Source organism: Patella vulgata, chromosome 2 (assembly GCF_932274485.2).
Source record: "Patella vulgata chromosome 2, xgPatVulg1.2, whole genome shotgun sequence".
Lineage (NCBI taxonomy): Eukaryota > Metazoa > Mollusca > Gastropoda > Patellidae > Patella > Patella vulgata.
In genome coordinates, this window is record NC_065880.2 from 76,068,825 (window position 1) to 76,140,913 (window position 72,089).

A 72,089-nucleotide genomic window follows, 5' to 3' on the forward strand; every position below is an offset into this window, starting at 1 on the left:
TGTGCCATAATGCATTTTCATTTTTTATAGATTTTAAAGCAGATTTCTGTATAAAATTCATTTTGTCCACAGGGCAATATTGCCCAGTTGTTGCTTATGTTCCATAATGCACTATCATTTTTTATAGATTTTAAAGCAGATTTCTGTATAAAATTCATTTTGTCCACAGAAAAAGATCTGTTATTGTTGAGTCGATAATCGCGGAATGCATGTTCCATGGGAGGCCACTCTTGAGTGCAATAATGCAGGATTCAGACCATGAAGATTATCATCCTGACATTTATGTTATGTTTCGATGGAGATAAACATATTTTACAGACATACAGATGATCCACGATCGCGTGATGTTTATTCTTTATTTCCATTTACATATCTTGATTTATCTAAACACATTTGATTTAAACATATTTTATTGACAAACATCAAAAGGACCTTGCTCAAGTTTCGAAACCTTAGAGTAGTCTTTTCCATTATAATTCTAAACAGGATAGCGAACTAATACGAGCAATATTATTTAAATATATAAATACTAACAATAAACTGCAGTACATAACCAAATGAAAATTAATATGGCAATGTTGACGAAGGAGCCAGTGGGTCGGTATTAATGGGGCGGAAGATGTTTATTAATTTTTGGGTCCCATCGGGAGTGATCGAGAATCGGGGTCACTTGTTCCGGTTGACCCCAAGATAACCAGACAACTTGGACCAAAGACCACTCGTACTAAGACCTATGTGACCAACTGGCGACAACTCGACGAAGACAGAAGACAACGATAGTCCAAGATTAGAGGACCAATATATTTTTGAAATAATAAAGTGTTATGTACATACCCGTGTTATTATCTCATCATGAAGCACACACATAAAATCAATTAACAAAACGCTTTTGTATTTACCCGTGTTATAAGCTAATCATATTTTTAAAATATTTTTTGTAGCCTACAACCAGAGTGGTCTTCTTAAAAAAATAAATAAATAACTAACAATATATTGAACAGTCTTTTATTTTCATTTGGTCCCAGTGCTCTTAAGATTCTGACCGTGTCTTGGCCCGATTGGTCTTCTTAATAAATAAATAAAACTATTGAGTATTCTTTTATTTCTATTTGGTCCAAGCGCATACAGGGCTGTCTGAGATGTGCCTTAAGAACTTATGACCATTTAAGTCGCTACAGGAAAGGCGAAGTCGACAATGTAAAATCTGATTTTTTCTTTTTCCTGAACTAAAGTATGATGGCGCCTGTGTGTCAAATTGTTTCAATTTACTTTTAAATATACTGATAGAGGTAGATGATTTTATAAAGTCAGAAAGTCGGTTCCATTCCTTAATCGTAGATGGTATATATGATTTCGAAAATAAAGATGTTCTACAAAAGTACTCTGATAAATTAGATTTGTTACGAAGGTTATAAGGCTTTTCCGGGTATAATATCAGTTCATGAAGATAAGGTGGTGTAAGATGATTCATAATTTTGTAAAAGAGTATAAGTTTATGACGCCTTCGCCTCTCATGTAGTGTGATAAAACCGGTTTCCTCGTATAAAAGTCTATGGCTGGTCCCCCTAACAGCACCACATATAGTCCTGAGTGCGTCAAGTTGCAATGATTCTAGTTTGTTAGTAAGTTCGTCGGTGCACCCATCCCATATGACATCACAATAGTCGAAATGCGGACAAATATATGATATGTACAATGTTTTCAAAGAATTTCTATTTAGTCTGTACTTCAGAGAGCGGAGAACGTTTACAAGCCTAGAAGTTTTCGTCAAGATATTGTCGATATGTCTATCAAATTTACAGTCATTTTGAAAAGTCAGCCCCAAATGTTTGTGCTCGAATACTTCCTGTATTGCAGTGTGGTCTAGTGACAGTGTTGGCAATATTGGGCCCTTTTTAGTAGATACTGTAAGTGTTTCAGTTTTCAGTGGGCTGAAAGAGACCAGCCAAGTCTTTGCCCATGTATTGATCTTATCTAGGTCTTCATTAAGGACAGCCGCGCATGCAGTTTGGTCATGGATTCTCAAGTACAAGCTGGTATCATCTGCAAATAACTAGCATTAGAATTAAGGTTTTCAACAATATCATTTATATAAATAAGGAAGAGGAGCGGTCCGAGGACAGAGCCCTGTGGAATACCAGCAAGGACAGTCAAAGGAGAAGACGAGGTACCACTGACATTCACAGATTGGCTTCTATTGGTTAAATAACTTCTGAACCAGTCAAGTAGACCTCCTCTTATCCCCACCGCCCCAAGCTTATGACAGAGCCCTGCGTGCCAGACCCTGTCAAAATCCTTGCTAATATCACAGAACACTGCCCTCGTGTACTGGCCTTCATCAATGGCTTGACAAAAGAAGTGTGTAAGATCAATTAATTGGTAAGTCGTTGATTCGCCGTGCAAAAAACCGTTTTGAAGATTAGTTATAACGGAGTGTGTCCGCAAGAAGTTAAAAACATGCTTATATACACATTTTTCAAAAATTTTAGCAACTATACTCAGAAGTGAAACAGGTCTATAATTGCCACATTCCGCTGGGTCACCTTTTTTCAAAATAGCTATTACATTAGCCGTTTTCCAAATAGAGGGTACTGTTTTAGAAGATAAAGATAAGTTAAATAAATTACATAGTGGTACAGAAATTTCAAAAATTATAGATTTCAAAAGTTTACCATTGATTTTATCTGGCCCAATAGCTTTAGAAACATCAATAGATAGAAGCATGTCTTTAACCTCCTGAGGTATTAGCTCAATATTGCACAGTGAAGATGGATTTTGTTTAAGAATTGAAAGATGTGCATTGGCTGTGTCAAGCTGTGATTGTTTGATAAAGAGTTTGTTGAGAGTGTTTGCCTTTTCAAGGTCAGAAAACGCCGTGGCTCCATTGTTGACAATTGGGGGTAAATCGATCTTTGTGGCGTGTTCACCCTTTACATATGAATTGACAAGATGCCACCAATCTTTACTGCCAAAGTTTTTGGGATCGTTGATTTTATCGTCCAATTTTTGAAAATATTCTTTCTTACATTTCCTAATAAAGTCAATATATACGTGTCTACTTTGTCCGAAGTTTTGCCAATCATGGTCGGAATTTGATTTTACAGCACGCTTGTGAATTTTGTTTTTCTTTTTTGCAAGTTTTCTAATGCTATTATTCATCCAAAATTTATCACGTGGTCTAATATTTACTACTTTATTTGGAATACTTTTTTTTGCAATCTTTGTCAGTTCACATGTAAAAGCAGCACAGGAAAGCTCCACGGAATCATCAACAATGGACTCCCAGTCATATGTCAAAACGTCATGTCTCAGCCCGTCATAGTCAGTCTTATCATAAAGCCAGATAGTACGTTTAAAACATGATCGCTTGGGGCGTTTAAAATTAAGTCGACAGTATACAGGACAGTGATCACTACAAAAATTATCATAACAGCCAGATTCGGAAATAAAACTAGAACAATTACATAAAACAAGATCAATTAAGGTATTAGTGCCCTGTTTGTTGTAACGCTTCGGGTCAGAAATTAATTGCTTAAAATCAAAAAGAGACATAGCATTATGAATAAAAATATTACGTTTAGTTAATAAATCAAGGTTAAAATCCCCAAAAATTAAAATCTTGTCAATATCGCTTGATGCTGCTGAACTAAAAGAATTAAATATATAGTTATCCACGTCAATTTTAGAATTAAATGGTCTGTAAAAAGTACCGATTAGAAATTTGGTTTTTGTCCCCCGCTTTTCGAAGAAAGCAGGGGACTATTAAAATGGGTTCGTCCGTCTGTCTGTCTGTCCGTCACACTTTTTGGGACACAATAACTCTCTTCCTAATTGAGCTAGAATGTTCAAACTTGGTGTATGTGTTTATTAGGTCAATGCCTTGATGGAGTTCGAAGATGAACCTTTTCTGCGCAGGCTAAGCCGACATAAGTCATTTGATTGGTTGATGCTTTGGGACACGATAACTTTAGTTGTCCCCCGCCTTTCGAAGAAAACAGGGGACTATTAAAATGAGTTCGTCCGTCTGTCTGTCTGTCTGTCCGTCACACTTTTTGGGATACAATAACTCTCCTAATTGACCTAGAATGTTCAAACTTGGTGTAGGTGTTTATTAGGTCAATGCCTTGATGGAGTTCGAAGATGAGCATTTTCGGCTTAGGGTAAGCAGAGATAAGCAATTTGACTAGTTGATGCTTTGGGATACGATAACTTTAGTTCTAATTCAGTGAGAGAGATGGAACTTGGTGTATAGTTTCATTACATCAATACCTTGCCTAAGTTCGATAATGAGCATTTTCTGCTCAGGGTAAGCAGAGCGATAAGCAATTTGATTGGCCGAGACATTGGAACACAATAACCCCCCTTCTAATTGAGCTAGAATGTTCAAACTTGATGTAGGGGTTTATGGGATCAATGCCTTGATGGAGTGTGAAGATAAGCATTTTCTGCTTAGGATAAGCAAAGATAAGCAATTTGATTGGTTGATGCTTTGGGACACGATAACTTTAGTTCCAATTAAGTGAGAGTGATGAAACTTGGTGTATAGTTTCATTACATCAATACCTTGACTAAGTTCGATGATGAGCATTTTCTGCTCAGGGTAAGCGGAGCGATAAGCAATTTGATTGGCCGAGACATTGGAACACAATAACCCTCCTTCTAATTGAGCTAGAATGTTCAAACTTGGTGTAGGGGTTTATGGGGTCAATGCCTTGATGGAGTGCGAAGATCAGCATTTTCTGCTTAGGGTAAGCAGAGATTAGCAATTTGATTGGTTGATGCTTTGGAACACGATAACTTTAGTTCTAATTAAATTAAGTGTTAAGTGAGAGTGATGAAACTTGGTGTATAGTTTCATTACATCAATACCTTGACTAAGTTCGATGATGAGAATTTTCTGCTTAGGCTAACGAGCAATACGCATTTTGATTGGTCAAACTCTTCTTCAAATTGAGGTAGAATGTTTAAACTTGATGTAGATGTTCGTCTTGACTGAGTTCAATGATTAACATATCGAGCTAAAGCTAAGCAGAGATAAGCAATTTCCTGCTTTGGGATAAGATAACTTTGATTCTATCTGATAGAGAGTGATGAAACTTAGTGTATAGTTGATAATCAGTTTGATTGCTTGATACTTTGGAAAAAAATAGATGTGCGATTAATTAATATGTGTCATCTATTTATTTGGGGATTTCGGCGGGGGACATCAGCCTCACTGTCGGCTTGTTTATTAATGTTTTTGTTTCAATCCAGATGCCCTCTATACTGTCGACTTCTAAATCAAATCTACGTTTTAACATGAATTGATTTTTAACATAAAAAAATTCTCCCCCACCCTGTCCGTCCTTCCTGTCCTTTCGCATGATGCATTGAAAATTTGGGATAGATAGTGATTTAGAAGAAATGCTTTTGTCAAGCCACGATTCTGTAATAAAGATAAAATCATAATCAATAGCAAGTTCCGCAGTAATAAGATCAACTTTGTTTCGAAGACTCCTTACGTTGAGATGCACCATAGCAACAGTATCAGTGGGACCTGGATTTTGTTCGACATCTCCGGAGAGAAGTATGAGTTTGGAGCGTACGTAAGAATACTGTATATTATCAATCTGAAATAAAATATATATGCTAGTTTTCTTGAAAATACAATATGAAAAAACTTTTTTTCTATAAAGCCCAAAGTGGGAATAAAAATAGTTGGTAATAGTTTTGGCAAATCTGAAAACAAATACATAACAAGAAGTAACATATTTACAAGACAATATATAAATATACATTTCAATCTCCTTGAGTTATGCATACAATGATGCACTTAACCGGCAAACATTACTATAATTTACTTCATTTTACAGTACATGTAATGTGAGTAAAAAATACAATTTCAATCATATAATACAAAATTAAAAAAGGATGTTTAAAAATGATGACCAGTTAATGTTAGATACAGTTAAGTTCAATATTTTCAAATAATCTATAATCGATATATACTTCCATTCGTTATTCCATATAATCTATAATTTATATATACTTCCATTCGTTATTCCAAATAATCTATAATTTATATAATTCCATTCGTTAAACATATTTGTAGTTGTAGTTATTAAAACAAATTCTAGAATAATAGATGAATTGCTGTAAATTCCAAGGGTAGGTTATAATTTCTTTCATAAAAACAGGTGATCAATACAATATATAACTATTTGGAATACTGTGATGTTTGAAGGTAAGTAAGTTTAGTATGATATAGAAACTATTATAAATACTGTGATATTTAAAAGTAAGTTATATAAATGTAATCGTTTAGATGAAGTTCAATATGATATAAAACTGTATTGGTACATTGTAAATAATTAGAGTTAGGATATAAAATCAATCATTAAACAAAGTTTAATATATTATAAAGCTATCCTATGTATTAACTAAAGAAAAGTTTTATACAATGTAATCATATGATATAGAAGTATTATGCAACAATGTTTGATATTTAAAGGTAACTTGTATTAATTTATTCATTTAAACAAAGTTCAAATATGATGTAGAACTATTATGGTACACTGTATGATATTTAACCACAAGTTGTATAAATCCGATCATTAAACAAAATCTGATTATTAAACAAAATACAATATGATATAGACCATTGTGACACTGTATGATATTTCAAATTAAGTTGTATAATTTTTTCATTTAAATCAAAGTTCAATATGGAATAGATCAATAATGAACACTGTATAGTGAGGTGTATGCTTTAAACATTTAAACAAAATTCAATATGATATATAATTATTATGAAACACTGTATGATATTTAAGTGTAAGTTGTATTAATATAATTCTTTCAAATAAAGACTAAATATGATATAGATCTATTATCAATCACTGTATGATATCTAAAGACATGTTTCACACTTTAATCATATAGCCATAGTTCAATATATAGAACTATTGTGCAAAGCTGTGTGATATTTGAAGGTAAGTTGTATAAAATCATTCTTCAAAACAAGCTTTAATATGGTAGAGACTATTATGAAACACTATATGCTATGTAAAGGTAAGTTGTTTAAATCTAATTATGTAAACAAAGTTCAATGTGATATATAGCTGTTTTGAATATTGTATGCCATGTAAAGGTGTGTATTGGTCTAATCATTTAGACAAAAGTTCAAATATGATATAGAGCTATTATGACACTGTATGTTATTTAAAGACAAGATAAATAACTCTATTGAATCAAAGCTCAATATAACATAGAAACTATTTTGAACACTGTATAATATTTACAGGTAAGTTGTGTAAATTAAATCATTTAGATAATGTTCACTATGATACAGAAACTAGTATGAACACTGCATGATATTTACAGGTAAGTTTGATAATTTAAAACAATGGTCAATAAGATATAGAACTATAAGTATTTGGAGGTAAGTTTAATAATTTAAAACCATGTACAGTATTAAATTATGAAACTGTGTAACTATTTAAGGTAGGATGTATAAATTTAATAATTTCAGACAATGTTCAATATGATATAGAACTTGTTTGATACACTGTAAATAGTTAAAGGTAAGTTGAATAAATAACTCTATTGAATCGAAGTTTAATATAACATAGAAACTATTTTGAACACTGTATAATATTTACAGGTAAGTTGTGTAAATTAAATCATTTAGATAAAGTTCACTATGATATAGAAACTAGTATGAACACTGCATGATATTTACAGGTAAGTTTGATAATTTAAAACAATGTTCAATAAGATATAGAACTATAAGTATTTGGAGGTAAGTTTAATAATTTAAAACCATGTACAGTATTAAATTATGAAACTGTGAAACTATTTAAAGGTAGGATGTATATATCTGTAGGATATGAATCTCACAATAATATCTCTCTGTCTATCCCCCTCTCTTTCTGTTAATATAAAGAAGCGGTTCACATACAGCTTAGAATTTCCAACCACTAATAGTAAGTGTGGGAGGACCGCATATCACGCAAAACAAACCAGGTCTGCGGACAAGACAAACTACATAGCCATTCCAAGAACGAAACACGCATGTAACAAAAAAAAAGATAGATATAATCTTATTTTTGAAAAAGTTTTCATTTTACGAGCATCTGTGATTGATAGATGTAAAGGAAATATGCAACCAAAAAAAAAACTTTAGTGAAAAATTATTTGTTCTGAATTATGTAGATGTTCAACTTGAGTGAACAGCTTTGTATTCTGAAATATAGAGGAATAATAATAATAATATTTTGAATGGCTTCGGCCTTATTTTGTTAATTAGTTGATTGTTATCTGTTTGTATATAACCTTCTGTAACATGTTGATTGTATCATTGCTTGATAACGGTGAGAGTAACCTCATTGAAACGTTGCAGTTAATAAACCTAGTGAATGTCATCCATAAAGCTGTCTGTTATCCTTAATCATTGTTTCACGTTAATTGATTACAGTTGATTAGCAAGTGTGACGTGGTTGCAATTTGTCCACACGGGCATTTAATTGGTGTATAGGTGTGGTCTTTAATTACGTTTATTGTTTTAAGTCTCATGATGAGTTTGCATATTTTGATTGAAGGGTGATTGATGTAAACCTTGTCGACAAGATTGCTATCAATTTGATAGCGATGACTATTTTCTTGTTTTAGACGGGTTTTCCATGCATGACATTTAGTAAACTTGAGGTCAATATATACAAAATTCATAGTGAAACCATCAACATGGATTAAAATAACAGTAACAAAAATAATATAAGAGGTAAAGGATATTGAACAAAAACAACAAGCACAACAAGGTAATTAGCGGGCTGAATAAACTCTAATACATGAGTAGGGGGTTATTAACTATTAAATTACTAAAGGGTGCTATGAATAAACAGGGTAAAGCTGATTAGACACAGATAGTGAGGCCATATGCATGAAATTAAATATGATATGGATTTATAAATTATAAAAGAGTCTCGGTATACACAGCTCAGGTCGTCGTGACGTATCATTTGTTTACTTTTATTAGTAGGCGCTTGTTTTATCGACAAGCCTATTAGTAACTAAAACACGCTAGAACCCTGCCAGATTTAGAAACAATTTTGCCGAGTCGAATGTACACGGTGTTGAAGCAAATTTATAATTTATTCTAATTGTGTATTTTATTCAATTATAAAATTCTACTGTAAATGTGAGCATATGTATTATAATAACCACGCAATAAAACCACCAGAAGAATGGGAATTAACACTCTTATTCGTTCGACACTATAAGAAGTCCAAGTTCCCCAGCCCCGCCTATCAAATTCAAGTTACTATATTTAGAACTGTCCTTTGACAGGTCATGGGCATCAAAAGCGACTTCCAGTAGCCCCTTGTGGCACATACAGTACGACACAAAGCTCTATAAGTCTTTAAGAAGATGGTATTAAATTTTTATATTGTACATGGTATTCAATTTCGAAAAATCTCCTATAAAGAAGTATGGAACATAATTTTAAGTTGTTACACATTTGGAAGCATAGGAGCTTTGAAGTGTGACGTATTTCTAGTGTCTATTTTTACCTTCGGAAGACTGGCTTTTACTCCACGTGATTAACATGGTAAATCTTACAGAAATCAACGTTTTCTGTCTGTTTCTCTTTAAAGAAAACGTATTCTTGAATGCCACTCTTGTTGCAATAATACCATATGTTTGAATTTTATTTCAAGAATTCGTTTGCGCGTAAGTATCTTTAGCAGTGGGAGGAAACCGAAGAACCCGGAGAAAACCCACGAAGTTGGACAGGCGACCCTACTCCTTGTCACGTACATGCGGGGAATCGAAACCACGCCGATTGACTCACCAATAGACCTTCGATCCAACGCGCACACGTTAACCATTCGGCCACCCGAACCCCCTCTAATAAATAATTATGTATATAAATCCATCGAGTCAGTAGCGGATTATAGCGGAGGCGCCAGAGGCGGCCGCCTCGGACCCGAAAATAAAATTGAACATCTCCAACCATAAAACTGAATAAAAACGCTGAATTTGACGAAAAAGTTTGATAAGGACCCCCTGTGCCAGAAGCCCCGGGTCCAATTGAGGGGTCCCTTTTCTAAGAAATAAACGGCTTCGAATTAGGCCCCGAGTCCAATTAAATGGTCCCAATTCCAAAACAAAACACCAGTGCAAGATAACCCTGTACATTTGTCCTGTAGTAATCCAGGTTCGACACCCCATCATTTATCCGTGCCGTCATTCGTTTCATTAGCTTTGACCAACGCACCGCATTAGGTGCACGTGTAGTGCGCTGAATTCGGCGTCTGGATATTCGTCCGCCTTTGTTATGATGACTTTATTGTCAGATATCGAGTTGACCAAACTGTAAAGAAGAGAGTTCTGTTTCCGGTCTAGTGTGGATCGCGAATCACCTGCGTTCCTCTAAGAGTCCATCAGTAAATATTTCAAATAATGTTTACGGGGCTAAGAACAAAAATTGAAGCCTTTGTTTTGCTTAAAGGAGCTAAATCGCTAATATTTAGGACCTAGAAATTGACCCAAATGGGTCGAAACGCATATAATAATGTAATCTGATTGTATATAAACTGATTTACATTCAATTGTTTCCTTTTTGACTGTTTTCAAATCAGTTATGTCTAGCGAAATACAGCATGTGTCTCAACCATATAGCAATTTCTAGCGTCTGGTTATTCCAGTCTATTAAGCAGGCTCTCCAGTTGAATATGTCTAGCCTCGTTCTTTCTGGTCACTTGTTGCAAATGACGCTAAAACGCACTATGGTACACGATTCGTGTACCAATGGTAAAATGTTTATTTTGTCTTAAATATTGGATATCAGAAGCCTGCCTTTTCCTGGTAAGATCACAACATCAATGTTGATTTGAATTGACAAATATAATTCGTATTTTCAACGTGTAAGACTTTGGATGATATTGAGTTAGAGACTTAGCTACTTTAATTCTTTTCAAGCAAATTTACCCAACAATTGAATAACTTTTCACTTAATCTCTAGCATCCTCGGTATCCCCTGTGATCTCATTCCGTGCTTCCCCACTATACCCTGGGTTTTCCTATTGGATATTCGTGTATTCAGATCATCTACCCGCGATCGTAGCTTTATTCTACGAACCAATCAAATTCCAGTTTACAAACCAATCTTAGCCTCACTGTTTACGTTCACAACACTATGGCAGCCTGTCCGCTCGCTTATGAGAATGTTTGCAAGAAATTTTGCACTCAAAGAGACTAGAAATCTGTTTTTATTTCAGTTTTTATGTATTTAACGATTGTTTTTATTGGTCGTTCTATTTGTCTTTACTACTCTAGGATCTGGAAGAGTTGTTATATAACCCGCGTTCTGGTTGATGTGAAGGATTAGCCAATGAAACGGCCTATTACAGCGAGTTCTTGGCTTGCGATGCACGGAACTGTGGGTATCCTACTAGAAACATAAACACTGATTGGTTAATCAAATGTCTGACGTCAAAAGCCCGTCGTTTGACCCTTGACGCTACCACTGGCCAGATCTGCATGTAGTAGAGGCCATCGAAATTATACAAAAACGAAATATAGATCTATGTTTTAAACAAATTGTGACTGGTCGATAAAAATAGCACAATCATCAAGGGCATACAATTTGAATGCGTGTCTCGCCATGGATGAACCCAGGGGTTAGTACAGTGGAACGGAATGCCCTTGCTGCAGCCTACATTAGTCAAGTTGGGTAGAAGGAGAGGGCGTTAAACCCAATGTCATTTGTTTTTGACAGATTTAGACAACGAAATCATCGGTTCCAGTTGTATATGTAACCCAACAGGAAAAAGCAAATTGCTGAATTTTTGCGCCAATAAACTATTTGAACAATGGTCTAATAGCGGGCAAATTTACAGTAGCTATGGTTAACAGCAAGCATGCACGAAGGTAACCTATCTTAATTGCATATTGCACGCTTTATGGTATTATTCTCTGAAATTATTTTTAGATCGATAACCTTAATAACCAACATAATACGTTTCTTTGGTTATTATATTTATTGCAAGAATGCCTCCTCAGTATATTAATAAAAGTTTATTGCTAACATTTCGTTTAAATTAGGGTAAATAGGTAAATTTGCATAATGTACTAAATAGGTATGGCTTATTCAAAAAGCAGACTTTTCTCAATAACTTTACATACAAGTGTCCAAATTTATAGAAAATGGCGTCATTAACCATGGTTATGGTGGTTAGGAATCCAATGAATACTACTGTAATTCAATTAGTCCATTACATAATCTGAAATATGCAAATCAGGCGATTGCGTCACCGAAATTGCGCTTTTTAGCACCCCCAAATGACTTTCGTTGAGCACCAAGACCAACATATTATGTCATAAATATGGTTCTTTGTTTATTATATTTATTGCAAGAAGGTCTCTTCAGTATATCACTAAAGGTTTATTGTCATACATTTCGTTTAAATTTATGTAAATAGGTACAGTTACATATGACAATTATCTCAATAGCTTCTCAACAGAGGGTCTGAATGTGACAGGAAAGCCGGCTACAACCCCATGCAATTCACAATTTCCCATTATAGCCCGCATTGTGAATGTGTATTAAGATGGTATACTTGTATACATGTTATCTAATTATCATTAACTATTATACACGTGGAATCTTCAAGAAGAAAACCCTACATATGGAATGCCGGAGCTGCTTTAATCCTATTTGATTACTTGACAGGTCAACACTGGATTTTTCTTTGCATCTGTTGTGCATATAATTTGGATAATTATAGACAAAGAATATCAATTTCTCATTTAGAGTAAAATCTGACGATTGGCTTTCATTTGCTTAAACTTTAACAATAACATATTACTGTAATAGCTAATGGAAACTGACGACTGTGTTATTTGTAAATAGCCTTTAGATAATTGACAGCCAGCAGTCAAGCTGGGTAAAAAGGGAACCCAGGGTGTCATTGAAGCTAGTGATAAACGAGGAAAAGATGTGAGGACTCACATAGGACAGGTTGTACACACGGAATGCTGTTATGTGTTTACTAACCCAACGCGTACTAGTTCTGACCTGAGGAAAACAGTTGTCCCAATTTCACCCTCCTCAATTAGCTTACGTTCGGAATCGTCAACATTTTGTTTTTGAACACACTGCCTGTTATGCAGTCAGCCGACGAAATATGGGAAAAAGAGGTTTCGATGTAATTCCAGTAAGAGCTAGAGACTTTTAGTCAACTATTGTAAAACAATGTGAGTTGAGAAATGATGAAAAAGCCAAAGTCAGTGTTTGGTAGAATTCAATATGCTCAAGATCTGCATGCCAAAGATGCTGTATATCACCAGATATTGTCAGTATCCCCAGTGTGTCTAAGCGCTCGAATCCCTATAGACAAAAAGAATCCATTCGAAATAGCGCTTTCATTGAGATTATGAACTATTTTCAGGAAAACGACGGGTTGTCTGCAAGATACCAATTGCGAACCTAACAGCTTTGCGCATATGAAGTCCTAATTCAAAGAACACATTGGCGATAAAATCATGATCATTGAGATGAATGAAAAGTCAAATGTAGTGATATTTCGTATTAATGCTTCATTCCTCCTCCATGACCGAAGATAAAATGACTCGGAATCAGAAATTTTGAGAATAGTAGAGACTGCAGTCCAAACTCAAAGAACACTTATTTGGTGATAAGATCATGATCATTGAGATGAATGAAAAGTCAAATGTTTTTAAAATTAAAAACGATATTGCCCTGGCACTGGATAGGAATCTAGCCGTACATTTAGTACTTCTGGACCTCGGTGCTGCTTTTGATACTATAGATCATAGTATTTTATTTCAAAGGCTGGAATGTTCGGTTGGGATCTGTGGTGCCGCACTGTCATGGATAAAGTCATATCTTCAAGATAGAACACCGAAGGTGCAAATAAACAGGTATGTGTCCCAACCCTGTGCTGTTAGGATAGGTGTTCCACGAGGATCTGTATTGGGACCTATATTTTTTTCTATATATTCTTCCGATTGGTCAAATCATAAGAAGACATGGGGTACAAAACCACGGCTTTGCTGATGACACCCAAATAGATGACTACTTTCAACACAACAACTATCTTGCTTCCAAGGATTTTATCAGTAAACTAGAGTCTTGTCTTAATGACATTCGAGGATGGATGACCAGAAATAGGCTAAAAGTTAACGATGACAAATCCGAATTTCTTGTCATATCATCAAAAATACAATCCAGTAAATTGTTTAAAGCGGATTCCATTCTGATCGGTGATTGCTCTATATCTCCCAAGAAGCAGGCTAAAAATCTGGGCTATGTTACCGATGAATTTATGTTCCCAGTTCCCCAAATCAACAGTATCATACGGGAAATGCATCATCAAATGATACCGACCTATTGGTGTTGCATGCTTCTTTACCATCTCGATACGACCGGTCATGAAATGTATTTCATGCCTGAATCAAAGAAGGATGCAAAGAAAATTAGAACATGGAATATCAAACAAGCTAAACAGACATTAGGACCAGACATATGCACAAACATATTGTTTGTCCACGCTTTGCATGGTTGTGATACTACTTCTAGAGTACATGGGATCGGAAAAGGCGTGGCTCTTGGCAAAGTAAAACGTGTCCAATTCGTTGAGATTACAGAGGTATTTAAACAAGACAATGCTACTCAAGATGAAATAATCAAATCAGGAGAGAGGGCTCTCTTTGCTGTATGTAAGTCAAAAGGTTACCAAGAGCAACACCTATGTCGAGGTTAACAGCTTGCCTCCGACGTCTGCAGCTGTTCGGTATCATAGCCCGCGGGTATACTTTCAGGTTAAGGAATGGAAGGGGGTGCAAGACATTTGAAGGCTAAGGAATGGGGATAGAAAAACATTGAGGTTTATTTAGTACCCCTGAAAACAGCTCAGCCACCACCACGTGAAAGGCTAGAACGACTGTTCTGATGTATCTGTAAGATTGGGTGTTACACTTGTAAAACAAAACATTGACTGGTCTGCACATTGGACGTAGCTGTAGCAACTCCCCAAAACCAGTTTTAGACAACTCTGATGATTAATTTTAATAATAATCCGGGCTATGTGAACCCCCGCCCACCACAACCTTGGTGAAAACAGTGCAGCGGTACTAATGCAATCAATCAAATCTTGTCCATACTGATGTACAAATACTTTTATTACATTCCTTGACCATGCTAAAATAGGTGTGGAAACTTGATTTTTCAGGTTATTGCAAATGTCTTTTGTGTTTTGAATAAAAGTGTGTTTTTTTAGTAATGGCCGAGGCGTCTAATTTGCATATTCTTTATTATGCTATATAACAGTGCTATTCGTCTAGTGTTTTTCAGCACCCATGACTCTGAAGTTATCGGTGTATAGGTATTGCTTTCATGGAGCTAAGTCAAACAATTTCAGACTTAGGAGAGAAAATAAGTTTTTCACTAATGGCGGCTGCTAATTTACATATTGTGCATTATATAATAGTATAATTATATTCTAAATGTGTTTATTTGCTTCCATGGCCACGACAACATGGGTTTAGATAAAAAAAAACACCAAATGGGAACATTTTATAGCCAAGTCATAGCATAAAATCAATATTTTTAAACATGAAATACACTAATTTGACCCCTTTCCACCAAACATATTTTGGAACATTTTTGGGGTGTTGTTTAGGGGATTATACTTTAATGCATCCCAGTTAAATGTTCTGTATACCGAGCTCTATTTCCGAATTTAGCGTCTGAAAGGTCTATAGAGCCATTTCCCGTTTAAACTATGATGTTAAACTCAACCCCATTATTTGTCACGTTTGCTTCCTGGAAATTCCCGATATTGATTTTATAATCAACCAATTAAATACATGGAATTACCAAGTATAGTTTTAGGACTTATGTAAGCAGGTATAGGATGGTACATGGAAATGCCCAGTATATTTTTAGGAATGCTGTAATCAGGTAGTATAACCAATAAACTGCCTTGCCTAAAGTGATTTAAGCAGGTGAACTAACTAGTTTTAAATACACTGTATTGCTGAAGTGATACGTTAATGGTTATTTATAACCGGTGTTCCAATCTGTGGCTATACAACCAAGGTAAGTGATCTTTCTCGTCCAACATCGGGATTCAACCCCTAACTAATGAGATATTGGGAAGCCGATTTAAAAAGTCATTGATTTGATATCCCGTGACAAAAATATTGTTTAAATCTTCTTGAACAGATTTAAGAATCTGTCATTGAAATTATTAAAGCCAAGAATCATTGCAGATTTCGTCATAGGTCAGACGATTTAATTAACTCTAACCCACAATCTCGTCAACATTATATCTATGTTCTGTACACATTTTAAAATAAAGATATCTTAAAAGTTAATTTTAAGCTTAATAACGGTTAGGTCTAAATATTAAGGCCACTTGCAGATTTAGTCAAGATCACTAGATGTTAACTGGGCTAACCCTAACTCCTACTTCCTAACCCTAAAACACAATCCTCGGCAACAATCACGTGTCGTAACCCTGTTAAGGATGTGTTATTACTTGGAGAACAGAAGCTTTATATGGTATTTCCATTTCATAATATTTCGTGTTCGATTTTAGTCTTATAACGAAAATAATGTAATTTAGTCCTTGACCCCAATTGTTGCACAACATATGACGTAAAAGACCACAGCTTGTGACATTATGAAAAGATTGTAATCGATTTACCATTATGTATGGTTTAATGATCGAGAGAGAGACAGTGAGTAATATATTGATACTGCACGAGGCGTTAACCGAGTTTTGTTTCAATATATTACGCAATGTCTTTAGCTCGAGACCATTAAACAACATAATTTACAGACACTATCCCGCGCGTGCTTTTCAATGAAATACGTCACGCAAGTCCAATATTTCATCTAGTATAGATAATATACGATTGGCAAGTTTCCCGTACATTATTGGAAATAATGATACGCCAACACCAAAGGGTGACGTCACATCTGTATTTTAATACCACTGAATGATACATGATTTTATCATTTTTCGACGCATTCGTTTTAACGTTTCACGGGTTTGGTCTGTATCTTTTTGAAAGACTATTTGATCATGTTATAAGGGGTATTTTGTGTTTAAAAGACCATAGGATATTTCGTCAGTAAAAGTCGATTGCCTTTAAAAAAGAATATTGACCCGACTTCACCTTGTTTTTGTTGCTTTTAGAATGTCGTTAAAAAGCTATTTACCGGATTACAATGGATCGGAAAGTCTTGAAAAGTTTGTTCAAAGATGGCTTCATATTCCAAAAACATCTGATCGACGATTACGAAAAGAACTCCATCGTATTTTCATTTATTTGCATGACTTCCCAGCTTACTTCAATTACGGAAATGGTTATACAAGAAAAACGAAAAAGACCATCAGTATGATTGTAAAGGTATTATAAACAACTACACACCGTAAAGGTGATATGTTGAATACATATGTTAAAATGGTGGGGAGCCGCGGTGGCTCAATGGGTAAGAAATTGGCTCGCTAACCTGGACGTCTCGCTAACCTATGAATTGTGTTTGGCGTGGCATTCTCTTGTTTGTGATGCAGGGTGCAGGGCTTGACAAGGCGAACAATGTCCAGTCGTTCTGGCGTTCCGTGAACACATTGGTGTGCATGTAAAAGAGCCCTTGGCAGTTGAAATTAAAAAAAGTGTAGGTTATAGAGCCGCTGCCATTTCCATCATAGCACAATGTATGTCATATTCCCGTCCTCATTGGCCCAGTTAATGCAGAACATTAGTAAAAGACGTCGGTTCACAAGGGAACGTAACCGTTTTCACAGTGTCATTGCGAGAGAGAGAGAGAGAAGGGGGAGAGAGAGAGGAGGTGGGGGGGGGGGGTAACGGCCACGCGACACAAACTAGGTCACCTAGGTCATTTTGGCTCTATGATATGGATCAATAATTAACTTGCGCGTATGGGTCTTTAGCTGTGGGAGGAAACCGGAGAACCAGGAGAAAACAAACGAGGTTGGACAGACGGCCTTACTGCCTTAAAATTACTCCTTGACAATTTCACTTCAATAATTCGTTTGCGCGTACGGGTCTTTAGCAGTGGGAGAAACCCGGATGTCCCGGAGAAAACCCACGAGGTTGGACAGGCGACCCCCACGTTTTGTTCCGTACAAGGAGAAATAGGAACCACGTCACCTGATTCAATGACAGACCTTATCATATAAAGCGATCGCGCTTAACCACATAACCATCCAACCCTCTGATTATATAATTACGATGATCGGAAACTCGCCATTCTACAATAATGCGCATGTCTGGGCTATCAATTGCTGGTTCAAAATGGTTAAAATCACTTATTCCTGAATATTACTGAAGATAAAAAAAGTGCATTATTTAAGAGCTAAATCTGCCTATTACAGATCTTTATGTTGCCTTCAAATGTTATATAAACTATTATTTTTCATTATCTATTTTTGAGCTATTATATCAAGAACACAAAGCTCTTTATCTAAATCTTACAAAATGCATCTTTAAATAAGACAATAGCACAATAGACAATGACGTCATTCTGTCTTTTAAAGGGTGGATCCCTTGGTAAGGCCACAGCTGTCCGAAGAACCGCTGACCTAGATTTGATTGTATTTTTCAACGGTTATTCTTCGATGGAAAAATTTATAGAAGATAAAACAAGACCTGGTGGAATTCTCGATAAGCTCAGTGCCTATCTGACTGCAGATGACATAGATTCAAAGCACTGGATAGCGGAACCAAGGTCGGGTCAATTCCATATTACACTAAACATGGAAGCGACGGAAACTAGGTATGATATTCGTGTCGAAGTTCTACCAGCCATTAACGTCATTGGATCAAAAAGTAAGTTAATTTTCTTCTTCTTCCCCAAGAAATCTGTCAGAAAGGCACTTACAATAGCGCACATATCACAGCGGAGCGGAACAAACGAAAACGAAAAATCTTGGACAGTCAGTCGGGATATTTATCGGAGACCCATGATTATTTGTTGTGGATGGAAAATGGTTGCCTTATCATTTTTTAAACAATCTCTAAATAAAGTTTAATGTCCACTCGACACAAACTAGGTCATTTCAGGACTAACATATGGTTCAGTTTTATTTCAATAACTCGTTTGCGCGTAGTAGGGGCCTTTAGCAGTGGGAGGAAAACGGAGGACAGACCTTATGATACAACGCGCACGCGGTTTTTGTTTGGCCAAACACCCCCCACCCACTCCCACCATAGTTCGGCATATGATGTGTAAATGACGGGAACTGTGTAAGAATCTGTAATTGCACAGCACTAAAGATAAGACACAAAGCCTTTCTGTTTCCCTGTCATAATTGGTATAAACAATATTTTATTCGAGTTCGACATGTATGCAATACGGATTTAATGGATTTGAAAACAAGCCCAAGCTTATATAAATTTATCTCCATGTAAATTATACATTTCAATATACAATTACTAAAATGTATAAATTTCAAAGGTATATCTTACATATTTACATTGATAAATAAATAAATAAATCATATCATTAAAGAAGCTAAGTCTCTAACTCAATATCATCCAAAGTCTTCGACATTGAAAACACGAATTATTTGACAATTTAAATTTAAATCAACATTGATGTTGTGATCTTACCGGGAAAAGATGGGCTTCTGATATTTAACACAAAATAAACCTTTTACCATTGGTACACGATTCGTGTACCATAATGCATTTCAGCGCTTTTTGTAACAAGGGACTCGAAGAACGAGGCTAGACATATACGGTGACGTCATATTCTTATTTGGAGAGGGTATATATTATAATGTTGTGATACTCTGATTTGCATAATTTGGGCAGTGCAGAAATTAATGATCGCTGTCTTTTTGGATATGACCACATCTGCATGTCGGATTATCAGAAATATGCAATAATAATCTATGGAACTTGAGAAGTAGTTAGACGGTGTGCCATTGAGTCAACTGGCGTGGTTTCAATTCCCCGGTTGTACGTGACAAGGAGTAAGGTCGCCTGTACAACCTCGTGGGTTTTCTCCGGGTTCTTCGGTCCCCCCCCCCCACTGCTAAAGACTCCTATGCGCAGGCGAATAAATGAAATGAAATTGAACCATATGTTAGTCCCGAAATTACCTAGTTTGTGTCGCGTCGACGTTTAACCCCTCCCTCTCTCTCTCTCTCTCTCTCTCTCTCACGGTTAGCCCAGGCTGCAGTGGTTTGTAATCAGCGATTCAAAAAATGGCTTAAGGATACGTCCAATTCCATGCTCCTGCTTTCAATTATTATTGTTGATAATATTTTAGTATACGAAGGATGTAATATGGATCCGGTGTATGTTGACATGGCACGTAAATCCGAAGAAATACGGGAACACTACTCGACTTGTTTGGTGCAGAAGCAACGACAGTTTGTGAGGAAACAGTCATCAGGAGTTAAAAACTTGATAAAGCTTATCAAATATTGGAAGAATGTAAGAATACTTTCAAAATATTTTCGCCACTTTTCTTCATTTTCAAGTCTGGGAGCCATAAGGTTCAGTGAGTAAGACGTGAGCTCGCTAACATGTAGGTCCCGTGTTCGATCCCGGTGTTGGCCTAAAAAATTCATTAGGATATTTCCGGCGTTGTTCTCCCTTGTCAATGATGCAGGACAAAAGATCTGACAAGGGTAGTCGAGTAAGAGTATGTCCTATCGCGTACGCCGGGCACTATTTCCGTCATAGCACACTGTATGACGTGCGCTTGTCTTTATTAGTCCAGTCGATGCAGACGCTAAACCCCAATCTGATTTCATTTTCTAGGAGAATGATCTGGAGATAAAGTCGTACATGTGTGAACTGTTGGCAGTTCATGTTGCAAGACAAGGATACCACAGCATGAGATCAGGGTTCCAGGGAGTTTTGGACCTGTTAGTCAACTATGATTCTCTTAAAATCACATTTTCTGATTTTTACCAACCTATGAAATGGTAAATATACATTGTGTCAAGGATAATTTGTATATAATGTTATTAGTAATATGCCAGCAACAATATGTGAATCTTAACAATGTCGAACTTTCGTCAGGAAAATGGGGATAATCCGACGATATGCTCGGCCGGGAACATATTTTGGATTATGTACTCGATCAGGAAATAGAATTGCATTGCATTGTCCATACTACTGACCACCGTGGTACCAAATTCAGGAATTCATCCCTTGGACTTTGTTACAGTAGTATTTATAAAGAATGTAGCATACACCCCAACCCACGGAAGACTGAGAATGACTGTCATTAGGAATATTCTATTGCAATACAAATGACTGCTATGGGATGCTTTTAAAACTATTTACTGAGTATATTTGTTGGCTCAAAACAAAAAAGACGCGTAAAGTACGCACGCAGTAAAGTGCACAACCGACAACGCGACAAAGCAAGCATAGGGGATGCAGTTTGCATGCGATAAAGTAATTAAGGCAGGGGATGCAGCTTGCGTGCGATAAAGTAATGAAATGAAATGAAATGGAATGGGGTTTAACGTCCTACTGTTCTGCTCCTATACTGGGCTAATAAAGACGGGCATACGCCATACAGTGTGCTATGAGGGAAATTTTGCCCGGGCAGCGGCACTATCGCCTACTCTTATTACGAATTCCATTTGCCAAGGGATCTTTTACGTGCATTCTAATGTATACACGGGACCTCGGTTTTTCGTCTCATCAAAAAGACTAGACAGCTGTCCTTGTCAGGCCCTCCGTTCTGCACCACTGACAAGGGGAAACCACGTCGGAAAATCTAGATGAACTTTCTCGGCCAATGCATATGGAAGTATAACGTTGCCAATATTATTTCATTGTTTACGGTGCAAACTGCAAATGTCAGTAGTTCAAAATACGTATTTTAGTTTTACAATTTGCAATTTCCATTGCTCAACAATACCAATGCCACGGTGTTAAAATACAGAATACACTTTTCAATAATACAAAATACAGTAGAATAGTTATTTTGCACATTACACTTTTGCATTCTGCATTTTGCATAATAGACAAATGCATAATAGAACCTTGCATAGTAGAACATATACCTTATATTGGATCTACGACGAACCTCATTTGCATACGGAAAAAAGTCCGGACTATGACGGAAATTAATGATTTACGCGATAAAGCCATAAGGTCGTCTGGATACGAAATGAAGTTAGCACATATTCCTAGCGCCAATAAAAACCTAGATATAATTATCACGAAGATAATTGTTACCTTTATATTAGAAAACGACATATTAATGCAAAGTATATAGGTAATAGACCCCCCCCCCCCCCGATGAAAAAAAATATACTATTACCGTAAACATACTAAAATATCGCACACTAGGCTAACTGAGCACGCAGAAAAGGGGGACGTCCACGCTGCGTCAAAACGCACCGAAATCAGCTTTGGTGGCAAAATGTGTTTTTTGTTTCATGGAATCAAGGGATGAATAAACTACTAGAATACAAATTTTCAGAAGCTTCCTAAGCTGGCTTTTAGAGAAAGATCACCGTAAACATACTAAAACCATGGGGGTATCGGGTTAGGGTAGGCTCATCGCGCACACAATAACTTAGAAAATAGCTTTGATGGCTCCAAAATCTTTATTTCACCAAATCAACAGATGGATAAGATATGAACAGGCCAATTTTCATTTACTTTCTATTTTGGCGTATCGAGTTATACCACCGCAAAGTTCCCAGCACCTGAATTCGAGGCGGGTTTCGCGGGTGCAATAAACAAATGGTACGTCCACTAAAAAGCACTCCAAACTGGCCTTGATGGCAAAATGTTTTGTATTTCACAGAGTCAAGGGATGAATAAACTACTAGAATACAAAAATCCAGAAGCCTCCTATGCTGGCTTTTAGAGGTATATTACCGTAAACGTACTAAATATGTGAGGGAATCGGGATAGGGTAGGCTCGCTGCGCACACAATAATTTCTAAATTAGCTTTGGTGGCTCCAAGATCTTTATTTCACCAAATCAACAGATGCATAAGGTGTGAACATGCCAAATTTCATTAACCTTCTATGTTGGCGTATCAAGATATACCACCGCAAAGTACCTTGCACCCGAATTCGAGACGGGGTTCGTGGGTTCAATAAATAAGGGGTACGTCCACGCTGCATCAAAAAGCACCCAAACCAGCTTTGGTGGCAACATGTTTTGTATTTCACAGAGTCAAGGGATGAATAAACTACGAGAATACAAAAATCCAGAACCCTTTTGTGTTGGCTTTTGGAGATATATTACCGTAAACGTACTAAATATGTGGGGAATCGAGTTAGGGTAGGCACACAATAACTTCTAAACTACATTTGGTGGCTCCAAGATCTTTATTTCAGCAAATGTCTTTGAGGGAAGGGGGGGTCTATTACATATTATTATATACTTTGCATTAATATGTCTTAAAATGTTATTTACTAATATAAAGGTAACAATTATTTTCGTGATAATTATATCTAGGTTTTTATTGGCGCTAGGAATATGTGTGCTAACTTCATTTCGAATCCGAGTGCTGGAATACGGGCGAGAGATTCTGCTCGGTTACTATAACATTGTTTAACCTTACCCAAAAAAGGGTTTTCGAGACCTGTCAATTAAATAAGATATTCAATTTAATTTTTAACAAGAAATTGATTCACTTGAAATATCTGGGGGTTTTTACCGATGAGAACAAATAAGAATAGTCTCGTTATACCAGACTATTATCTTTCAGAATCCTCTAATCGTCGAAATGATTACATTATAGAGCCTGGACGTTGAAGACTAACAAAATCGAGTACTGTCCCCTTCTAATGACCGCGGCCTTATGGCTTTATCGCGTAATGTTCCGTCATAGTACGGCGTACATCCCATATAAGGTATATGTTCTACTATGCAAGGTTCTATTCATCCTCGGTTACCCAGTGTACTCATTCCGTTCTACTCCACTATACCCTGGGTTAATCTATGGGGGAGAAACGTTTTCAAGTAATCCGCCCTTGATGATTGTGCTATTTTTATCGACCAATCCCATAAATTGTTATTTGAAAAGGAAGTTGGCAAAGGTAAGTAACTCTCATCGGACAAGGTTAGGAGTTGGCCTATTCTAAATGCGTAATTATTAACAACCAATTATATATTATGTTAATGATGACCAGAAGTTCATATAATAATGTAGGGTCATTAGTTTTATTTAGAATCGTTCGTTCCCGGAATTTTATGTCCACGTGATATCGTAGACAAGTTATTGTGAATCAAATTGCCAAGTTAGGTTCAATAAAAGAATGACATATTTCAGACAAAGAACGAATAGTAACAATAATAACAAAAGTCAAACACATAGATGTTATACATATTTAAAATCAGCGAAACATACTACAGATTTTGATAATACAATTAAATATAAATAAATTATAAATATATACATTATTTACATAAATCATTCAGTAAATGGACATGAATATGGTTATCTACCCTTATAAAAACGAAGGCGAAACGATTGGTTTGTAAACTGTTTTCTGATTGGTTCGTAGACTGTAGCTACATTCTAGGCCAGGGCAGATAATTTGAAATCGTGGAAACCCTATGGATTAACCCAGGGTATAGTGGAGTAGAACGGAACGGGTACACTGGGTAACCGAGGATGGGTTCTATTATGCATGTGTCTATTATGTAGAATGCAGAATGCAGAAGTGTAATGTGCAAAATAACTATTATACTGTATTTTGTATTATTGAAAAGTGTATTCTGTATTTTAACACTGTGACATTGGTATTGTTGAGCAATGGAAATTGTGAAACTAAAATACGTATTGTGAACTACTGACATTTGCAGTTTGCACCGTGAACAAGGAAATAATATTGGCAACGTTATCCTTCCATAAATGCAGGGATCGAACACCCGACTTCCAGGCTAGCGAGCCAGCGTCTTAACCACCTAGTCACCGTGCTCCCTGCGATATGCTGAAATTATTATTTACGTTTTGTATTAATTTCAGGGAGAAATATTTTCCAAGGTCGCCGTACGTCATTGATCCAGCAAACCCATTCCAAAACACGTGCATGGAAAATATCACAGTGACTGAAAAGAAGGAAATAGAATCCTGCGCAATGAACACACGCGAATGTCTTAATATGTAATTGACCCAGTTAACATTGATGGTTAGATTTACGTAAAGTTTACGTCATTATGGTTAGATTTTGGTTAGCGTCCAATAATGGTAAAATTCTTTGGTTAAATTTACGTTACTTTTACGTCATAATGGTTATGGTTACTTTTACATCAGAAAATGACGTAAATGTAACGTAAACTTTATGACGGATTACTAACCAATTTTTTTCGCTTTAAATACTTCTTGATTAAATAACATTACAAGTGTGTGCACATTCTAACAATTGATAAATAGTTGGAATTCAGACATAATAATTATATATGTATTATTGGTTTTAATTCTAACGTTATTCTAACGTAAATTTTACATCAGGTTTCTAACCGTTAGTTTATGGTTAGTTTTCTGACGTAAGTCTAACGTTAGTTTTCTAACGTTAATATAACGTTAGTTTTCTAACGTTAATATAACGTTACTTTTATGTCATAATTTTAACCGTTAATTTAACGTTAGTTTTCTAACGTAAATCTAACGTTAATTTTCTAACATAAATCTAATGTTAGTTTTCTAACATAAACCTGATATTAGTTGTATAAAGTAAAACAAATGTCAGTTTAATTTCATGATACTAACAATTAAATTACTGTCATTTTTTATCCTTAGTTTTCTTACGTAAACAAATGTCAGTTTAATAACATGAGCACCATTTGTAATGAAGCGACTCGATGAAGAAGGCTAACCATATCCCACAGGAGAATACTGGTGTGGACTAGAATAAGCAGACGCCAAAGACTGTCATTCAATTTGGGCTTTTTGCATATTTTGTCGAACATAATTGATTAAAATATACAGTAAAACCAGATAAGACTGAACTTTATTCAGTTTATATACATTCATGTTATATTATTATATGCCTTGCTACCCATTTTTGTCCATTTCCAGGGGCCCAACAATAGAAATGAAATGGGGTTGAACGTCCTACTGTTCTGCTCCGAACTGGGCTAATGAAGACGGGCATGTGCCATACAGTGTCCTATGAGGGACATTTTGCCCGTACAGCGGCACTACGACCTACTCTTATATCGAATTCCAACTGTCAAGGGATCTTTTACGTGCACACTAATGTGTCAACAGGACCTCAGTTTTTCATCGGATCCGAACAACTAGACAGGTGTCCTTATCAGGCCCTACGTCCCGCATCACTTTCTCGGCCAATGCAGGGATCAAACCTTTTAACTCCTTTAAGAATTTCAGCCTGTAAGCGACACATAAAGAGAAAAAGGAATGAATGAATGACCTACTCTCATTTCGAATTCCAGCTGTCAAGGTTTCGTTTACATGCACATGCAACATGAGCACAAGATCTTGATTTTTTGTCCTATTTGAAGGACTAGACACTGTCCTACATTACAAACAAGGGGAAAATTCTATACCAGGATCGGACCCCTCGTTAGTTAGCCAGTGTGTTAACTTGAAAGTTAACCATTAGCCATTCAACCACGCCAGTGTGCTACAAGGGAGTTTTATCCGGACAGCTGTGCTAAGGCCTACTCATATATTGAGTTCCAACTGTCAGGGGATCTTTAATGTGCATGCCGATGTGTACATGGGACCTCAGTTTTTCGTCCCATCCGAAAGACTAGAAACCTGTGCAGTGCACAAACACATTCTCCTTATTATTCCTGTCTGTGACTACAGTAACTTGATATTGTACACATTGGAGTGCACGTAAACGATCCCTTGGTAGTTGGAATTCGATATAAGAGTATTCTGTTGTGCCGCTGCCCGGGCAAAATTTCCCTCATAGCACACTGTATGGTGTAGGCCCATCTTCATTAGCCCGGTTTAGGAGCAGAACAGTAGGATGTTAAACCCCATTTCATTTCATTTCATTTTGTGTACATGGGACCTCAGATTTTCGTCCCATCCGAACGACTAGACAGCTGTCCTTGTCAGGCCCTCTGTCCTGCAACACTGCCAAGCAGAAACCACATCGGAAAATCCTGATGAACACTAGCCAGTCAGTGGCTCCGGGGTCATAAATGTAGTGCCACAAAAAAAAAATTTGCAGTTCACAAACACATTCTCCTTACTATTTGAGTCTGTGACTACAGCAACTTGAAAGTAGTCCAATTAATAGCCTTTTTTATGTGGTTTTGCAATCGAAATCAAACCTGAGAGGGAAAACAAATAATGATAATACGTGAAAAAGTGTGGCACCATCCAAAGGGAGAGTGAGAATGAAATGGGGTTTAACATTCACTCGACACAAACTAGGTTATTTCAGGACTAACCGTAGGGGTCTTTAGCAGTGGGAGGAAACCGGAGCACCCAGAGAAAATCCACGGGGTTGGACAGACGTCCCTACTCCTTGTCATATTCAACCCGGGAATGGAACCCATGCCAGTTGACTCAATGACATACCTTATGATACAACACGCATGCGCTAAATCGATGGACACACTAGCCGAATCGTTCGGCTGAATGGGTGGACACACTAGCTGAATGCTTCGCCCGATTCAACCTGTCGGTTGCATCACCTTTCACGTCACATGATTAAACATGGCGGCGTCTGTGTCTTTAATCTATCATGTGACTTCTCGATATGAGTGGTGATTGGCTAATGAATTCTATATTCGGCCGAATGCTTCGGCAAAGCGAACACACCAGGCGAATATAATTGATTCGGGCGAATTATTCGGCCGAATGACAGTGGACACCGAATCATTCGGCTAGTGTGTCCACCGCCTAACCATTTGTCCATCCGACCCTCCGCCAGTGCGTTACCAGGGAGTTTTGTCTGGACAGGAGTGCTAAGGCCTACTCTTATATTGAATTCCAACTGCAAGGGGATCTTTAAGTGCATGCCAATGTGTACATGGGACCTCAGAGAGAATGAAATGGCATTTATCATCAACTCGACACAAACTAGGTCATTTCTGGACTAACATATATAGTTTAATTTTATTTCAATAATTCGCGTGCCCGTAGGGGTCTTTAGCAGTGGGAGGAAACTGGAGGACCCAGAGAAACCCATGAAGTTTGACAGGCGACCTTACTCCTTGTCATGTACAACCAGGAAATCGAAACCACGCCAGTTGACTCAATCATACTTTATGATACAACGCGCACACGCTAACCATTTGGCCATCCAACCTCGCGCCAGTGTGCTACAAGGGAGTTTTGTTTGGACAGCAGTGCTCAGGCCTACTCTTATATTGAATTCCAACTGCCAGGGGATCTTTTATGTACATGCCAATGTGTACATAAGACCTCAGTTTTCCGTCCCATCCAAACGACTAGACAGCTGTCCTTGTCAAGCCCTCCGTCCTGCACCACTGACAAGCGGAAACCACATCGGAAAATTCTGATGAGCTTTCTCAGGCAACACTGTGAGCGAACCTGTGACCTCCAAGCAAGCCAGCCAGTGTCTTATTCACTTAGCCACTGTGGCAAAGGGGTCATAAATATAATTCCACAAAAAAACCTGTGCAGTTCACAAACACATTCTCCTTACTATTCGAGTCTCTGTGACTACAACAACTACTCGAAAGTAGTGCGAACTGTAAATTTTATTTTGTTAAACTATAGTAAGAAAAGAAACATATTGAATATGCTTGTCAATATTCTTTCTCTGTCAGAGCAGCTAAAAGGTGAAATTGTCTTCCAAAAACTCTTTGTGAGTCCTCTTCCATCCAAAACTTAAAAAATCATTATTTCAAAAATGGTGTTGAGAGAGAGAGAGAGAAATGGGGTCTTTGGCAGTGGGAGGACCCGGAGAAAACCCATGAGGTTGGACAGGCGACCCTACTCCTTGTCACGTATAACCGGGGATTCGAAACCACGCCAGTTGACTAAATGACAGACTTTATGATACAGCGCGCGCACGCTAACCATTCAGCCATTCCCCCCACCCCACCCCACCATCCAACCCACCAAAAATGGTGTTGAAATGGGTGTTTTTGTGAATGCGCTTAGAAATACTCATGTGTAATGAAGTGCTATAATTGAACCATAATAATAATATAGTAGGCCTAGTGGACTCCTCCGTCTCATTTTGGTTGAATGTTTGGAAATTTGATGGCTAATTAGATTTAGGACACTCTGGCATATTTTCTAGGCTTGGCTTCATGTGGCCTGTTTTCCATGCATACAAGAATTAACCAATTAGAAGTTAAACAAAATAAAATCTGCTCCAAAATATTACAATACCTTTTTTTATTTCATTGCTCAAAACACCTTTACAGCCTGAATGTTAATTTTGGGGCAGCGTTTAACTGCATGGGTGGTAATTGAATTTATTAAATAGACTAACTTTTGCACAATAAGTAAATATAAATTATCTTAATACCCCAACTCAGACAAGTTAGTGGCCTTTCAAACCAATTTAAATTCGGTCAAAATTTGTAGAAATTTAGATATTATTTTATTGCATGTGTGTACAATTTGTTATGTGTCTAAGCTCTGTTACCACAAAAAATATATTTAATTTAGTCCTTATAGTAGATTCTATCACACGTTTGAAAGTTGTCCAACGGTCGAATAAATATGTTGTAGTTTGACCTAGATAAATATAAGACTGGGAAAATAAATATAAAAAAATTCCGACATCTTAAAAGTAGATACCTATATTCGCAATGGAAATATTATTTTAAAAATCGGGATTATTTAATTTGATACAACTGAATAAAATGGCTCTAGTCGATCTATTTAAAAAAACATCAACCAAATATACGAGTTTGGCTACTGCCAGTGCAGTACTGCATCCGTCGTGATCCGAAAAAAGCTGTACGTATGTATATTATATCATGTGCATGCTTATAAAAAGGCCTCTGAATCATATAATAATTTCTTCAATTTAACTATTCATAGGCCTAAAATATTACGTAGTTATAGAATATATATAAAATATTGAAGTGCGTAGGCCTACAGTTGATAGTCGCATAGACTCCGTTATCTACGTATATGATATATGCCGCCATTTTGGGTCAAGGTCAAGATAAATTACAGTCAATACAAATGAATAACTACATCGATAGATTATTAAATGTAATTTCTATTAACTGATTTCAATGTTAGGTGGTCTATGTTTGTTGTCTTTTTCAGTATATTGTCCACATTGATTAAACTATCATTATTAAAATCATTTTGATTCTTCTATATTTGTACGTACTTTTTCACAACTCTGAACCCGGAAGCGAGGTATTCTGGGAAGGTTATTTTAAAGATGGCGGGCGTTTTGGAATTTATTCGTGGAGTGCATGAGAAATGTTCAATATACAGCTACTTGGATTACACAAACAGAGAAAGATAGATTATACCAGTTAAATTGAGAGGTTTTATTTGAAAGTAAGTTTTTTCTTATATCCCCGACTGCTGATATACACGTATACTGAGACTACAAATTCAGCGATATGAAAAGAACTTACAATACAATGTAATAGTAGTAAAAATACTAATAAATACTATTCACACAGATGTAAAATTATTTCTGTCCTTATTTTTCTAATTTTTCACCGTAATTCTTACTTCTGTAAGACGCCAGGTTACGAAACAGTTTGCTTTTGTGAAAAAAAAAAAATTACTATCAGGTTATTACTGTACACATTTTCATTTTTACTTAATTAATAATTACTTAGACCTTTTGGACTAAAAAAAAATATGTCCTCACTACTCAACGCTGCAGGCTTTGGCACATGACATTTTTACTTTCATAGCATTGGCAACACTTTAATCTCAATCTTCTCTGATTCTAAATAGCAGAAATATAGCAAATTCTTCTGTAACACTGTAATCAACCAGAACGTAATTCCAAACTTGACGTCTCCCCCTTGGACCCCGGCTGCTATTGCTTTTCATCAAAAATCTACCTGCTGTGCATAACTAAAGTTGACTTTTGAGCGCACGACAGAGAGTCTGGAGAGGGCCAACGCCAGTCTCTGCAGGCTGGGGCCAATGTACAGTCTTTCGAATGGGACAAAAAACCAAGGTATTTTGTACACATTGAATGATAATTTAAACCTAATTTCATTTTGATTTTGGAGTATAAAAGTTGCTTTAATTGAATTTTTTTTTGTTTTTTTTTTTACAGATCCTATATTTGAGCACCATTCATGGCAGTCATGTCGAGGAAGTTATAAAAAGGTTGATAAGGGCTTTGTATATGGAAGCTAGATGACATTACTACTTATCATACACAACTATTTGTCACATACCGACTTGGGATTGAAACCAAGCGACTGAACTCAATAACACTCCTCAATAACACTCGTCTATGAAACCACCCAGATGGCAAAGAAATAAAGACTTTTTAATTATGTACCGAACTCATATATGTATCTATGGTAGCACAGAATTCACCAGAATGTAGGCGAAAGCTTTACTTTACAAGCAGTAGGCTTAAAATATTTTCCGTCTGATCTTGTAAGAGTCAATTGTTTATGAATAGTTTGCCTCAAGCAGATATCCTGTCACTGTGTCACAGTATCATATAACCGCTCTTTGGCTTGAACTGAGTTGTATCAGTGAGTTGAAAATCTACTGCAGCCAGTATATTAGATTCAAAATTCTAACGAGCTTTCGTCTAACTTCTAACTTCTGTTCATGTATTTTTTAACTTCTATTCATGTAATTTCTAACTTCTATTCATGTATTTTGTTAAATTAAGACAATGTATAATCCAACTTCTTTATTTGTTCAGTGTAAATTTTAATTCTATTCCATCTTATTTCTATTATTTAGACGAAAAACGTCTTCTTAATTTTTACACTTCTGCCTAGCAACCATCATTATGAAGTCATTTGGTGTCGCCACTGCGTGCTCATTTTTGGTGATTGCGCACCTGGTTGGGACCATTGTGTTAATATAAACGACACATTCTTGATAATAACGAGAGTGTCCTCGTCGAAACGTTGCTTTATATTAAACTCAGTAAGAGTTATCTATAAAATTGTACCCTGTGTTAATGTAGACCAACAGTATATAAATATTAATTGGCTCAACTTGTCTTAAAAAAAATGAACAAATGCTGTTTAGCTTGTATTTGAAATAGAAAATGAAATATAATGGGGTTTAACATCCTACTATTCTACTCCGAACTTGGCTAATACGCCATACAGTGTGCTACGAAGGAAACTTTGCCCGGACAGCGGCACTACGGAACGATTAGACAGCTGTACTTGTTAGGCCCTCCATCCTGCATCACTGACAAGGAGGAACCATGCCGGAAAATCTGGATGAACTTTCTTGACCAATGCAGGGATCGAACACCCTACCGCTAGGCTAGTGAGCCAGCGTCTTACCGACCGTATTTGAAATCGTATTTGCAAACCATACATAGATATCACGTTCAATGTTGTTTGTGGGGTTGGATGGCCGAAAGGTTAGCACGTGCGCGCTGTACCATAAGGTATGTCATTGAGTCAACTGGTGTGGTTTCGATTCCCCGGTTGTACGTGACAAGGAATAGGGTCGCCTGTCCAACCTAGTGGGTTTTCTCCGGGTCCTCCGGTTTCCTCCCATTGCTAAACACCCCTACGTGCAAGCGAATTATTGAAATAAAATTGAACCATGTTAATACCGAACCTACATGTAGTTTGTGTTGAGTGGACGTTTAACCCCATCAGACTCTCTCTCTCTCGCTCTCTCTCTCGAAGTTGTTTTCAATTTTAGCACTCCACCAAACCATTCAACTGGACTAAGAGCGAGTCGTTTGTATCAACAGAATGGTCCCGATCAGGTGCTCAATCGCCAAATTGAGCGAACGGTGGCGACACCAAACGACGTCATAATGATGGTTGCTAGGTAGAAATCAAAATTCTAAATTTGTTTACCATTCATGCTTAACATGTAAAGTGACTAGACATTTTTCGCCTTAATAATAGAAATAAGATGAAACAATTAAAATTTACACTGAACAAAAAAAGAAGTTGAATTATACATTGTCTTAATTTAGAAATTACATGAATGGAAGTTAGAAATTACAAGAGTAGAAGTAAGAAATTAGACGATAGCATGTTAGAATTTTGAATCTAATATACCGCCATAGTATACGGGGAAACTTTTTAAACCCTTACAAATTCTTCAAATTTTCGTGATAGATCAATAATAGCAAAAATCTGTGTTAAAATTATATTTGTAATGTGTTTAACAAATTCTATCACACATGTAATATTGGTGTAATTAAGTATATACCTTATTTCAATATTGGGGTATTATATCGTTGCCCTGACTGTTTGTTTGTCCAAATTAGTTTGTGATTGTGAAGGTGACAGTTTTTTATACGCTAACATTTTCATGTAGACGTATATTTTTGTAGCCCCTGTCCGTCCGAACGTCCATCGGTCCGTCCACAATTGTTTGTGGGACCGTAACTTCATGGATTATGGCCCCTGATTGTACTGAAAGTCATGTTTTTAGCTTGTGGACCCTATAGAGGTCAAAATTTTTATACGCCCACATTTTCATGTGGACGTATATTGTGGTAGCCCCGGTCCGTCCGGACGTCTGTACACAATTGTTTGTGGACACTCTACAGGTCACAATTCTTATCCGATTTTGACGAAACTTGAAATATAGGTTTATCTCCAAAAGATCTTGGTTGCTTTCGATATTGGCATGTATCTGACCGTAACTTCTTGGATTATGGTCCCTGGTTGTACGAAAAATCAAGTTTTTAGCTTGTGGACCCTATAGAGGTCACAATTTTTATACGCCCACATTTTCATGTGGACGTATATTGTCGTAGCCCTTGTCCGTCTGGACGTCCATCCGTTTTTAGCTTGTGGTCTCCATAGAGGTCACAATTTTTATACGCCCACATTTTCATGTGGACGTATATTGTCGTAGCCCCTGTCCGTCCAGACGTCCATCCGTTTTTAGCTTGTGGTCCCTGTAGAGGTCACAATGTTTATTCGATTTATAAAAAAATACCATGTGTATATATAACCATTACACACTAAGATCTTGGTTCCTTTTCATAATCGCGCATATCCGAACGTAACTTCCTCGATTATGGCTCCTGATTGTTCGAAAAATCGCATAATCAAGGTTGAATTCGAATTTAGGGAAAATCAAAATGAAACTGCCTGACAAAATGTGTAAAAGTATGCAATATGAAGGCATTGGATACTCAAGATTTTAACTGGCCTGCAATTTAAAAAACTAGAAACTAGAAACTGTGATAACTTGGCTCAGAATGAAGTAATTTGAATGAAATTTTCATTTTACATGTATATTATTTATTTTTGAACAATCATAGCAAGAATGGTCAGCTCTTTATCTAAATCTTACAGAAAGTATCGTTAATGTATCTTTTTCAAATTTTGTCCCCACCCCCGCAGATTGGCTGCAAAACCTGTGAACACTGCCCTATAATTTATTCACATTTGTTTCAAAGTTGGTGTGAAGCATAGATATTCAGTATTCCACAAATTTCCTTTCCAGTATTATCCCACCTAGTTCGAAAACCTTTAGCAAACGTGATAGAGGCCGTAGGGTTTTTTTTTTGGTTTTTTTTATCAAATTTGGTCAACGTCACAGTTTTCCTTTCTAATATACTGCTGAATGTGTTGGCGTATTTCCACATTTTCAAAGTTTTTCTCGAAGACCGTTTCCTAAATTGTCACCAACTTAATGCTGTGGATAAACTGTTACAATTTAAATGTCTACTTTTGTATTTTATTACATTATATATGTATTTTTTGAATAAAGTATAGATACTTGTAGTATATTTTGTTGAATAATTATGTAAGTTGTACTGGTTTTTTGGCGTTTGGTTGTAATTACATTTAGAATTCTGAATGGTTATTGATAAATACATGTATAGAGAGAAATGGGGATTAACTTCCACTCGAATCACACTAGGTCATTTTGGGACTAACATGTGGTTTAGTTTTATTTCAATATGTGACAAGGAGTAGGGTCGCCTGTCCAACCTCGTGGGTTTTCTCTGGGTCCTCCGGTTTACTCCCACTGCTAAAGGCCCCTACGCGCAAGCGAATTATTGAAATAAAAAATTGAACCATGTGTTAGTCCCGAAATGACCTTATTTGTGTTGAGTGGACGTTAAACCCGATTTCTCTCTCTCTCTCTTAATTCAATGACGGAACTTATGATGCAACGAACATGCGTTAACCGTTTGACCACCGAAACCTCGAGGACGAAATAGATAGAGAGAAATGGGGCCTACGATTCAGTTTCAGTTCAATAATTGTTTGCGCCAGGAGTCTTTAGCACCTCATATGGTTGAAGATTTGGTTATTGGTTGACTGAATTTTACAATTACAACCACCAATAATAGATTATATTAAAGGTTTTAATTGCTCATTTGACATTAGTATTGCATCCGAAAATGATGTTTATTTAATGTTAGATTTACGTTAAAATGGTCGGTTAGATTTCCATCATTTTGCTCATCCTTTTAACGAAAATTTAACGTCAGGAAATGACGTAAATCTAACGTCAAGTTTACGTCATTTTCTGGCGTAAATCTAACATAAGTGACGTAAACTTTACGCAAAATTTACGTTAGATTTACGTCAGAAAATGACGTAAATGTAACGTAAAAATGACGTAAACTTTACGTTAGATTAACGTAATTTCCTGACGTAAAATTATCGTTAAAAAGATGAGCAAAATGATGGTAAACTGACTGACCATTTTTACGTAAATGTAACGTAAATTTAACATCATATTGTTATGTGGGGAATGATCAATAAAACCTTAATACTTACGGATGTATGGTTTCTTTGGTAGTCGATAGAACATGATCTCGAACTATGTGTGTAAAAATTGTCCTAATCCCACCCCCGATGAACGTAGAATTAAGATCACTGTTATATGTAAATAAATCATAGTTCAACCCCTCTGTGGTGTGGAATTAGACCACTTTTGATGAACGTAGAATTACGATCATTATATATTTGTATTAAAATTTGTAAGTCCTAGTTCCACCCCCTGCCATGGTGAGCGCAATACAACGTTCACTGTTATTTTATAAGTTCCAGTTCCAAATATCAGTTTTATTTATATAATTACATACTTTACAATCAATGTGAATAAAAAATATTACTCAAATAATTGCATACTCATTTCCGTTTAAAAGGCATAGGTTTCAGCATAGTTCGCAATACAGTTACGTGCTTTACAAAACAAATGTGTATAAAATATCACTTTAAATGTCATTTCAACATATTTAGACATATAATTACATAATTTACTAAACCTATTAAGGAATTCCCATTAAATGGCGTAGGTTTCAGCATAGTTCACAATATAATGACATATTTAATAAATAAAAATGTGTATAAAATATCACTTCAAATGTCATTTCAACATTTACACATAAAATTTCATAATTTACAAAACCTATTAAGGATTTCCATTAAATGGCGTAGGTTTCAACATAGTTCACAATACAATTACATACTTTACAAATAATTTGTGTATACAATTTCACTTCAATATCATTTCAACATATTTTAGAAATGCAATATTAGGGAATTACCATTAAATGGCGTTGTTTCAACATACTTCACAATAAAATTACATACTTTTGAAAAGCAATGTGTATAAAATATCATTTAAAATATTATTTCAACATACTTAAACATACATTATATAATTTACAAAATTTATTAGGGAGATCTCATTAAATGGCTTAGGATTCAGCATAGTTCACAATAAAATTACATACTTTACAAAAGAAATATAAAATATCACCTCAAATGCCATTTCAAAATGCCATTTACACATATAATTACATAATTTACAAAATTTATTAAGAAATTCCCATTAAATGGCCTAGGTCCTAGCATAGTTCACTATAAAATTTGGTCATGTGTGCATTCCATTGCATTTTCAATAATTGAGAGGTGTGAATGAATATATCTTTATCTTTTCAACTCTGTTAGTGTTATACATAATAATCTTGGTAACTACCGAAGACACGACAAAAGTCTCGTAATTACCGAAATACGACATAATTATAACTTATGGTTCGAAGAACAGTCAGGGTTTCTGGACATTAAAATCCCATACCTTCACTCTGCGTATATACGCTTTCACATCAATATGAAATACACCCAAACTCAAAACCAGAAAGCAATTGAGCTTCTGAGATAGATCAACCTAACCTGCCCTCATCTAAGTGCTGATAGAGTCTTCTTAGCACAAGTTTTGATTTTGCTGACTTCACTCGAGTTAGCTGTGCAGGTATTCATGAAAGGATTTGCTGGGTCTAAAACATAAGGCTGGCTTGGTCGATACTGTTTCCTGTAAAGGAAAACACATTCATAAAGATAGTTGTAATCTAATAACCGAGAACTATCATTTGGAACATCTGATACCACATACTGGTTCTAACCGCTAACAGTTTCTGCTTACATTTGCTCTGTGTATTGAAATAATCTGATCAATCAAACTGTAAGTCCTTGTTTAATTCTGGGATATGCTATTGAGCGGTAGAAAAACGAAGAAAACGTGGAGCAGAAATTGAATCTTGAGGATTATTCTATCGGTTTATGCAAGCCATACAGGCTATATGAAATGAAATGGGGTTCAACGCTCAAACTGGACTAATGAAGACGGGCATACGCTATACAGTGGACTTTGGAGAAATTTTTGCCCAGACAGCGGCCTACCATTATATAGATTTACAACTGCCAAGGGATATTTTACGTACACTCCAATGTGTACAAGGGGCCATCCCAATGGCTATCCGTTGATCCTTTTCAGGTACGCCGGCCTGCACCACTGATGGACTATCTCGGCCCAATGTGTACAAGGGACCATCCGAATGCCTATACGTTGACACTTGTCAGGCCCGCTGGCCGTACGTAACTAACGTACGAAAATTAATTGGTGGCTAGCTTTTTTTTCGCACGTATACAGTGAATGGCCATTTTGCTCAGTAATCCCAGCCAGAATTTGGCTATTTTCTAAATTTGCGTTAAAGTTTAAAATATTTGTTTTAGAACTGAAACACATTAACTATTAGTCAATCCCAACGCTAAAAACATCAACAGAATTGATTGTGTATATCTGAAATAGACCCGACCGACGCACAAAATAGTGCAATATGGCGGCCTCTATGAACAGACGCTGTCATTGAAGATCACGTCAATTCTATGAGTTGTAGATGTTATTTTTGTGAAAAATCATTGGAAGAACAGAGAACATGTTGGGACTGTACGAATTATATAGTCTTTATGGGTGCAACGGACACACTGCTGAAGATAAACCTATTGTTTACAATGTTGACCTCATGACCCATTGTCGCCAATGTCATGACCTGTGATGTGTAGATCACGTGATATGGATATCATGGCTATTGACTGTGTCTGAGATACTTCTCCGCAGGTAGCGTTTCTCAGATGTTCAGAATGGCCCGCTGGCCTGCACCACTGGTGAACTATCCCGGTCAACGCAGAGATCGAACACGGGACTTACTGACCGTGGACTACTGAACGGCCGGCGATATGTAGCGTTTCTATATTCAAATATAATGGGAAAAAATACAAAAAATTACCAGTGGTCAGGTACGTAATAATCTCTGAATTTTATCTTCAGTGTCTCATATGTCTTTAGATATCTTAGAACATGTTTCATGCCGTCTTTCAGTTTAAATGATGTGTTCTTATCTAGGTCTTTTCTAAAAACATGCACTGCCAGTAATTCACAGAGATACGACTTTAATTTTAAGTTGTTGGACTGTAAAAGAGAATAACATGTTCCACTGTACTAAATGAATCAGGAGCCGACCATGTCGTCATAGCATGATCTTGGAATTGTGATTTTCCGCAGAACAAGCATACCACGTGTCATGTCGATCTTACTTGGCGGATTCTTGGGGATTTTCGAAGACTGTCGCCCAGGAGGTACAACAAGATGAAATCGATAATCAAGTGTATAGAATCAATTTCTGGTTTATGCCAGGTTGCCATTATCACGATTCGCGCTACGATTGAAATCGTGGTTTCAATCGTGGTGATCCTATCAGGTCTTACATACCGACATTAGTCGTAGCGATCGTGTTGATCGTATCGAAACGTATCCGAACGTATCTACACGTACCAGATCGTGGACTCAATAGAGGCAATCCTGTCGGGAACCTATCATTAAACATATGTTTTTGGTATTTTAAAAATTTAATTCAGAGTTTACATAAATGGCTGTGCTTTTGCCATGAAACCACTTGGCTGGTGAATCGGTTGGTGGAGTCTACCAATAGCGAAATTCCAGGGCTAAAGTCAACATGGCATGGTAACTCTTTCTAGGAGACCCGATATCGCTTCTTGAGGAGTTCACATAAACAAACAAAAAACAATGCCGAATATTTTTGAATAAATGATTGTTGCTTCCATCAATGATGAAGTTATTTAAACTAGTAATTCATGCTGTATTCCTTTCTAGACCATTAAATACCACTTCTCACTTAACTAATAACATAGCCAATAGAATAATTCATACCAACCTCCTTCCAATATTTTACAAGTTTAATAAGAGTTTTGACTTGCTGTGGTTGATTGTTCATAAATTTGCACTGCTTTGGGGCCAGACATGCGGAATAGTGAGGTCGTGCTCTTTCTGGTTCTGATGCTAGCTTTTCATACACTTTCGTCATATCACCTGTTAGTTACAAATGATATTTATATTAGCTACACATGATACAATTAATATTTAGATTAGTTACAAATTATACAATTAATGTTACATATTATACAATTATTTAGATTAGTTACAAATTATAAAATTAAAATTACAAATTATACAATTACATATTTTTATTGGTTACAATTTATATAATTAAATATTTACATTATCTACAAATTATGCAATTGAATATTTTATCAGTTACATACTATACAATTAATTTTTATATTAGTTACAAATTATACAATAAATTTTCATGCTAGTGACAAATATACAATTAAAGTTACAATTAAATATTCATATGATTTACACATAATATATACAATTTATATTTATATTAGTTACAATAAATTTTTATACTAGTGACAAAATATACAATTAAAGTTACAATTAAATATTCATATGATTTACACTTAATATATACAATTATTATTTATATTAGTTGCAAATAATAAAATTAAATATTCATATAACATGAGTTTCGTGAATTTAAATATTCGGTTAGCGTAAATTTAGCTTGGTGGCAGTGCTGGATTGACCTATATGCGGGGTGCGTCTCAAAATCTATAAGGTATATGATATTTTTGACATTGCCACAAGCCTTTCTTCCACGTACTCTAGGCTTTAACATCCATCATCATCCTCGACTTTTAACAATCGTTTCTTAAACACATTTTCATCTTGCCCTAGTCATGAAACTGGCAGGTGGAGAGGGACCGCATAATTGGAATAGGGAAGGGCTTCTCTTTGTCTAAATCTGGCACTGCTTGTTCGTAAGATTCAGCCATTATCTGTCTATGTCAGTATCTATTTTTACTTTGATGGTTGTAACAGCACACCTCGTTACGCAGGCAGCCAAACACAAATGAACAGAGGTGTGATGCTCTGCGCAATCTTCTGGGATTAAGTCGCAAGCTTTTTACTAAATGTGTACCGGAATAATCAACAAATTCAACATACAAGTTTTAGGGTTCAATGAATTCTCTTTATATCATCATTTAGTTGACAGACAATTCTAAGTTGATTATATGATGAATATCAAGTTGAACATACACACAATACACATATGTGAAAACTGAAATAACAAAAGTTAACAGAATTACTAAACGGTACTAATTGATATACGACAATAACTATAGCACAACGTACAAACTACGTAATATTGTTAGCTAGGAAACGGCGTTTGACAGTGCCTGCATGACAGCTAATACAATACACAAGATTTCAAACCCAAAACGCAATTATACATATCAAATAAGAATACTGCCATATACTTAGTTATGTGATGGACATATTAACTGATAATTACAACCAAAAATATATGTTTATAACACAATACCTTTTTGACTTCACCCCTTTCCGCAACGCACAAATTTGGCTGCCATGCTTGATCCCAGACGAAAGACCACGATTTATAGGAGTAACTAATAAATTACACATACAAATTCGAACCAAATATTTATAATCATAATTTGATTAACTGAATAATTATGTACGTATTTAATATTTACTCTAATATATAGAATCTACTAATAAACATATCTATACTTCGGATATAAAATATAATTAGGAAACCATAGAATGTAAACAATTGATGCTCCCAATAGCTACCCCTCTAGTAAGTCATACGGTCTATACTTGATTATGCATTCATTCAATCGCAACACTACGGCAAGACGACAATTGTTACATGGCTCCTCAAAATTAGTATGCTGATTTTCAACAAAAAACATAACAACCTAACTATTACATATTCAATATTTCAACGAACTTAATAAAGAGAGTTCTAATTTTAAAAAGACAGTTCAGTTGGCTCCTTGGCGGGGATTTCCCTGGTCTTCAAGTCCAAGAAGTAAAACTAATTTCTGTACTGGACGTTCTAAATATACAGGCGGAATTACACATTTTCCATCAGAATTTAAATATTTATTACCAATGTAAAGCTTTACTTTACGCACATGATTGTCCGCATCGGGATATGTTTCAACAACACGACACACTGACCATTGGTTTCGCGGAAGACTATCATCTATCAGAAGAACAATATCACCGTTACAAATTTCACGTTTAGAATCATTCCATTTAGAGCGCACTTGTTGATTTTGTAGAAATTCGCGTTTCCACCGTGTCCAAAACTCATTGGCCATATACTGCACACGACGCCATCGCTTTTTAGAATAAACGTCTTCCTTTTGAAATTCTCCAGGAGGTGGTAATATAATCTTAGTCTTCATAGTCAACAAATGATTAGGTGTCAAAGGTGCTAAAGATGTGACATCATTAAGAGTATCTACAGTCAAGGGACGACTGTTCACAATTGCTGCAGCTTCATACATAAAAGTACGAAGAGATTCATCATCTAACTGTGTTCCAGACTGCATCATAAGCGTAGAGAGAACAGCTCGCACTGACCTTATTTGGCGTTCCCAAACTCCGCCCATATGACTCGCAGCAGGGATGTTCATTTTGAAAACAAAGTCGCAACCATTTTCTAACAAATATTGTCTAACATGATCATGATTGATCTTATGAATAAGCTCAGATAATTCTCTTTTTGCTCCAACAAAATTGGTGCCGTTATCCGAACGTAACTGACGTACAGGACCGCGAATAGCAATAAATCGACGCAAACTGTTAATAAATGAGTCTGTTGACAAACTATTCGCAATTTCTATGTGAACAGCTCGACTAGTCATACATGTATATAATACACCATAACGCTTTCGTTCGCTTCTTCCTTCCTTAATAGTCCATGGTCCAAAACAATCAACAGCGCAATATGTGAAGGGAGGCGCAGGCTCTAATCGATCTTCAGGAAGTTCTGACATTTTCTGTTCTTGTACTCTTCCTCGCAATTTACGACATATGACGCAATGATAGATGTAACTTGAAACGACTGAACTACATCTTAATATCCAAAATCCACTGGAGCGTATCTCATTAGTTGTGAGACCTTTACCTTGATGCTTTACAGTTTCATGGAAATGACGAACGATCAACGTAGTCAAATGATGTTTCTTAGGCAGTATTATTGGATTCTTTTCTGCAGGGTCCAAATTAGACAATTTAAGGCGTCCACCAACTCGAATTATACCATTATGATCAAGATATGGATCTAACTTATATAACGATGATGATTTCTTTAGTTTTCTCTTCGCAGCTTTATCATCAGTCGCTTTCTGTAATTTCTTCAAAATTTGTATTTCTTCGCTGAAAACTTGTGATTGAAGAAGTTTAATGATTATTGTTTCAGCATGTTGTAATTCATCCACGGTTAAAGGTGTGTAAACAGATTTCAGACTCGCCTGATTAACTTGTATCTTCTTTCTTAATCGCAGACACAGGGCAACAGCTCTTTTAACTCGAAACCATGTTGAAATATGCTTAAAACGTGATAAGTCGAATTTTACAGTAGGTTTTGTTAACTGTGTTGCAAATACTTGAACTTTTCTTACTTCTGGGTCATCCTTGGAAATTAGGGATTCTTCTTTGAAATCGCAATTTACGGGAAGTTCAAGATTCCACAAAAAATCAGGTCCGGTAAACCATTTCGACTGATTAACCAGTTCGTCAACTTCTAATCCACGAGAAGCTGCATCCGCAGGATTATCAGAACTACATACAAAATTCCACTGAGCAGGTGACGACGCTTCTCGAATTTGTTGGACTCGATTCGCAACAAAAGTTTGAAAACGTCTGGCATCATTACTTATGTATCCTAACACAACCTTACTATCGGTCCAATAAATTTCACTAATGTCATCATAGTCGAGTTCACTCTTCAAATGCACACTGACTCTAACCGAAACAAGGGCAGCAGCAAGTTCTAAACGAGGTATAGTTATAGGCTTAAGTGGTGTTACTCGTGATTTCCCAGCAACAAGTGAGCAATATACGTTTTGTTGATCATCAACTAATCGCAAGTATGTACACTGACCATATCCGTAGGTACTTGCATCAGAAAAGTAATGTAACTCTCGAGTTGTTACTTGACCAAAGGTTTGTGGTTTAAAACATCTCTGAATTTTCACTGACGAAAGATGCACAAGATTATCTCGCCAACGTTCCCAGCGTGACCGCATATCTTCAGGAATACTAGTGTCCCAATCAATACGACTTCTACAAAGTTCTTGGAGTATCTGTTTTCCTAATAGTAAAAACGGCGCAATAAAACCTAATGGATCATATATAGAACATACTGTGGAAAGTATTCCACGTCTAGTCAATGGCTTGTCATTCAAAGTTATATGAAATTGAAAACAGTCCGACTCAATACACCATTGTATACCTAATACACGTTCCATCGGAAGTTCATCATTGAATAAATCGAGATCTCGTATCTCCTTAGCTCGGTCTTCTGGATCTATTGAATTAACTACTGTTTTAGAATTTGATACAAACTTATGTAATCGGAGTCCGCACTTAGCTAACAAGTTTCTACTTCCATCTATTAGATTCATCGCTTCTCTTTCAGTAGGAAGAGACTTTAAACCATCATCTACGTAGAAATCTCGTTTCAAAAAATCTGTTACTTCAGAACCGAATTCCTCTTCGTTATCGATAGCAGCCTGTTTCAAACCAAAGTTTGCGCAACCAGGTGATGACCCAGCACCAAATAAGTGTACTGTCATCCTAAAATCCGTAGGCTCTTCCTGATCATTAATCCACCAAAGAAATCTTAAATAATTGCGATGTTCTGTATTTACACGAAACTGATAGAACATCTGTTCTATGTCGCAAATCACAGCTATGGATTCTTTTCTAAATCTACAGAGTACACCAGTTAGCGTGTTAGTACGATCTGGGCCTTTAAGAAGATGGTCGTTTATTGACTGTTCTTTAAATCTGGCATTGCAATCAAATACTACGCGTATTTTGTTAGGCTTCTTCGGGTGGTAAACCGCGTGGTGAGGGATATACCATACTCTACCGATATCTTGATGAAGTTCATCCGCAGGAACTTTTTCTGCATATCCTTTACTTATAATGTCTGACATAAACTGACGATAATCACGCCGATAATTTTCATCCTTCTTAAATTTATTACGCAATGGTAAAAGTCTTTGTAACGCATGAGCTCGGTTGTTAGGAAGTGTAGGTTCCCTATCTCTAAATGGCAAGGGCATCTCATAGTGATTATCAGATGTTAAATGTATACTTTCTGACATTTTATTCAAAAACTGTTTATCTTCACGTGAATATGTTTGATTACTGCAAGAGTGGAGATCACTAAAGTCAGTTTCTAAAATCTTGAGAATATTAGAAGGGCTTACGATTTCTTTCACTTGAGTTTTAAATAAAATAAACGCATGTCGTGTTCGAATGTTTTGATCGGAGACTTCTCTAATCGAATGAAGTGGTTGAACATTACTCTCAGTTTTATGACTACAAAACATAAACTCATCGCATTTAAGTTCATTATTTATGTCTGGATCAACATTACCAATAATTCCCCATCCAAGATCTGTCTTCTGACCAAAGGGTTCATTCAATACAGGGGGGATAACTTCACGAGGTAATAACGCACGGGAACAATTATAACCAATAAGCAAACCAATCTCACAAGAGTTCAGTGACATTAATTCATTCGCAATTGTTTCAAGGTGAGGCCACCTACGTGCTATTTCAGGTGTAGGGATATGAGAACGATTAGCAGGTATTTCGTTTCTTGTATACGCAGTTGACAAAGGAATTTTAATGTCACAGTTATGTCCTCTGATAATTAAACCAGTCATTTTACGACTATCTACTCGCATATCTTTCGCAAACATTGTTGATAATGATAACTGTATGTGGGGTCCATCGATACCTAACCGATCGCAAGTCGTATCTGAAATGAAACTAGAGTCTGACTGAGTATCTAAAAGGGCATATACAAGACATTCTAATTCTGGATTTGACATATGGGAAATCCACACAGGAAGAATCATCGAACAATGACTTGATTTATCGCTAATGTCCAATTTACAATTATGACTTGTAGTTGCAGTCCTTTCTGATGTATCAGTTCTTTCATGCACATCACCGTGTAAAGCTGTTGGATGATACATGTTACATATATCGCATGTTTTTCTTCTACGACAAAACTTGTAATAATGTCCAGGATTTAAGCAACTAAAACATAATTTGTTGTTTCTTAGAAAGTCTTTTCTATCATCAATTCTTTTCTTCAGAAAAACAGAACATCTATCCAAAATGTGTGGATCTTTACAGAAGAAACAAACAGGTTGCCTTGGCGCATTTTCATAAACTTTCGACCTTGAGGGTATATAGTTTTCTGACGAGTTCGTTGCAAATGAACCAACATTTCCAGGAGGTCTCCTAAAATGTGACTTATCTGATGACCAGCTTGATTTATTATTGTACCTTAACGAATCTGGTTGATTTAACTCCTTTCCAGGTTGTTGTAAAGATGTTACAGGATCGCAAGCAATGTTTGATTCTTTATCAATAAATTTCGCAAATTCAACAAAGGGAGGGAATGTCATTCTCTCAATTCTCCAGTCATGGACAATACGTGCCCATCGTGATACTAAATAATCAGGAAGTTTCTTAAGTAATTTCTTATTTTCCCTATCATCGTTCAAAACACATAAACTTCTAGTAGTCCGCATCGCCACTTCACACTGACGCAAAAAATCAGAAAATTTCCGCAAACCTATTCCATCTCTGTAATGAATTTTAGGCCAAGCATCAAGTTTATCGCGAAACGCATTGGCAATGACAAATGAATTACCAAATCTGTCATCAAGAAGTTTCTTGGCTTCATCGTACGCATCTTCTGTCGACAACAGGAAATAATTCTCAACGCACTCTCTCGCAGATCCACTTAAATAACGCTTAAGATAATACATTCGTTCTGAAACAGGAATGTCCTTTTGGTCTATCAAAGTTTGAAACGCGCTTTTCCAACTTGGGTATTTTAACGGGTCTCCAGAGAATGTACCAGGCTCAGGAGGGGGTAAACGACTGAAACTCGCATGTTCCGCAAAAACTTGTGCTACTCTGACTAACGGATCATCTTCATTAGTTGACCTTGTAGGAATGTAATAAGCTGGCTTTGTTGACATTACAGGATTCGGTTGTTGACTTGAATAAACTGTTGAACAGGTTTCTTGAGAACGCAACGCATAAGGGTTAATTTGAGGTGTTGAAGGGGTATAAAGAGGTTGAGACACAGAATGACTAAGTTCAACGCTACAGGATGACGCAAACGCAGAATTATTAACTCCTGTATCATAAACTCTCGCAAACGCAAAGTTATTATCTTCAACACAAGTTACAGGTGAACAATTATTCTTGTCAGTATCTCTATCTAACGCAGACGCACGGTTTGTAAGTTCAATATCGCTGGAGGTCGCACGCACAAAGTCATGTTGAGCTTCGCAGACAGGTGTTGACGCAAAATTAGTAGGTCTGTTATCGCAATTTGTCGCAGTGGTAGCACTTGGAGTTACAGGTAGATTTGATGAGTTATTCAATTTGACCGGTTCAGGCTCAGAATTGTGCAAAGTGTTCACATAATCTTGAACGTATTCGGTTTTATCTGCAGACAATGCAGAATCAATGGCACGACTTGATCTATCATCTTCATGTTGTATCTTCGCAATAGCATCTAACTTGGCTTCAGCAATTTCAATATCTCTAATTGTTTCTAAACGGTTTAATTCTGACTGTTTCTGATTCAATTCGATTTGTTTTTGAGAAAGTACATCAATAAATTTCAACTTTGACTTTAACGCAGCAGCCTCCGCAGCAAGATCTATCTTCTTAGAATAACTTGATGAACTTGACGCAAAACTTCTTGTTCTATACGAAGAACTTGACTTTGATTTTGATTGGCTGTGTGATCTTCTACTTGAATGACTTGACTCCATCGCAAAAATCTTTTCTGTACCGCAATATACGCAAATTAGGAGAAACAGCAACAAGTTTACACACAGGGCTAGATTCAAAGAGTTTGCAAAATAAATAGGCTTATACATTGGCCTACGCACGCAAATGTTTTACAATAAAATGTTCGCACAAAAAATACCATCACTCGCAAAGATGTGAATAAAGTTTTCACTGTAACAGCACACCTCGTTACGCAGGCAGCCAAACACAAATGAACAGAGGTGTGATGCTCTGCGCAATCTTCTGGGATTAAGTCGCAAGCTTTTTACTAAATGTGTACCGGAATAATCAACAAATTCAACATACAAGTTTTAGGGTTCAATGAATTCTCTTTATATCATCATTTAGTTGACAGACAATTCTAAGTTGATTATATGATGAATATCAAGTTGAACATACACACAATACACATATGTGAAAACTGAAATAACAAAAGTTAACAGAATTACTAAACGGTACTAATTGATATACGACAATAACTATAGCACAACGTACAAACTACGTAATATTGTTAGCTAGGAAACGGCGTTTGACAGTGCCTGCATGACAGCTAATACAATACACAAGATTTCAAACCCAAAACGCAATTATACATATCAAATAAGAATACTGCCATATACTTAGTTATGTGATGGACATATTAACTGATAATTACAACCAAAAATATATGTTTATAACACAATACCTTTTTGACTTCACCCCTTTCCGCAACGCACAAATTTGGCTGCCATGCTTGATCCCAGACGAAAGACCACGATTTATAGGAGTAACTAATAAATTACACATACAAATTCGAACCAAATATTTATAATCATAATTTGATTAACTGAATAATTATGTACGTATTTAATATTTACTCTAATATATAGAATCTACTAATAAACATATCTATACTTCGGATATAAAATATAATTAGGAAACCATAGAATGTAAACAATTGATGCTCCCAATAGCTACCCCTCTAGTAAGTCATACGGTCTATACTTGATTATGCATTCATTCAATCGCAACACTACGGCAAGACGACAATTGTTACAATGGTTCTAATTAGACTGACAATCTCACAAAAACGTTTGAATATTTAAATTCGAACTGAATTTTTAGTATTCCTCTTTCGAGACAACTCTGCTAATATATCTCCATGGAATATAGGTAGTCTGCATGGTGGACGAATTCATGTTTAGTAGACCTATGTTGTAGAGATAGGTGTATCGTCTACGCGATACAAAGCAAAGTAGAAATATTGTTTAATGTTATTTCGAATACGTTACGCAAAAGGGTCTTAGCGGTAGAAAGAAACCGGAGGACCCAGAAAAACTACGAGATTGGACAGGCGACCCAACTCTTTGTACGTAGAAGCTTGTGGTCGAAACCACGCCACTTGACACGATGACAGAAACTTTTACATGATCTGAGCTAGCGAGGGGCCTACTTATTATTGTCTGTAATGAAAACGATAATGGCTGTTTAATAACACAATTATATTTGTTAAAAAGGAACAAGAATATACATACCCGTAGCTCCAATTACTTTAATGGCTGGAACAATATCGACCTTTATCTTATATTCGTCCATTTCTAATGTAACATGATATCCTTTTGAAGTGCTGGTGCATTTCCAATGCCGGGAATACACAGGGTCCTTGGTTAAATGACGTTTGATAGCTGGCAGGATTAGGGTGTCTTTATCTTTAATGAATGCACTCATACTTCGATATCCTTTGAAGAAGATTATAAGGTCTATGTCTGCCATAGTTTTTACAGCAGTTACCTTGCCCATAGATCCGCCCTAAATTAAAAATATATAGATATACAATCCCATAAAATATAATTATTATTCAAATTACCCCGCACTGTTAAATGATACCCCGATATTATTCAAATTGCCCCTAGAATATTACCCTGAAAATATGGTCAATAGAAAATGCTCAGAGAGAGAGAGAGAGAGAGAGAGAGAGAGAGAGAGGGGGAGGGAGGGGAGAGGGTTTAACGTCCACTCGACACAGACTAGGTCATTTCGGGACTAACATATGGTTTAATTTTGTTTCAATAATTCGCTTGCGCGTAGGGATCTTTAGCAGTGGGAGGAAACCGGAGGACCCGGAGAAAACCCACGAGGTCGGACAGGCAACCCTACTCCTTGTCACGTACAACTGGAGATTCGAAACCACGCCAGTTGACTCAATGACAGGCCTTATGATACAGCGCGCACGTGCTAACCATTCGGCCAAAGACCCCTATGCGCAAGCGAATTATTGAAATAAAATTAAAACATATGTTAGTCCGGAAATGACCTAGTTTGTGTCGAGTAGACGTTTAACCCCATCTCTCTCTCTCTCTCTCTCTCTCTCTCTCTCTCTTATACTATATAGAAAACAATGACGACTATTACCCTGAAGATATGGTCAATAGAGAATCCTGGAAGTTTTTCTAGATGTAAATAGAGATGCTGAATGGTTTGGTTCATCCGAGCTTTAAACATTACTGGCATCTTTAAATATCGTGCAGCAAAATGTTCCAGGGTTTCGCGTTCATTTATATTAGGTATGAACTCCGATCTTGACATTCTGCAAAATAAAACATTAAAAGGAAATAAAACGAAATGAAATGGGGTTTAACGTCGTACTGTTCAGATCCGACTGGGCTAACGAAGGCGAGCATACGCCATACAGTGTGCCATGACCGAAATTTTGTCTGGACAGCGGCGCTACGGCCTACTCTTGTATCGAATTCCATCTACCCATGGGATCGTTTACGTGTACGCCAATGTGTACATGGGACCTCGGTTTTTCGATCCATCCGAACGACTAGATAGCTGTCCTTGTCAGACTCTTCGTCCTGCACCACTCTGTGATGTAAGACATCGGGCCTGGCAAGAGCCAGCGTGTCCCGTGTACATATTGGCGTGCACGTAAAGAGCCCTTGGCTGTTTGAATTCGATATAAGAGTAGGCCGTTACTGTTATAACACACTGCATGGCGAACACCGGTCTTCGTTGGCCCAGCCGAAGCAGAACAGTGGGACGTTAAACCCATTTCATTTCGTTTATTAAAGATACATTATGGGAGATTCAATAACGAGTTGGCAGTTCTCAACATATAGTTAAAAACTAGATCATGTAATGGCAATTTGTTGAAAATTTCATTCAAATTGATCCACTATGAACTGAGAACTAAGCGGTTGAAATTTCCGCCTAGCCTCGATCATCATTACTAAAGTCAGTACGATAGATAGCTAATCCTAATATAAAGAAAGAAAAACTATCACGTTATATTTGGATAAGGTTTATCCAGTGGGCGGCAGTTCTCACTATAATAGTTAAAAACTAGATACCGTAAAGGTTATTTGCTGACAATTTCATTCGAATTGATCCACTATGAACCGAATACTAAGCGAATGAAATTTCTGCCTAGCCTCGGTCATCATTACTAAAGTTAGTAGGATAAATATCATAGTCTCGATTATCTATTTAATCGTTTAATCGAGAAGGAAAGTTATGCAGTAAATCGGCTCACAATCCACTTAAGATCGCAGGCTAGCGTTGCCGTCTAGAGTTGATTATGGTCTGGATAAGTTAATTTATGTCTTATTAATAATTTAGATAACATTTCAGGCCTAAAGAAAGACCTGCAATAGACAGATTTAGCTCTTGCATAGTGTATATTTAAATTCCTTGAAAATCACTTTAGCATGTGTTTTAATCATACATAAGATAAATCTTAAAACCCTGTACGCCGATTGATTAAAAGGACATTATATAAGATTAGAAAGAGAGAGAGAGAGAGAGAGAGAGAGAGATGAAATGAAATGGGGTTTAACGTCCTACTGTTCTGTCCCTAAACTGGGCTAATGAAGACGGGCATACGCCATACAGTGTGCTATGAGGGAAATTTTTCCCGGGCAGCGGCGCTACGGCATACTCTTATATCGAATTCCAACTGCCAAGGGGTCTTTTACGTGCACGCCAATGTGTAACGAGACCTCAGTTTTTTGTCCCATCCGAAGGACTAGACAGCTGTCCTTGTCAGGCCCTCCGTACTGCATCACTGACAAGGGGAAACCACGCCGGTAAATCTGGATGAACTTTCTCGGTCAATGCAGGGATCGAACACCCGACCTCCAGGCTAGCGAGCCAGCGCCTTACCCACTTAGCCACCGTGATCCCCAGAGAGAGAGAGAGAGAGAGAGAGAGAGAGAGAGAGAGCGCTTACTGTCACTCGACACAAACTAGGTCATTTCGGGACTAACATATGGTTCAACTTTATGTCAATAATACTCTTGCGCGTAGGGGTCTTTAGCAGTGGGAAGAAACCGGAGGACCCAGAGAAAACCCCCGAGGTTGGACAGGCGTCCCTACTCCTTGTCACGTACACCGGGGAATCAAAACCACGCCAGTTGACTCAATGACAGACCTTATGATACAGCGCGCACGTGCTAACTATTCGCCCCCCCCCCTCAAGATTATGTACATGTAGCTCAACAGAAGGAACATGAAATACAGGAATACGACCCTATTCTTATTTCGAATTTTTACTGGTTATTTTGCGTACACTGGACATTGGTTTTCAGTTCCACCTGAGAGAGTAGACGGCACTCCGCCCAGCACCACTAACCAAAGGAAACCACTCCAGAAAGTTTCGCGGCCAACACCAGAATCGGTATCTCAACAGAAATAAATATTTAACTGATGGAAACTTGACTCATGCCCAGTCATAATAAAACACCGGCTCAAGATAATTCAATACCCCACTGCATCTGGAGCACATTGATACTACTTAAAGATACATTAAGGGAGATAAGATAACGAGATGGCAGTTCTCGCTATAATAGTTAAAAACTAGATAGTGTAAAGGTAATTTGCTGAAAATTTCAGTCAAATTGATCCACCATGAGCCGAGAAAGAAGCTCGTGAAATTTTGGCATAGTCTCGGTCATCATTACTAAAATCATTAATATAAACAGAAAGTCTCGATTATCCACCTTTATTGATTTAATTATAAACGGCCGTTAGCGGCATATAGGAATCTAATCCAGCCAACATCGAAGGCTAGCCTTGACATCGAGAGTTTATTATGGTCTGGATAGGTTAGTTAATGTCTTATTGATAATTTAGATAACATTTCAGGCTTAAAGAAAGACTTGTAATAAGCAGATTTTGCTCTTGCATAATGCATGTTTAAAGACATCATGTACCTGTTTACGCTGGCGAATATCCTTCTGGAATGAAATTATTGTTACTTAGACTAATAGTATAACTCTGTATGCCATGGCACTACGTATATGATTGAATGAGAGAGAAAATTGGGTTTAGCGTCCACTCGACACAAACTAGGTCACACGCAAAAACGTTACGGATAAGCGATACGGACCAGGGGGGCTGTTTCACGAAATTTTAACTAAGATAATTTTAGTAATTTGATTGGATAATATTAGATTAATTTTAGTGCTTAGCCAATCAAAATTGAAGTATCTACTAAAATTTAGATTTATATCTTTAGTTAAGATTTCGAGAAACAGGGCCCAGGAATGTACGCTTGCCAAAAGTCTCTATACACTGAAGTCACGTATCTGGTTACGTTGACAAATATGTCTCTTCAATGAGATTTTTTTTGTACTACGATAGACTAATGACATAACTTTATACTGACCATACGTATATGAATTGAATGTTGAATGTTATAAATATATTATATATATTATACACTGAAGTCACGTACCTGCTTACGTTGACAAATATTTCTTAGGTGAGATTATTTTTACTTCGATAGACTAATAACAGAACTTTCTTTTGAATCCGGGAGCTGAATGATACAGATACTAGTCATTGAATTCACGCACTGCTAACGATGACAAAAAATATCTTCCTTTAAAATAAACTGTAAAATAAATTAATAAAATAAATATAACACACGTAGCCTACATATTAAACTATGCCGCACTGTTTTATCTTTCAAGTGTTATATAAATCATGTATTTCCTAGAATAGGGTAATAGAAACTAAACACGTATAGTGACGTCACCCGAAAATATATCAACAGTCAGCCTATCTTAATGTTAGGAGACACGATGGTGCATTAAACCGGATGTCGTGGGAGGGTCTAGTTTAAACATATATTATTATTGAAAAACATCAAAAAGGATCCGGCGTGAGTTTCAAAAACTTAGCGTAGCCCTTTCCAAACATATTGTTATAATCATGATAATATAATGCAGTATAATTTAAATACGTACATACATGCATAACAGGAAATAAATACATTTTAAAACGTATCAAATTACCTTTGAATAAAAATGAGAAAATATGATTCGTAATTTATAATTTGAGTGGAATTTTATTGAACTGTGTTAGACTTAAAACGACTTGCTATCCGAACAATAGATATAAAGTTATATTAGCGCAAGTTTCAAAAACTTAGCATAGCCCTTTCCGAACATATAATAATATACAGTATAATTTAAATACGTACAGACATAACAGGGAATAAATACATTTTAAATCGTATCAATTTAGCTTAGAATACATTATGTTCAATATGATTCGTAATATATAATTTGAGTGGAATATCATTGAGCTGTGATATGTATAAAATGACTTGCGATCTGAACAATAAATATAAGATAACACAACACAGTTTTATAGACAACAATCACTATATTATATATTATGTTCAGTCGCAAAATGCCATTCAAAGAACTTTGCGAAACGTGCCAGAGAATAGACTGGGTATAAAAGGAAGAAGAATGGAATGTTATCTACCAAAGTATTGTGTAAACATTAACAATTTCAATTTTCATTTAAACCTTCCAGAACGTTTTACAAATTTGTGAACTTTTCCAAAAAGCTTTAAATTCATTTCATTTGATAATTCTGTATGACCCCATACAATAAGATATTTATATTAATGACAGGATAATCTGATAAACTTTTCAATAGTTCCATACTAACTACATCATACAAATGACAGCACAGAGAATAATGTTCTATAAATTTTCTATAAATTTATTACATTAATAAGGTATATATCATTTTGTAATGAACTACACCCGTAGTCTAGAGTGAATAACATTTGCATGTCTATACCTTTCGAGTAATAATCGAGGGCCTTGGTTATTGAAGATCTTAGATTTTGTTTATATTGATATTTGAAAGATTGGATGCTGGTTGATTGTTTATAATGGGGGTATCCTAATAATTCCCAATCCTGTTTGGTGTAGTGTAGTTCTTTAATACGGAGATCTAAATTCGCTAACGTTTCGTAATATATACCGTGAAGGTCTGCGTCGCTATGTTTCAAGAATGACATATAAATAATAGAGGTTTCTCTGATTTTTGATTCTGAAAAGGATAGTTAGTCGCCTATGTGTGCGTCTGTCCAACAGAAGCCACCGCCCTGTTTCAAAATATAGTGCTTCACGAAAGCATGGCAGCTACTAACTCTACCTTTTTGAGCTTTTCAGTATTTGTTAAGTTGCAACCATCCCAGACTTCACACGCATATTCCAATATTGGCCTCATAAATACAGGGTATACATTATTAAGGGTTTTCCTGTCAAGAAAGCATTTCAGTCTACGTACAATATTCAATAGTTTCGAGGAGGAGGTGGTTGGCCCATTTGGCATCTTGTGAAAATGTAATTCCTAGATGTTTATGACATTTTACAACACCAATTTCCTGAATACCAAATATGAATACAACAAGTTTTGTTTTGATTGGATTAAAATTTATAAGCCAATTATTCGCCCAAGAATTGAGATTTGACTGTTTGTTACATACATCCTAGTGCAGTATCATCTCCAAATAATCTTACCAAATTGTGAAGAACTGGCCCCTGGGGAACACCTGATTGTAAGGCAATTTCTGATGAAATTGAATCATTTACAGATAACACGTTGGGCCCCATACGTAACATAACTTGACAGCAATTTAATTTGACAGTCTGAAACCCCATATTGACCCAATTTATATATTAGATCGGGCAAAAATACGCGGTCAAACGCCTTGGATGTGTCGCAGAAGGCATACCAGGAATATAGGTGCTTATCTATTATAGGCATGATGTCACGATAAACTTCTAATAGTTGATGGACAGGTTTGGGCAAAAACCTTATTAGTATTTATACATGAGATTGTTCTCGTGGAAGTATTTAAACAGGTGTTCGAAAACTACCTTTTCAAATAACTTGCTTAATGTACTCAACAAGCTAATAGGGCGATGATTTGAAACAAGATAACTGTCACCCTTTTGAAGAAAGGAAACACATTTGCCCGTTTCCAATTTGTTGGAAATACACCAGATTGAAGTAATTCGTTGAAAATAAGTTTTAGTGGGATAAAAGTAGAACTTCTGGTGCACTTTAATAGGCTGTTACTATTATTATCAAAGGCATTGACTTTTTTCAATTTTAAGGTGTAGGGTGATTTTTCTCAACAAAGGGAATATCAATTTGACAGTTTGTTCTTTATCAAAATTTGGTAAATCAGTTTGATCCAAAGTAATTATTTAATAATTCAGTTTTATCCCAATTTGAGTAAGCAATCATTCCATTCGGAGCCAGAGGTGGAGCAATATCGTTTGATACCGTCTGGCCAAATGCTTTCCTTATATTATTCCAATAATTTTGATTGTTTGTATCATTGGAATTTAAACAATTTGCAATTTCGTCCTTGTATTTGGACCTGAACACTTTTTAATAATTGTTTACCATATTTCTCTGAACTTTATATTTTCATTTATAGCAACCACAATGAGTTTTATGTGCTTTTTGTGTAACTTATTTCTGGGTGGTATGACTGCATATTTCTGTGTTGAACTACGGTTTGTCAGTTTTTATAACAGTAATTACTTTCTTTGGAACACAAAGAATAATGAAATTATTTGAAAATTTATGAAATGTGGGATATATTATATTAATCTAAGAATATGCAAAGGTACTTCCCCTTAAGTCTACTATAATTACCATCTTTATATACAAAAATCTCCCGTTTAAAACTTCTGGGAGTGGAGATATGAAAACCAAGCTATGCATAAACACTCTCATGATTTGATACGTCAAGAGCGACATCAATTGCTTCTCTGACACTAATCTGGATTTCGTCATTGACTAAGATAATAAGTAATAAGGTGGAAGTAATGCGTGTCGGTTTATCAGTTATATTCCTAAGATGGTATAATATCCCGTAAATTGCTGGGGGGGGGGGGGTGGCTGAATGGTTAGCACGTGCGTGCTGTATCATAAAGTCTGTCATTGAGTCTACTGGCGTGGTTTCGAATCCCCGGTTGTACGTGACAAGGAGTAGGCTCGCCTGGCCAGCCTCGTGGGTTTTCTCCGGGTCCTCCCACTGCTAAAGACCCCTACGCGCAAGCGAATTATTGAAATACAATTGAACCGTGTGTTAGTCCCGAAATGACCTAGTTTGTGTCGAGTGGACGTTAAACCCCATTTATCTCTCTCTCTCCCGCAAATTGCTGTGTGGGTATTTAGTTACAATCTCAAATATCACCTAGACAAAATCTATATACCTGTGTTTAAACATGCATTTTGCAAGAGATAATAATAATTTATAATACCCCAAGTGTATTTTTTTTTTATTTATTTATTTTTTTGATAAATGCTCTATCCATGTTACAATAATTGAATTGTAGTAATGTTTATGATAACTATTTAACATTAATTTATTACTCTTTATAGCAATATTTAGACTCCGACAAAAAATTAGGAACGTGAATCTGAGAATACATGAAATAAAATGGAATGTGGTTGTTTAACGTTCCACTATTCTGCTGCGACAAGGCATTTAAGACGGACATACACCATGCTGTGTGTTTTAAGGGAAATTTTGCATGGACAGCGGCACCAAGGTATTTTACGTGCACGCAAGTGTATACACGGGACCTCAGTTTTTTTGTGCCATCCGAACGACTGGACAACTGTCCTTGTCGGGTCCACCCTGTACCACTAACAAAGGAAAACCACGCCGGAAAATCCCGATGAACTTTCTCGACCAACAGGCTGAGAATAAACACACAATCCCGCGGTCCTTAAAACGGCCATAAATATTTCTGTCACTGATGACTATCTAAACCCTTGTGTATGCGGATCGTATTGTTCATAACGAGGTCATGTATGTAATCAACATGTGTATGACATTTATTACAGTGACAACACTACACATACTTATGGAAAACATCTACGAGTGTATTGGCTTGATAACGTTGAGAGAATACTCTTCGAAACGTCGTTTTAAATACACCAGTAGCTGTTCCATAAGCATGTTTGAAGATGTGATCAATGATATCGTGCTCGTGCTGACTAGGGGATTATATATTATGTTTACCACTTCAATAGATCACAATATCAAACTTTTATATAAAACATTGATTTGTACGCACCTTAGTAATTTATAAATATATACCTACTTCAACATGTAAGTGGTGTATAATTCATGCATTTCCAAGAATAGGGTAATAGGACGAACACCTTATATAATATAGTGACGTGATGAATAATATCCTACTTTAACATCTTAGTAGTGTATTGTTCATGCATTTCCCAGAATTATGTAATAAAAAGTACACCTTATATTATATTACTTATATTACTCATCATTGTATATGTTTCCGGTTGATATATTGAGCGCAGACTGCTCCTCGCGGACAAATTACCCCCGCGCATGCCCTAATCACTGTAAAATTTTCGTTGACTAATCTGCGCGCGCGGAGTGAAATCTGTGCAGGTAGATTTAATGGATTACCGCACTGATAATCCGCCCCGTCAGTACATGCTTCATCTGTACATATATTTTAATATTTCACTTATTCGTTCAATTTTTGGCTACTCACCTTGTAAATATTTTATTTTGTACACCATCAATTTCATCAAAATCTTCAAAGGGTAATATATGTGTTGAGTTGCATATAATATATTTTTGTGGGAACTGACCAAATTTTACTGTGTCACAGTCCGACAGGCCTATGAAAAAATTGGACCCACAACACACGCATAAACGTATCTGAGGATTGGTGTCCACGCAACCAGAATTCAGTCACACGTAGTCACACATTTTACTTGATAAAACAATACAAAATCTGTTAACTGTTTGTTATTAATGTTTCTATTTCAATTATACAGGCCCGTAGCAAGCCGAAAACTGTTGGAGGGGGGGGGGGGGCAAGGGCTTCTAGGGGGCGCCGATAGGGTTTCTGGGAAGGTCGATGTACAGACACTTGACGGTCCACGGCGAACGACACCGCGGACGCGCATCCCTTCCGAGAATTTTCCAGGGTGCTCTCCTGGCAAAAAATTTCGGAAAATAGGGTTTGCACATGAGGGGAGGAATTATGAAAATAACACACGACTTAAGCATACCTATAATAATTTATGAGAAAAATGAAAAGTTCGGCTTGTATGAATTTTGAAGATTATCACACGGGCATGATTCAATATCATTCCCATCGTGAATTTGACCTGGAAAATTTCCTACAATCTCAAGTTTGCTTTCTTATGGTAGATTTCTTACATGGGCGTCCATGATCTCGTCATGTACGAACAAATCAATCTCGGAATTATGGGTGCCTCTTCGACATGAGGCGTCTAACATCCTATTTTGGTCCTTAAAAGCATCGATTAATAATGAGTACAAAGTTGTCAATCTGCGCCCCAGCTTGATACGCGCAGATTACAATCGGGGGCGTTCAGGGTTCAAACTGCACCGCCAAGTGGTATCTGTACTACACGGCAGTGCAGATTGCAATATGCGCGAGGGGTGGAGGATGCGCCCAACATTACATGTACATAAATAAATAAAAAATACTTCCAATTAAAACAAATCTCGTAGCTGTCTTCTGCTTTTTATTGAGCGTCTTCGTTGAGAGTTCAAGTGTCTCAGAGGGAGGGTGGGGCATAATGGTTAAACGTGTGAGCCTTTGATCATAAGCCCTGTCATTGAATCAAATGGCGTGGTTTTCGATTCTCCACATGTACATGACAAGGAGTGGGGTTGCCTGTCCATCCTCGTGGGTTTTCTTTCTCCGGGTACTCCGGTTTCCTCCACTGCTAAAAAAAAACCTGTGCGTGTGCGAATTGATGGAATAAAATTGAACCATAATATGTTAGTCCCGAAATGACCTAGCCTCTGTCTTCCCCAGTGCTCAGTGATTGTGCTGCTTTCGATGGCTGTATATAGGTATACCGTACACCGCGGCATGAATTAAAATTATCTAGTCTAGAGATAACTAGGGCTTGTATCAGTGCATTTGTTGCATCTATAGTAATAAACTGCCTAATTTTGGCAAAGTTTCTCAAATGAAAGTGGCCTACTTTACATACATTGTTAGTTTGGGACCCCATGTTCATGTTTTAATTGAAAATTGCACCAATTTTTCGGCTGCAGTAGAATTAGTGATGACTAACCAACACGAATAGAGAGATCATCATGTAGCTTTAAGAGGTTGTGTTTTGAAACCAGTTTCCAATTACTCTGTTTTCTCAACGTTAAGCTTAATGAAATTCAGAGATCCAGAGTTTAATATTATCTACATTGATGTATATTGATGTATATTGAACTTTGGCATCTGACCTCTTAACGGAGATATATAGTTGGGTGTCGTGAGCGTTTAAATGAAATTCAACTCCAAATTTGCCACCGAAATCGCCTAGTGAGGGTGTATACAGGCCGAACAGTACTGATTCTTGTGGCACACCAAATTGAAGCAATGATTCCGTGGAAGAGCTATGTTTTATTAAATCTGTTATGGATGTGCGCCGGCATATCTACAATTGATTTTATTCATTTCTCGAGTTACAACCTGCGTTATTCAAATCTCAACTTCCAAATTCCTTCATGTAAAACAATGTCTTATTTTAACAGTTTCTTCCCGAGTACTATATAACTATGGAACAATCTGCCTACTTACGTCAGAAATTCAAATAATCTTAATCAGTTTAAAGCTAATATATCTAAGTTAAATCATTTTCAAAAAATCAAACCCTGTCATAACGTTGGTAACAGAAAAGAGAATATTTTACACTGCCAAATAAGAAACAATAGTAGTAACCTAAAAAGCCACCTCAAAGAAGAATTTTAGTACGACTCTGCTGTTTTAATTGCCCGAATAAGATTCATATCATTATTTTTTTATATGTCCATATTATAATCAAATTAGACTGTTCGAAATTATTAGCAAAATTATAAATGATCAAAATATTACTTTAAAAAATATTTTACAGTGAGATGAAAGCTTATCATTGGAATCCAATATAAAATTAACTAAAGCTGTTCAACTTTTTTATCAAACAAAGTCACAGACTTGAATTTCAAAATCAGTGTGAAATACACTTCCACATAACAGACACTGTATAATACAGCTTGGGACACCGGTCTCTATATCCAGATCAAGATTGACGGATTTAAGTTGTTTGAAAACGTATCACATATGTTGAGTTAGTTGTTCGGCAATAAGGTAGAGGATTTTAACACAAAATTAAGCAGTTTTAATCTCCAAAATATTATCGGGATTGGCCCTTTAAACATATTTTGCAAATAGCATAATTATGTCTCTTTTTTATACCTTTGTATCTATGGAAAGATCTGATATGGGTTTAAAGCCTGTTGCTCAGTCCCATTCGTTTATGAATAAAATATTATTTGAATCTAAAAAGCTATATCATTATACGGAAAAGGGACTGGGATTATCATACCCCCCCCCCCCCGCACCCCACCCAATCTTCAATAAAAATCTTGTCAAGTCCGTAACGTAACATTCTACATGTTGCGACAGAAATTCAGATCGGACTAGGACAAAGTTCTAGATCTATCAGGTTCCTCGATAGAAAACATCGCGAATACCAAATCTTGAAGGTTGCTGGAATATATGGCCGGTCAAGGGGTTTACTTTGCAGAATATGTATTTGAAGTATAGGCGATATTTTCATCGGATTTCCTAGTAGTCAACGTTATGCAGTGGACGTCATTGAAAGCATAAACAAGCCGAAAAGGAAATATAGATTTCCATTTTAATCAGATTGGAATGCTTATATACATACAAAAAATATACATCAAAAACACGCACATGATTACAAGTCAAACACATTTTGGATTGAAGTCAATGGGTAAATGGGTAATTTATAGTCTGACCCCTGATGATAATAACAAGAGTTATATCACAAACGAAATATAGATTTCCATTTTTATCAGATTGGAATGCTTATATACATACAAAAATTAGAGATCAAAAATACGCACATGATTACACGTCAAACACATTTTGGATTGAAGTCAATGGGTAAATGAGTAATTAGTAGTCTGACCCCTGATGATAATAACAAGAGTTATATCCCATACACCTCATGATATTTTAATTGAATTTTACGTGAAAGTGCATAGAAATTATTCAGTGCCAGTCCCTGTAAATGCCTTACGACGTAAAGGACCATTTTAGTGAGAAAATAAGGCCTGTGTCAACTGCTAAGATAATTAATGTTTCTTAAATTAAATACTTTAAGATCAACTGGCTAGTAAGTCGTTAACCTGTCATCACTTTTCAAGCCTTCATTGGGTAACGAAGTTAATCCCATCTGTTGTTTTTGTTGATTTATTACATTGTTTAATCCTTTATGCATTGTTCATCTATCGACATGTCAGTTTTAATATCAACATTAACTTTATCCTATTATCAGATTTTCCTTAAATATACCAAAATGTGTACATTGATAGCGGTCACTAGTTAGAATTCCTTACTAAGTGCAGTAAGTCTTCTCTACATTCAAAGGAGCTAAATCACTAATATTTGGGACCTAGAAATTGACACAAATGGGTCGCTACACATATAATAATGTAATAAGAATGTATATAAACTGATTTACATTCAATCATTTCCGTTTTTACTATATTTCAAATAAGTTATGTCTCATTCGGGTGACAATCCCTAGCGTCTGGTTATTCCAGTCTACATCGATAGCATTTATTGCGCATGCTCTCTAGATAAGAATATGACGTCAGCGTTTGACATGACTCGTGGAATATGTCTAGCCTCGTTTTTGGAGTCCCTTGTTACAAATGGCGCTGAAACGCATTATGGTACACAATCGTGTACCATGGTAAAATGTTTATTTTGTCTTAAATATTGGATATCAGAAGCCCGGTAAGACCACAACATCAATGTTGATTTAAATTGACAATTGATTCGTGTTTTCAATGTCGAAAACCTTGGATGATATTGAGTGAGAGACTTAGCTACTTTAAATTAGTATTGTTTGCTCTTTTTTACAGAAATATATTTTAAAACATATTTCAATTTGTTTGTTTGGGGACATGATTTCGTGGAATGATATTTAACCGGTCCGGTCAGTGAATGTTCTTCTTCAACTGGTTTAAGGAAGACGAGCGTTGGGTCCGGAGTACTGGCTTAACTTGTTTACGTCTTGACCAGGGAATATTTTCCCTTTTGTAGGGACTATTTTCCCTTTTGTCCGCACCCTTAAAAAAACAAAAAAAAACATCGGTTCTACCGTAAATATGAAACAAACCAACTCACAGAGATGTTGCAGCTTTTCCCGAAGGCAGAGAGGGCTGAGGCAATTTTACATTAACGAAATTAAACATACATTAAGCAAGAGCTAAATCTGTCTATTGCAGGTCATTCTTTAGGCCTGAAATGTTATCTAAATTATTAATTAGACATTTATTAACCTATCCAGACCATAATCAACTCTAGATGGCATCACTAGCCTGCGATCTTAAGTGGATTATGAGCCGATTTACTGCATAACTTTCCTTCACGATTTAACGATTAAATGGATAATCGAGACTATGCTGTTTATCGTACTGGCTTTAGTAATGATGAGCGAGGCTAGGCGGAAATTTCAAACGCTTAGTTCTCGGTTTTTAGTGGATCAATTTGAATGAATTTTTCAGCAAATTGCCTTTACATTAGTTAGTTTTTAACTATTATAGTGAGAACTGCCAACTCGTTATCGAATCTCCCATAATGTTTCTTTAATATTTAAGCGACGTAAGGCTGGCATACTGCACGACCCCCAAACAAAAATATCACTGATAATTTGTGATTTAACTGTACTAGGAACCAGTCAGATGATTTATTAACCCCAGAGTGAGGTGTATAAAATCTACTGTGAAATATATTCGTTGATTATCTCAAGGGGGGGGGGGGGGCACAGTGGCTCAGTAACACATTGGCTCGCTAACCCGGAGGTCCCTGGGATGAAAAAAACATTGGCGTACACGTAAAAGTACCCTTGGCAGTTGAAATTCAATATAAGAGAAGACTAGGCCGTAGCGCCATAGCACAGTAGCGGAGAAAAGTAGGACGTTAAATCCCATTTCATTTAATTTCATTTTCATGATCTCTGTTTGATAGATGTAGAAATCAGGTTTGAAATACTATTTATAATAAAAAAATGTATATTGCAATATGCAAATGCCCCTTGCAACACTATCATTTATAATCATTTGCTGGCCTACATGACTGTCTTTATTAGCCCGGTAAGTGCAGAATAGTAGGACATATAAATCCCACTTCGTTTCATTTCATTGCTTTCAATGACAAAGTAAAATAAAAGGAATTTATGGACATACTTTTTAAATGACATTATTTAACAGAACTCAACGGTACTTGATAACGATCAAAGGATACTTGTCGAAACCTCGTGCTTTCAGAATAAATCACTGATTGTCTCACTTGACAATTGTGTTACGTTAAAGTATTTACAATCTGATTAAAACACTGTTCCTATTTCGTTTCGTTTTTTTATAGCTCGAAAATTTTCTTTTTCTTGTCTTTACTATACTAGGACCGGGAAGAGTTGTTATGTAACCCGCGTTCTGGTTGATGTGAAGAATTCGCCAATGAAACAGTCTGTTGCAGCGAGTTCTTGGCGTGCGATGCACGGAGCTGTGGATATCCTACTAGAAACACCAACGCTGATTGATTAATCGAATGTCTGACGTCATAGGGTCCAAAGCCGCTCGTATGACCCGTGACGCGACATCCCACTACAACTGGTCAGATCTTCATGTAGTAGAGGTTACCGAAAGTATAAAGAAAAACGAAACGAAATATAGATCTGTATTTTCATCAGATTGAAGTATTTATGGAATGTAACACGAGCATATACAAACCGTTTATGTATATACACAGCTAGGTGTCCGAGTAGAGCAACCCCAACTAACGAACCAACTACAGAACCAATAACAACACCTGAAAAATATCAATCAACATAAAATTGTCTTTGATGTAACATTATTTTATGGATTAACTCCGCGTATTTGTATATGTACGTTTTAACTGTACTCAGCTAGAAACCTTGGTCGTGGCAATTTTTCAGTTCTGGTTGGGAAACCAATAGTCCGTGTACATTATTCACAAATGTCCCACATTATATTCACATTTACGAGCCTAATTAAGTGTGTCCTGCGTATTTTCTATTTATTTTTTAGTGGTTGGATGGTTATGTAGTAAGTCCACTCCACACAAAAAAGTTCATTTCGGTACTAACATATGGTTGAATTTTATTTCAATAATTCGCTTGGACGTAAGAGCCTTTAGCAGAGAGGGGGGGGGGGGGCGGGGGACTCGGGAGAAATCCAAGGGTTTGGACAGGCGACAATAAGCCTTGTAACGTACCAGCGGGATATCGAAACCACGCCACTGGACTCAAGGACAAACATTATCATTCAATGCGCACGCGTTAACCATTGAGCCATCCAATCCATAACGCATATGCCTCATGAATATGCAAGTCATGGGTTCGAAAACTGGTTTTCACCGGACACTCCGTCTGCCACTCAGGTCCAAATATCCAAGTGCGAAAACATTTTTTTGAAATAACAATACACCTCTCGGCCACTTACGGTGGGGTCCTAGTCACCAACATTGCCTGTAGGTCCTAGTATCCTTCCCACTCTCTTTTCCTCTATCTCCCGCGCTCTGTCGACCTCTGCCTCACTTTTTTATATTTTCACATTATTAGGGTAACACACTTGCGCACGGATCACGGTGGCTAAATGGGTAAGACGCTGGATCTCTAGCCTGGAGGTCGGGTGTTCGATCCCTGCATTGGCCGAGGAAGTTCATCCAGATTTTCCGGCGTGGTTTCCCCTTGTCAGTGATGCAGGACGGAGGGCCTGACAAGGACAACTGTCTAGTCGTTCGGATGAGACGAAAAACCGAGGTCCCGTGTACACATTGGCGTGCACGTAAAAGATCCCTTGACAGTTGGAATTAGATATAAGAGTAGGTCGTAGTGCCGCTGTCAGGGCAAAAGTTCCCTCATAGCACACTGTATGGCGTATGCCCGTCTTCATTAGCCCAGTTCGAAGCAGAACAGTAGGACGTTAAACCCCATTTCATTTCATTTCATTTCCTTATTGGCGCTCGTGCCAATAGCGACACGACGTCTATTATTGATTTTAAAATGTTCATTATATCTTAACTATTGGATATCAGGAGCCCATAATTTCAAAGTATGAACAAAACCACATTGACTGAACATAAGATCTAATTCATGTCTTGAAAGTCGAAGAATATGAATAATATTGAGTTAGAGATTCAGATACTTAAAGGCTCTTCGGCTTATTACCAATATTGGTGGTTGAAGTTGGTACATATACCGTTGAAGTAGGAACAGGTACCGTTGAAGTTGGTACAGGTACCGTTGAAGCTGTCATTTGAATTGATAATGATATTGTTGAAGTTGAAGTTGGTGTTTGGTCTACAGAAGATAAACTTAGAACTGGTGATGACATTGCGTCTGTATAATATTGGTTTTGGATTGTTGACAGTATGGATACTGTTGACGGTGATATTGATTCTATTGACGAAGAACTCGTTGTTGATTCAGTGGAAGTGCTACTGGTCGGTGATTCTGGTGATAAAACAAATTTAAGATAAAACAAGTATAACATAAGAACTTCAGGTCACCCGGATTGTGCATAATACCAAGTACATTAATACATCAATTTTTTAAATGTCAGATAAAATGAATCAACAAAACCACACTCTTCAAATAATTTAATTGAAAGCTGTGCCCAGGTCAATAATGGTTGGTTTTTTTTTAAATGGTCGCTGGATTTTTAAAAAGATCTGAAAATTAATTTGGTCTCAAGGTGGCTAAAATTTATACCGCTTTTGGCGCAATCTTATAATGTATATAATAAAGCAGGGTGAATATAACGACATTCGCAGCCATGTTACGGGGTTGGCGCGATGTTAAGTACTTAATTTACATATGACGCTTCGGACTTTTCTTAAATGCGAGAACGTTTACATACGGTGGTCATGGGTTACATTTTTCGACCATATCTTGATAACTGAACATTTAATTAAAGAAAAAAACAATATATAAAAGGTATATAATCGTCCAGATTGAATTTAAAAGATGTCAATCAAAACATTGTATTGACGATTAGAGTTGAAGCTGACTTTAAATCGTGCCCGTTTAAATGGTATGTAGAGGTTGCCGAAAATTGACAAATTCTTAGTTCGTAATATCACATAGACCTGGTTAAACGCGTTCCAAATATAGTAGATGCGTTATGAAGATTTCAAGAAAGGGGAGTGACCAACGCAAAAGAAAACACAAGTTATCCCTCTATATAACTGACTGAAGTGACGAGTGATATCAGATACACGGGCGACTTTCTACTCACTAATAATTCCTTCGAAGACCAACAGTTTTTATGTGAGGCTGTGAGAGGATATGTGATAATTCAAAAAACTAATTGAAAGTCACTAGATGAGGGAAAACGAGAAAAATAGAAAACTGTCCGTACATTCCCTTGACTTTGTTCACTCCATACCTTATAAAAACATGGTAATGCACGGACTTTTTCTATTTTCTTCGTTTACTCTGATCTAGTGACAGTCAGTTATTATTTTTTTTTGAATTGTCAGATACCCCACACAATCTCATATAACAACGTTTGGTCTTATTAGTGAACAGAAATTCGCCCGTGTATCTGTTATCACTCGTCACTTCAGTCAGTTATATAGAAGGATAACTTGTGTTACCCTTTTGCGTTCGTCACTTCTCGTTTCTTGAATTCTTTATAACGCATCTATCGTAGCAATAATCTCTGAGTTAAAATTATATTTGGAAGTGCTTAACCAGGTCTGTCACATATGTGATAATGACTGACACCAATATTGTCCTTTAACAATCCCAAACATGACAATCACTATTTGCCAAACATCATTCTACACACAGAGAACTTTCTACTTTCAGAATAGATCTCTGTTCTGATCGGCCGCTATCTTTAATAATTATTAGTGTACTATTTTGTTTTGCGGTTCTTGTCTGTTTTACACCTCTCATGCCTACGAAGACTGCAATATGAAAATGGAAGCACCATAAAAATATTCCCAATATTTTCGAAGTATAACTAGTCATTTCCACTAAAATGTCGTTTAAAGGACAATATTGGTGCCAGTCATTATCACATATGTGATAGAGCTGGTTAAACACATTCCAAATATAATTTTAACACAGAGATCATTGCTACGATAGCTGAGTAATACAGATTGCCTGAATCGGAAGTGACGAACGCCAAAGGAAAACACGAGTCATACCTCTATATAACTGACAGATGTGACGAGTGATAACAGATACACGGCCGAATTTCTGCTCACTAATAATTCCTTCCAAGACCAAAAGTTGTTATATGGGACTGTAAGAGGATACCTGACAATTCAATAAAGTAATTGAATGTGATTGACATATTATAAGGATCTTACCTGGACTAATACATGTATATTCAATTTTACTGTATGCACTGTAACGTGTACCATTACAATATAGGTCTACCCGTGATCCATCCAATTCACAACTAGAAGTATTGAAACACAGTTGTTGCAGTTCAGAAAGCTCGGTGTTGTTAAACGGCAGAAAACAGTCTCCAGGCGATTCAACACAACATAGTGCTGTATCTGCACCACAACTACTTACTGCTGACAAACAGCCCTCCCTAAAACCATAAGTAGCATTGTCTACAGATATTATCTGAGGGGGCGTGCACTGTAAGTAATGAACAGTACACGACAGTTGGACGCCGTAACATGCCTCACTGACATTTACGTCGTTTCCTGAAGAAGAAAACAGTTGGTTAAACTATGTTTTAGACAGGTCTACGCGTGCACGTTAATGTGTACGCGGGACCTCAGTATGCTATGAGGGGAAATTTTGCCCGGACAGCGGCGCTACGGCCTTCTCTTATGTCGAATTCCAACTGTCAAGGCGTCTTTTACGTACACGTCAATGTGTGCACGGGACCTCGGTTTTCGTCCTACATCGCTGACAAGGGGAACCACGTCGGAAAATCCCGATGAACTTTCTCGGCTAGCGCAAGGATCGAACATGGGACCTTCCAAGTTAGCAAGCCAGCGTCTTACTCACTGGATCACTGTGGCTGACTTGAGGCGATAAAACATGTTGATAAAATATAGAAGTTGTTCAACTTTGTTGGGAATAACAGAACAAGCAATGGATCCCATTTCTGTTGCTGGCAATGTTTAATCAGTTGGCCAATAAATAAACAACTGGTCTTCTTACTTTTAGAGAATCCATTCTACAGTAGATATCGCTTGTGTGATCAATTTCATAATCTACTGCGATATCTCCTTAGGAGATATCGCTTTACATGAATTTGATTGGTCAATCAAAAAGAAACTACTTTTTATTATTTTCAAAGTAACTTCTTTCTTATTAAAAATGAACTATTTTATTTAATTGATTTTGATGGAAACACTGGGTCAATATAAAGAACTTTGCAATGGTTGAATTGCTGTCAAAAAATGATGTATCACTACGCCGTAATGTAATCAGGTTCAGTAAAAGTGAAATCTATAGCAATGATTTATATTTATTTATTTATGCACATAAGAAAGGACAGAGTGATAAATAAAATCTCCTACTCGTCTTTTTGATATCAAAAAAGACTTGTAAGAGATTCTCTAAATATATTACAACTAAATAAACAAATGGTCATACCTTTAGAGAAACTAAATATATATTACATTTAAATAACAAATGGTCATACCTTTAGAGAAACTAAATATATATTACATTTAAATAACAAATGGTCATACCTTTAGAGAAACTAATACATATTACAATTAAAAAGTTAATCTTGGTTATTTGGCTCAAAATCATTTTCATCTTGATACTGTCTGGAAATAAAATTAATTACGTGTATTAATATTTTAACACTCGGCCAGTAAGATGGCCCATACATTTTATGAAATACATAACACAAATACAACCGCTTTGATAAAGTTGGAAGTACAACATATTTAAATTTGCTCCTGAGTTTGTAGAAGTCACTTGATTTGATCCTTGTTGTTTATTTCTCTTGTGTGTAGTTTGTATTGTCAACGGGCTTATCTTATCGGTTTTGTTTTGCGTGTAGTGCAATCTAATTAAAACACAGATCCTATTTCGTTTCGTTTTTTATAGTTCAAATTTCCTTTACTTGCCTTTACTACACTAGGATCTGGAAGAGTTGTTATATTACCGGCGTTCTGGTTGAAGTGAGGAATTGGCCAATGAAACGGTCTGTTACGGTGAGCTCTTGGCGTGCGTGGCGCGGAACTGTGGGTAAACTACTCGAAATATCAACGTTGGTTAATTAACCAATGTCTGACGTCATAGGGTCAAAAGCCGCTCGTATGACCCCTGATGCGACCTTCCAGTACAACCGGTCAGATCTTCATGTAGTGTAGGCCATCGACAGTATAAAAAAAAACCAAACGAAATATAGATCTGTATTTTAATCAGATTCTGTGTAGTGCGATTCTCCTGTAATTACTATTAAGTTGGTCACGTTCCGAACTAATTGACCAGGTCTACCGCTTTTGAACAATCTGATAACAAAAAGTTGACCGAACAACATGACTGCCACATTTTGCAGAAAGTCATCAAGCGGTCTACGGAAAATTGAATATGTCAGATAGTTTGCCCCTCTTTCTGCGTTGCCGATGAACTTTAAACCGAATCTGAACTTTAATTAACGTTAAAAAATATATATATATCCAAGTAACATACCTGCCCCAAATCGGTTATTTAAACCCTTAAATAGTTTACGAGAGTATATGTTATCTGTTCACGCGTTATTCCTATTTAGTGAATCCATCAGCACACCTTCTTTCAGTATTTGAATCATTTGATTGGATAATATTCTTTTGGGGTGTATGATTGGATAATATTCTTCCTTTATAATCGATACATGAACCAGGAACCAAATCCAGTACATTGACCTATACAACTATGTATTAATATTAACAGACCATATAAATTTGTGTCATATGTGTTTTAAAGAATAAATTTGATGCTGTTTGATATCATGTATTATTCTTATAACTATTCTGTGTTGCCGCTGGTTCTACTTTCTCTTTTCAGGTTACTTTTATCTGAGGAGGTTAATCCATAAAAAAAATCACTTAATGGACAGTATATCAAGATTTTAAACGTAAAATTTGATATTTTTAACTTTATGGAACTCACGTTTTTTTTATTGGAAATAAACACACAAACAGTTTTTAATTCGTAAATAATCGATAGGTCCAGCTATGTGTTTTTTACTGCGATAACGTCACTTTTGCACATAAAGTAAACGGGTTGTTTCCCCCATGGGTTTTGTTGTACCCGCATTGGATGAAATCTGCGAACTTCTAAGAAAGCCACGCGGGGGTCGAATATTTTCCGCCATGTTGCACATTGGCACAGGGCCCGTACCATTATTTCAAATAATAATTCGACAATATCAACGGATGACGTATCATCGGTATATTACAGGGACTATCCCGATTTGAAGAGAGTTTCGAAAATAAAAATCCGAGTACGTATGAAATTTAAGCACCAAAATATAGAGGAGTGGTGTATTTACCTTTTCTCAAACTTTCAGCTCAAAATATTGAGTCGTGTGGACGTGAACGTCAAAACTGGTTATCCGGACACGTAACCCTTTTAAGATTTCGGGTCATTTTTTTCGCTGGATGACCTGATAACCGATTCCCGTTCCTTTAGAGGTCTATACTGTGAATGACCCACGTGCTGTACTTGATAACGAATGGTAAATTTCACCTACATATTATTTTTTATAAAATAAAAGTCTGGTTTTATCCAGACACTAAATAATACAGCTTGGGACACCGGTCTCTTTTTCCAGATGAAGACTGACAGGTCTAAGTTGTTTGAAAACGTATCATATATACTGAGTTAGTTGCGCGGCCCAAAGGTAGAGGATTTTAAACTATTTTAACACAAAAATAAGCAGTTTTATTATCCAAAATATTATCGGGATTGGCCCTTTAAACATACATTATGCAAGAGCTAACTCTGACTCTTGTGAGCCTTTCTTTAGGCCTTAAATGCTATATAATCATTTAATCTATTAGTCAGACATTTATTAACATGACA

General features: G+C 36.5%; 3 protein-coding genes and 1 long non-coding RNA gene across 6 annotated transcripts; 1 reads left to right on the plus strand and 3 right to left on the minus strand.

Moving 5' to 3' along the window:
* The first annotated feature begins 6,984 nt into the window (after window positions 1–6,984).
* LOC126811993 (2'-5'-oligoadenylate synthase 1) lies at window positions 6,985–30,258 on the plus strand. Of its 2 annotated transcripts, none has more exons than XM_056098795.1 (6): window positions 6,985–7,050; window positions 17,208–17,421; window positions 18,573–18,864; window positions 20,312–20,478; window positions 20,809–20,975; window positions 25,002–30,258. In XM_056098795.1, exons 2-6 carry the CDS (start codon window positions 17,209–17,211, stop codon window positions 25,141–25,143), a joined length of 981 nt encoding a protein of 326 aa, XP_055954770.1. In that variant the 5' UTR covers window positions 6,985–7,050; window position 17,208; the 3' UTR covers window positions 25,144–30,258. The 2 variants fall into 2 exon arrangements, with proteins under 2 accessions (XP_055954770.1, XP_055954769.1); XM_056098794.1 differs by lacking the exon at window positions 6,985–7,050 and adding an exon at window positions 15,916–16,102.
* Window positions 30,259–35,823: 5,565 nt separating this feature from the next.
* Window positions 35,824–58,189, minus strand: LOC126811994 (2'-5'-oligoadenylate synthase 1A). Of its 2 annotated transcripts, XM_050538091.2 has the most exons (7): window positions 58,079–58,189; window positions 53,377–53,535; window positions 50,052–50,226; window positions 49,175–49,448; window positions 39,586–39,740; window positions 38,641–38,822; window positions 35,824–37,385 (listed from the first exon to the last, which is right to left on the minus strand). In XM_050538091.2, exons 3-7 carry the CDS (start codon window positions 50,223–50,225, stop codon window positions 37,253–37,255), a joined length of 918 nt encoding a protein of 305 aa, XP_050394048.2. In that variant the 5' UTR covers window position 50,226; window positions 53,377–53,535; window positions 58,079–58,189; the 3' UTR covers window positions 35,824–37,252. The 2 variants fall into 2 exon arrangements, with proteins under 2 accessions (XP_050394048.2, XP_050394050.2); XM_050538093.2 differs by lacking the exon at window positions 58,079–58,189 and having other exon boundaries at window positions 53,377–53,621.
* LOC126829249 (uncharacterized) lies at window positions 40,728–42,664 on the minus strand. The gene is made up of 2 exons (XM_056099048.1): window positions 41,104–42,664; window positions 40,728–40,839 (listed from the first exon to the last, which is right to left on the minus strand). Exon 1 carries the CDS (start codon window positions 42,590–42,592, stop codon window positions 41,570–41,572), a length of 1,023 nt encoding a protein of 340 aa, XP_055955023.1. The 5' UTR covers window positions 42,593–42,664; the 3' UTR covers window positions 40,728–40,839; window positions 41,104–41,569.
* LOC130010883 (uncharacterized) lies at window positions 47,970–48,686 on the minus strand. The gene is made up of 2 exons (XR_008786178.1): window positions 48,346–48,686; window positions 47,970–48,081 (listed from the first exon to the last, which is right to left on the minus strand). It is a non-coding gene; the product is annotated as an uncharacterized LOC130010883 (long non-coding RNA).
* Window positions 58,190–72,089: the final 13,900 nt, after the last annotated feature.

Excerpts from the sequence above, each read along its gene's own strand:
- LOC126811993 (XM_056098795.1), top strand. The coding sequence starts at position 17,209 with ATGTCGTTAAAAAGCTATTTACCGGATTACAATGGATCGGAAAGTCTT. Across the intron at positions 18,865-20,311 it reads TAACGTCATTGGATCAAAAA|TATACGAAGGATGTAATATG; the intron begins GTAAGTTAATTT and ends ATAATATTTTAG. Across the intron at positions 20,976-25,001 it reads TTTTACCAACCTATGAAATG|GGAGAAATATTTTCCAAGGT; the intron begins GTAAATATACAT and ends TATTAATTTCAG.
- LOC126829249 (XM_056099048.1), bottom strand. The coding sequence starts at position 42,592 with ATGTCAGAACTTCCTGAAGATCGATTAGAGCCTGCGCCTCCCTTCACA.
- LOC126811994 (XM_050538091.2), bottom strand. The coding sequence starts at position 50,225 with ATGTCAAGATCGGAGTTCATACCTAATATAAATGAACGCGAAACCCTG. Across the intron at positions 38,823-39,585 it reads TTGTAAAATATTGGAAGGAG|TCCAACAACTTAAAATTAAA; the intron begins GTTGGTATGAAT and ends TCTCTTTTACAG. Across the intron at positions 37,386-38,640 it reads TATTACGTACCTGACCACTG|GAAACAGTATCGACCAAGCC; the intron begins GTAATTTTTTGT and ends TTTCCTTTACAG.